The 59,319-nt window shown below is 43.3% G+C and overlaps 1 protein-coding gene across 2 annotated transcripts; it reads left to right on the top strand.

Annotated features, from left to right (window-relative positions):
- The first annotated feature begins 377 nt into the window (after positions 1–377).
- pax5 (paired box 5) lies at positions 378–54,654 on the top strand. Of its 2 annotated transcripts, none has more exons than XM_062387985.1 (11): positions 378–696; positions 14,683–14,848; positions 18,505–18,702; positions 19,618–19,679; positions 22,906–23,031; positions 29,597–29,697; positions 38,394–38,526; positions 42,896–42,997; positions 45,472–45,558; positions 46,213–46,299; positions 48,142–54,654. In XM_062387985.1, exons 1-11 carry the CDS (start codon positions 651–653, stop codon positions 48,222–48,224), a joined length of 1,191 nt encoding a protein of 396 aa, XP_062243969.1. In that variant the 5' UTR covers positions 378–650; the 3' UTR covers positions 48,225–54,654. The 2 variants fall into 2 exon arrangements, with proteins under 2 accessions (XP_062243969.1, XP_062243968.1); XM_062387984.1 differs by having other exon boundaries at positions 29,597–29,781.
- Positions 54,655–59,319: the final 4,665 nt, after the last annotated feature.

Genomic DNA, 59,319 nt, shown 5'->3' with positions numbered 1-59,319 from the left:
GCACAAGCATTATTTAATGTTACCTACCTGCAACCTGCACAGCAATCTACAGGATGTGTCCCATGCAGAAGAAATTAATCTGACATACAAGAGGGGGGGAGAGAAGGGTGTGATGGAGGAGTGGGGTGTGGGAGACAGACACAGAGGGGGAGATTGGGGCGGGAAAGTTTAGTAAAGTGGAACTTGGGAACAGATGCGAGTGAGGGGGGCGCGGCCCTTGAGGGAAAGGTGCAAGGTTGCATGGAGTGTGTATGTTTGCGTGAAGGCGCGCGGGTGCATGTGTGTTAATACGTGCACGCGGGGGGTGTGCGCGCACTGGGCTTGTGTGCGCAGCTCGTGCAGGAAACGGACATGAGCGCACATCGAGAGCGCGGCTCTTTTACTCGGCGTGATCATTTCACGCTTCCCCCCGAAGCCCCTTTTCCACCTAAAGCGTTTAGTTGCAGCTGACTGAGCACTTGCAGGGAGTGCAATAGGGAGCGGAAGGGTCGAATTATTTCAGCCTACAAGTCGCCCCAAAACTACTGTAGGACGAAAGAACAAAAGAGAGAGAGGGAGAGGGGGGGAGGAAGAGAGGGAGACAGTGCGAAAAGTTTTTGTTCTTTTCCTTTTTTCTTTTCCATCGCCTCCCCCTGTTCTAACGGGGTAACATGGACCAGGGGCCCAGGAGTCCTGCACTGCGTCTGGGGAGAGCAGGTAGGGTCACATCGGCTCGACTTGAGATCAACTTCACTTTTGTTAACTTTTATTTTTGTCCCTTGAACAAGTTGTTGTCTGTTGCTTCACTGGTCTGCTTTGTGACAAACTTTTTCTAAAGTTATTTCTTGGAGTGGAAGGTGTTGTAAAGTTGGATTTTCTTACTTTCTTCTGTTGTTTGGATACAAAAAACCTGAATAAGGTGAATTTTAAATTTTTTTCTCTTATTTCTCATTTTCACATAGTCTTCTATCTTTGATCTGTGGAACTTTTGGAGCCAGTGTGATTAGTAACCTGCTCTGCAGTGGAAACTTTGGCTGCATTTTAAGAACTGACGAACCACAGCAAAATATGTGTGATTGAAAAGTCCTGCATTTATAATTTGAATAGTTTTGAAGATGATTTGGTGACATTCTGTGGACTTTGTCGTTATTCAAAAAATACGACCTTTTTTTTTTTTTTTTTACGTGTTTGTGGAGAAACATAATTTGTTGGTTTGGGTGCGTCAGCTCTGCTCCACGTGCTGTTCTCCTCTGTGTGCGTCCACTTTACTATTTGTGTTACGGAGCTCGACTCTTAAATGTCGTGTCTCCATCGCCTCAATCAACAGGTTCCTCTCCTTTGGGCCTATTCATAAAACAGCGGGGTCTGGTACAGAAGCGGATCAGGCCATCGACCTTGTTATGGCACCCAATGGATAACACATCATTTCATATTGCTGCCCGCTGTGTCTGCATTGATAAAATGTCGTTTGTCATTAGGAAACACGCAGTGTGTACAGGTGAACAGCAGCTATCAAATGGCTCCGGGCCTTTTTTTCCTCCAGAAAAACGAAACTCTGCTGCACAGGTAATGGTTGTCTGTATTTTTGGATATGGTAATGGATGCATAGTATATTTTTCTAAACATCAAACATTTCCATTGAGGGCCAGTCTGCATTCTGTGTTCCTTATATTCATTTTCATCATGTTGTAGAAGGGGATTCTGCAGCGATTGTGTTGAACTGTCTCCTGAAAGAAATAAATTAGCTTGTGCCTGGACTTCTATGGACATATGTCATTAAATAATGCCTGTGGTCTATAAGACAAATAATGCCTCCTTTGCGGCCTTTTGTGGAGTGGGCTTTACCCTCTGTTAAACGGTGAAAGCGGTGGGATTTGTAGCAATTGGATAATAACCTTTTAACCGCTGAGGAAATCAGAGTTTAAAGGAGGCCCTCCCCTGTTCTTGTGTAAAGTCTTCAGGGCCCAGGGCCTATACCTACAGACGCTCCATTTCCTCTCACTTTAGAATACGTGCTCGGGGTACAAAGGAGAAACCGTGAGAATGAATGTGGATCTAATGAGACCCCCTCTCTTCCCGCCCTGCAGGTTGGTCGTGCGTAAAAGTGCGTAAAGACGGGTTCTTTACCAATGAGCAGGGCCGCCATATCTGTCACCAGCGCAAGTGCACTGACCTTAGATTATTATTTTATCAATCAGAAAAATTAGAGAGGTCACTTATCTGGTCTTATTGAAATACATGATCATTGAAATATTATATTTAAAAATAAAAATGAGCCATCGTTCCTCGCTGAATTGTAACAATACAAAAAACTCCACATAGTGGAGATACACATAGTGAGATTCCAGCTTTGATATCCGCACATGCTTAGTTCCCTTGACCATATATGCTCCACACAGTGTGTAATATCTGATTATCTATAGTCGTTGGCAGATCGGAAACCAATAAAAGCAACTCGCCACTGAGAGGTGGAGGATGCTGGAGACAGAGGAGGGAGGGGAGGAAGAGGGAGAGAGGGATGACCTCACATGGCATATAGCCTACATTCATTCTGACCTCAGGAGCCCGATCCTATAACGCAGAGCCTGGTCCTCTGCGGGCTGACAGGTGACAGACTGATCTTTACTTGCGTTATCACCGCGCCAAACGATTACAAATATGTCCGTGTGATTACAGGCCTGTGAGTGGGAGAGCCACGCAGCCAGCGTGCGCTCACCTGCTCGCGTGCGTGTCTACGATGGTTCACTCTCAACACGATATTTTTATTTATTAGTTACGACGTTTATATAAGCGAACCAAAAAAAACTTAAGAAGAGATACGGGGGCTTTCTCATTATGTTTACAGTCAGCGGGCGTGTAATAAACGAGCTGGTGGAGTTAACATGCGCTATTAATTTTTCATTGCTTTTTCGTTTCGAGGCTCGGGTGCCCAAAAAAAAAACTAAAAAGGCAAAACAGCCGAAGCTTTCACGGAGGATGGAGGGAAAGAGGAAAAAAGAGATGGGAAAGGAAAGAAAGATGGAGCACCTCAACATCAACAACAACAACACTACCTCCAATTTGCCTCCAAATCATTATCACGACTCCAACGTATCTTTACTAATGTTTTAAAAGAAAGTATAAACACACACACACACACACACACACAGCCTTTCTCCCCCTCTCCACCCTCACGTCCTCCCCCATTTGCAGCACTGCAGAGGTAATGAAATATGGTAATGGTTTTGGACCCCCGGATTAAAGTCGTCCCACCCTGATGGAAGTTTTCCTCAAATTTCAAACCCTAAAGCAACAACAATTTGTATACATGATTGATTGTGTTTGGATTTTTTAATTGCTCGTGTATTTAATTTGCAAATCGTGGAGACAAGGGCGCGCGGCTGCAATTGACTTCTGTGGCAAGGAGGAGCGCTCGCCTCTGTATCTACATAAATAAAACCAGAGTCTGACTGCACAAGGAGAACGAAAACAAAGAAAGCGAAAAGACTAAACAATAAAAACTAAATTCTACAATTGTATATGGTCCCTGTTTAAAGATCTCAAGAGCCAATTTGCATTTCTTTCAAGAAATCATTGAAGAAAACAAGAAAATTAAGATGCTTGAATCTATATCTGGGATCATGCATAAAGAAGGCAGAAAGCATCCATCACATTTCCCATTTAGCTGATTTCCTAACAGCGGTGTCTCTCATATTGTGGATATTCGCCAAATGTGGCCTAAATTCAGGCCCGCCGTCTTTGGCGCATGAACCAACTCTGTATATCCCAGTTTCTGTTTCTTAAGCACCTCTGGGCTTTCTCTTGCATTGTTATTTTTTTGGGGTAATTTAAAAAAATATATAAAAACAGAAAAAATCAATCTAGTTAGCTGTCTGTCAGATTTGTATGAAGCACAATTCATGAATACTCAAGAAACAGATGTGAAATATGAATGAGGATTAGTGCGGATGCTTCGAGGTGTACTTTACTGTCAGTGGATTAAAGAGCAGGGACGTGGAGTCAGTGAAGATTCATGAAGCCATATTTAGTGTTTGAGATGTGGGTTGAGAAATGGAGTGGATCGTTTACCAGCCAACACACCATACATGCACTGATTATGTGTTTCCACATGTCTTCTCCTTGGGCCTCATGAGTCAAAAGGTGTTGCTGGTAAAGTTTATGTACGTGTACATGTTCGTGTGTGCGTGTATCCGTGTGCACATGCGTGTGCGTGAGGGCATGTGGCCCCAAGGTTGAACGCCCCCTTGTGGTTCGTTCAGCAAATATCCACACAGATGTGTGAGACAGAGAGCAGATCTTAAACCTTCCAGTTTTCTGAGATGAATTGAAAAAGAAAATAAAGACTGAAGTAAGTGTGAGATTTTCTTTCGGAGAAGTCACCCCGACAGCCTGAATACACTTGTTGCATTCGGATTAAAGACATTTGAGCCTATCCACGAGTCTGAAGGCAGAAGCGCGCCCTGTGAAAGGAAACCAATAATGCAAAGCGAGAAATCCTGGCTAAAAATCAAAAATTAAATGAGCTCAATAATATCATACATTGACCTTTTCAGGATCAGATGCATTGCCTTGAGGTACGTCAAGCCTGCTGGTCTGTTGAGGATGAAAACAGGGTAGAGTAAAGTGAATATTGTTGTTGTTCATTAGTGTGCTAGTGTACACAGCTTCCTAAATGGAACTATAAGTAGGGGGGGTTTGGGTATAAGAATCAGGTGATTATTTCTGTCCTGTAATGGCTCCAAACGTGTTGGATGCGAGGCGTAAACACCGAGGAACAAAATGATTAAATGTCTACAAAGAGGAAGAAGGGAAATAACACTTTTTTTTTTAATTTGGCTCATGCTTTAGGCTATTTGCGTGGTTAATATTACAGGGGCGAGGCTGAGATATGCCCTCTGAAATCAGGTGGGACGATAGATGTATTGAACCCCCCCTCCCTCGGTCTCTCTCTCTCAGTTTGGAGTGTGAATGCGGAGCTCGCCAATTGCATTTCATTAAAATCACATCCGCTCGGATCCGCAATCAATTAGGTAATGAGCGGGAATGCATGTTTCATGTGTCTCCTCTCGGTTCTTCCTCGGAGCTAAACATTCATATAACTATGTGTCGGATGCAGAGCCAATTGTTGACAGCTCTCACTCCTGCAGGCCCACGAAGACAAGAGAGGAATACACACCTTCCGTTCTCTGAGTGAAAATGCAACTAAAATGTGTTTTACTAAAACACTCCATTCCTTTAAAATCAATCTTTTTCGTTTATATATTAAAAAACTTCTATTTGTTTAAACCTAATCAAGAAAAAAATACAATTTATCTTTGAGGTACTGAGCATCCCCTCCTTTTATAAAACCTTGCTGCAACTAAGCCTCATTTTAGGTAATACTCGATTAATTATCCATTTAATATTGACATGAATAAATTGAGCGCAAACGGGTATAAAGGCATTAGCTTTTTTACTTGGTTAATTGAAATTAAACATATGATCATCCACTCCCCGCTGTCGCACCACCGCGCCTCCCCCATTGGTGGACGGACAATGCGTGCGGGGCGTCATTGGCCCACGGGATTCGCAGCAGCCTATCGCCGTCGCCCCCCGCCCGGCTCTAGCAGGGGCCGGCGGTGACGTGGCGGCGGCGCTCGCCTCCTGATTGGCTGAGCTTGACGTGAGTGACGGGCAGCTGGCCGGCGCGTGGAGCTTAGGGTTCTAGGGGGCTGGGAGCGCGGGCGCTGTCCGCACGAGAGCAGGTCCTGAAACGCGGCGTGTGCGCCACCGAGGACGCGTCAGGGCTCAGGCAGCTGAGTTGAAGAAGCGCGCGTGTGTGTGTGCACAAATCGATCGGTGTTCCCTGGCGTGACCGCGGAGGAAAGTCGCCTCTGAATCTGGACGGGACTGTTTTCCTTTCCGGCGCGAAGAGATTCTGTCTCTAAACTCCCGGACAAGCCGAGGAGAGTCCTGTGGCTGCGCGCGTGCGTCTAGACGAGGAGAGGAGAGAGAGCCGAGGATAACAACTCTCCACTCAGCCTCTGCTCTTATAAAGCACAATCCTATACAAGCCTATTTCCCCCTTGCATTTCTATTCGTTTCTTACTCTGGCATGGTGGATATGGGACTTCAAGATGTGAGCGCTCCCTCGCTTCACTGATGGGAGATTTACCAAGTGTCAGTGTGAGAGCGGCAGCCGAGGACGATGTGCGCGAATAACCTGAAGGAAGCCCAAACAGAGAAACGAGGATCTGTAACGAATATTTCTGTTGCTTAAAAAAATTTGGATTTTTTTTTTCCTGCAATTTTTTTTTTCTAAAACATATTGTTGGACAGACTGAAAGGAGAAACTTCACCCCCCCCCCCCACCCCGTCACCCCACACACACCAACATCACAGTTCAGGGGTTCACAGCCAACGGACCGAGAAGGAGACAGGGAGGAGGGCTATACTTGAAAAAAAAAAATTTCAATTCTTTTTATCTTTGCAGAACTTTTACATTTTTACACGCCTGGACTGGTACAATGAGCCCCATCGCTGTCTCTTCCCTCCGCTGGTTGTGTGGACACCGGGACAGAGCAGCTGTGGTGTCCCGACCCCAGGAGGAGGGAGCCCGGCACTGATGCGTATTTTTGACGCCGTCCACCCACAAACCTCCCGTTTTATTTCGAGATAAAGTCGCCTGTGAGCAGCGTCACCCTGTCCCTCACCTGAAGCTTCATATTTTGGGTAATCAATCCAGAAAAGAAAAGTTGAATATCTTTTGAAGGGGGCCGGTCGCCTGCCTCTTTCTCTGCAACGGAGGTCAGGGTCTGTGGGCCGTCCTGTGGTATTTTAACTGCCCTCCCATCTTACTGGGGCCCTGCAGCCAGTTCAATGATGGAGATTCACTGTAAGCACGACCCGTTTGCGGCAATGCACAGTAAGTTTAACTGTTTATAATTTCCTCAATCTGCATGGTCCCTGAACTCAACCAGCCCCCTGCCCAGCGACTCTGCTAGTGCGCATATTGTAGGAATAACAGTGTGTTGCAGCATTTAAAGCTGCAACACACGCTCAACATAAACAAAAAATAGACTACATTCCTCCTCTCATTCTTAGTCTTTTTAATTTTTTAATTAATTTATTTATCTGCATTTAATCTGCAACAGCGTTGAAATATTGCGCCCATTATTTGTGCGCATTAAATCATGTTGTTAATATTCGATAATTTAAATAAAGAGTCTGTAATTTATTAGAACATATTTGGAAACAGATTAAGTTGAGTGGAAGTACTTTGTCGTGCAAATTAACGATCTCTTCTTGCATTGGCACAAAAAAATATGAATTCATGACTTAATCAGCGATGGATATTTTTTGCAGTGTTTTAAATCGGAATGAATTCTAAAATGAAAGCCTCAATTACGTTGTGAGTTATGATCGTATCATTTTCGATTCTTCGTTCCACTTAATGTTCTTAAACGTCTTCTCTCTCGTCTCTTGCATTATTCAATAAATGTGCACGCGTCGAACAGATGTAAATTTGGCAGAATTACTTGTGGAGCTGAAGGGATTTTATTTTAAATTGTGAAATGCATTGCATTTTGTCTTATCTGTTGTGTGTTGTCGGTCTGCTGTGTTTTCCTGTTTGAAGGAGAGAGAGGGGCGCAGGGGTCAGAGAGAGAGGGAGAGAGGGAGTGGGGGAGCGAGAGAGGTTGGGTTAACAAAGCATGACTAAAAGCTGAACTTGATCCACAAACAGCGGCGGTGTTTGTGCACATAACCAGGTTTAGACAGACATATACACATGCACAGGTGCAGGAGCGGAGCTGCCCGGGTCTTATAATAATAACAAGGTTCGACTCTGTTGATCCCCCGCAGGGAAACTCTCCTTTCACTGCCCAGCAGGACACACATACACACACACACACACACACACACACACACACAAACACACACACACACACACACACAGACACACGCACACACACACACACACACACACACAGGTCCGGCCTCGCAACATGTCACCACCGCTGCAGCGTCTTGCTCAAGGGCACTACTTCAGCATAGCAGGTGCTTGGGGGACATATGTGGCAGCACATATAAATGGATGCGGAGGACACACACTCACTCACTCTCTCTCTCTCTCTCAAACACACACACACACACACACAAACACACACACAAACACACACACACACACACACACACACACACACACACATACACGCACACACACACAAGCGAGCACACACACTTGGTCACTCAGTCGTGACATGGCGGGCCCTGCTTTGTTTTTTCAGTCCACTCTCCGTCCCCAGTTACCATCTCTCTCTCTCTCTCTCTCTCTCTCTTAGTTCAGACAAGTGCAACTATTAAGTTCATATAAATAATGAAAGAATTATTATTTTCTATATATTTCCATGAGCACAAACACGCTAAATGATAAAGGAAAGCCACAAAACAACATTGACCTGTTAATATATCCCCATATTTAATATCTGAAATATCATATTTTCGTTATAATAATCTCCTGTTTGGATGGAATATAGGTCAAAAAAATAATATGGCTAAATTAAGCGATCTCCATTAACTTTCAACAATACACTTACTTTATATGGCTTAAAAATGTGTCACAACTGTTTATAATGCCTCCACTAAAAAGCCGACTAAACCGTCCTGCAGCATTTGAGCAGATTATCCAGTGGCCCACATGTTTTACTGCAGTTTAGTCTCGCCGAAGAATTACAGGTGTTGTGTGACTGACAGAGGTTCCCACGGTGCGTTAACCAGCGGGAGAAGTCAAATAACTGATTCAAAAGCTAGAACGAATCACGTTTCCTCTTCCTCTTCTTCTTCTTCTTCTTCTTCTGTGTCGCTTCACCAAAGCCAATGATCCGCAGTGCTGACGGCCAGAGCGCAGCTAAAGTTATATATGTCAGAGCCAGGAGACGCTTTAAGACGATTACACCCGAAAAATGTCAAGGGAGAGAGGGGGAGGAGGGAGGGGCAGAGAGGGGGGCGACAGAGAGAGAGAGAGAGGGAGATAAAGGGAAAAGAAGAGGAAGAGAGAGAGGGAGAGAGAGAGAGAGAGAGGGGGGGATAGAGCGAGGAAGAGGGAGGGGAGAGAGCGAGAGAAACAGAGAGAAAGAGATTGGGATGAGTTGACTGCGATGGAAATGTTAGGCCATGTGTGTGTTTCTTTCTGTGCGCGTGTGTGGGTGAACTCCCCCTAAACCCTGAACGTTAGGTCCTTTTTTTTCTTTTATAGTTGTTTTGGTCATCATTTAAAAGTTGTTCTAATCCCCCCCAACTCTCTCTCTCTGTATATATATATAGATATATATGTTTATATTTATATATATATATATATTCCTTTTCATACATATATATATATATATATAAATATATATTTATATTATTCATATCCTTGGTGACACACCGTGACTGTTGTGACTGTTGGGTTTTAACTTAGCTGACTCTGGAGCGTGTTTCATGGTTTCATGGCCTATTAGAACGGACAATAATATAAAGGCTGGCAGTGATGTTTTAAAATCTATAGCAAGTAATTGTGATGATAATGAGCTGAATTTCATAATCACGTATTGTAATGGTAATAGTGATGTTGAATAATAAGGAGAGGCTGCTGTGGCCTATACTTAGTGCATGTTCCACTTCTGGGTTCGCCTAAGGAGAAGAAAAAGGAAATAAACTTTGAGAATTAAATACATGCTGTAGTACAGAAAAACAACAAAAAAGATTTCCATACAACTTTGTCTCCTGAAAATATGCAAGTAAAGATATATAAATCGAGGCAGTTCTCATTGATTCGTTTTGTCCTCAAATATTATTTTAATTAAAGCCTTTAATCGTTTTAAACAAACTTTTAAACGAATGAAATTAAGCGTTTATTAACATGATTTTTTTTGTTACACTTCGCCGACAAAATAGCAATTATTCCACATTTCAGGATGAACTGACGCTATAAGTCAGAATTCGGCTGCGGGCACATCTCACAGATCTATTCATTGTTTGCTGAAGGAAATGTGCTTCATCTGTATTCTAGCGGCCGAGTTCCCAAACAGGGTTTCAGCCAAAAGTCATTTCTACTTCCCCCTTTTCTTTGTTATTTATTTTACACAGAAAGAGAGAGAGAGAGAGAGAGAGAGAGAGAGAGAGAGAGAGAGAGAGAGAAAGAGAGCGAGAGAGAGAAGAGAAAGAAGCGGTGGCGTTTTGTCGCGATTTCTCTTTTTAGCTTTATTTTTGAGTCGTCAGGCCGTGACGAGGCAGATGAGAGATGCGAGACGGAGAGAGAGAGAGGGGGAGAGAGAGAGACATAGAGGAATGTAGACGGACAGAGAGCCTAATGGACCTTATTTTCTGGATGGGGGAGCTCCAATATATTCTGCTTTATCTCTGTATTTTTTCCTCCCGGAAACAGTGAATCAATCAAACAGTTAAGGAGGTGCTGGGCTCTTAAGTCAGCTCCCATAAAGGCTAAATAAATAAAATACAACAGGGATGCATAATGGCCCCTGCTCCTGTGGCTGCCTCTGTCCCTCACTGAGTCGCTTTCTCCAGGATGAAATTGAAGCTGCCACCTCTGCCAACACTTTGCCCCTCTCTGGAGACTGTATAGTTGCAGGGCTCATAGAAACACACTTAAAAGCCAAGATGACCCCCCTCTCCCTAATTTGGCAAAAATCTTTGTATCTAATTTGCAACGAAACCTCCCAAGCTGGCTGGTGTTCATCGAATTGTGATGAGCTACTGGAGCTCTGTCACTAAAGCTGTGAGGGAACGTCAGTCCTGCGTTCTTCATGCACGCTGACATATTTCCAAATCATTTATTTTGGGCCTCTGACCATAAAAAAATACAATTTCTCTTAAAATGCAAAGTAATTCTAGGTACATTTAAGCATTTCTCTCTGTCACAATGATAGAGAACAGCAACATCTGTTCCTCTCATGACTAATATTACAGCTGCGCCTTGAAAAATGAGGAGTTAAGGCACCTATTCAGAGAATTACAGAGAACGATAAACAAATGTATACAGAATGTTTGCGTTTGTCCCTATCAGTATGTATGGGCTTGGAAAATAAAATTCAAGCACATAATCCCCAATAGTGGTCTATACCCCAAGAATGGCGAGAGCCCGGACGTCTAATGCCAACAGTAAACACTCAGATAAGTAAATAAATAGTTATCTGGGGGGGTTTTGTGGGTCACAAGTCATTCCTCTCCACCGCTGTACAAAGCAAGGCGTATTTTATGCCCTGGCCCAGATAGGAAGGGTGAAAAGAACCATTTCATTTACTCTTATCTGAGAAAGAGAGAGAGAGGGAGACAGAGGGAGAGAGGGAGAGAGAGAGAGAGAGAGAGAGGGTCGTCTCTGCAGATATACCTGTGGCGAGGAGGACGTAGCACAGTAGGCTTCTCTAAACGACCCTGCAGAAACTGTGCTTTTTATTCAGGGGAGCAGGCGGCAAAGGTTTCAACAAATAATAATAAAGAGAGGAGGGGAGGAATAATGCCTTTTTACAACCATGCACAGCATTCACAGCCAGTGGACGAGTGTGTTAAAGACTTGAATTTGGCCATGTAGGTCAGAACGCTCATTCTTGCTTTGAGGAATATCTGACAATGTGTGTGTGTGTGTGTGTGTGTGTGTGCGTGTGTTTGTGTGTGACAGTTATTGCTTTGCATGTCAGTACCCAGAGGGACATTACGATCATCAGGGTTCCAGCTAAACACAGGAATAAATCACACTAAATCACTGGATTACTCTTTTATTTCTCATTAAACACACACACACAACCACCCACCCGCACACACACACACACACACACACATACATACACACACACAAACACACACACTGGTGGTGCACATGGTGACCCAGGAGTAAGTAAGTTCTGAACCTGAACCTCAGCATCACCAGTCTAGCTGGAGATCCTCATTCTATGTTGTTCCCCATCTCTCTGTGTGTTTATGATCATCTATCTAAACTTTTCATCAAAAGTACAGGATTTGTACGAGCAGAGGTGGAGTGGAATATATCCCAGTATCTGCGATGACTCGAGGGTTGGAGGACAGAGACAGAGACTTTATGCAAAAATTGTGATTTCTGATAACTACAATTGACATGAATTGCCGTAACTCAGTCTTCATGCACCCATTAGTAGATCCTTCTCACAGATTTCTTACTGAGGTATTTCAGACAGCAGGTACGGAACAAAAACTGTTTCCTGCTTTTGTGCCTCAAATTTGACACAAATTTTACACACGAGCAGTACAGAGATCTGCAGTCACATGACTTGTGGTTTTTCAAGTAGACCCATGGCACACAGTAGAGTGCACGTCTCCACCAAGGCCAAACGGTCACCTTCATTCAATCTAACTGCACCCAATTTCACACACTCATGGATACATATCAAAATCCATGAATTATTCCCTAAAAAATCTTGAAAGATTAAATGATGTTAAAGAAAGTGGATCTCTTCACCACAATGTTAGGGGTCCCTCCCTGATCCACACCGCAGTTACCACCAAGTTTTGTGATAAATACCCTCGTAGTTACTGTGTAATGCTCCTAACCCTAACCCTGACTTAATGACAAACAAATGCAGATGAAGATATTACCTTGAGAGAAGTGAATAGAGTCTGTCCAGCTGCTTCACTGTATTGAAAGTAGATTTTTGCATTTCAAATGAATGATTTTGTGCACTAAAGAACAACTGTGCAGCATACATGTTGTTACATGTGCATTACTGTCCAATAGAAGCAGTAAGGGCATAGTCTTATATTAACATTTAGAGTATTACTTTTAAAAAAATCATCCTCATCCACAAATGTTTCGCTGATTGTCAGTGCCACCCTCCCATTAAAGAGACAAAAAAAAAAACAGACAAATAACGGTTTAAGTGAAGTCAGAGATCAGGTTTCAAGAGTCAAATTGGCTGAATCCCCTTTCAAATCTAAAATACTGAAATGGAGGGTAAATACTTTTGACACAGCTAATATAATAATGGTGGCTCTACAGTTTGGTTGTTACCGTTCATGCCATTTAGTCTTTGAATCTGGGTTGAGCCCAGTTCACAGGGACCTGTCTGTTTATTGCTGCCTTTTGAAAAGAGCGGTTGCTTTTCAAATTGTAATGTCTGCACCAGGCACCTGTATAACGAAGCTTATTCTTAAATCCTAGAAGATAACAGGATGGAAGACAGGGACCAGACACACGGGCTCTTTGGAAAAAGCTTTGTTTGATTTCACAGAATAAGACTTTCTGTATTTATTGTCCACGTTTTCTGTGTTCTATGTACTGTGTGTGTGTGTGTTTGTTGCTGTATTTTATGCTGATGGTGAACGGAAGAGGACGGGGGACAGGTTCAGGGGACAGCTTTGTGTTTTAGGGGGTATCCCTGCTGGGGTAATGTGTTTAAAATCTATTACCCCCACAGCTAGGATTAGTGTGTGTGTGTGTGTGTGTGTGTGTGTATGTCTGTGTGTGTGTGTGTGTGTGTGTGTGTGTGTGTGTGTGTGTTTCCCCTAAAGACGTAATCACTATGGTAATACAAAAGCCAGTGGATTATGTGGTGGTGAAATTCTGGTTGATTTATACTCTGCCTTTGGTGAGATACACATATACAGTGTGTACACATTTTTTTTATCCCAAAAAAGTCTTCGTTCTCTCTTTCTCTCTCAGATGTTCTGCATCTTGGTGCTTTTTTCACTGTGGCCTTTATAATGAAAAGTTCCTCATCAACCTCTCCCTGGTGCAGCCCGCCTCTTGTCCAGTTCATGTTTGTATGGCTCCCCAACAGAGTAACAGAAAACATATATCTGCATAAATCGACATGCTTTGTTACAGTTTTATTTATTGTCCCTGCTCATTTGTTAAAATGGGAAGTTTGTTAGTCAATTTAAAAGGAAACAAATTTTCTGACTCTTGTGGCTCAAATAGTACGACTGCAGGATTTAAACAGGGTTTAACATTAAACTATGTGATGATTCAGCTTTTCTGTCGCAGTTCATTCTGGTGCATATACCATATACTAGTCTTACTCTCTTTCATTCATGTCCTTCAATACTTTCATCCCTTCATCCCTCAGGGGGAGTATTAGTGGTATCTTGCAGTAAAGGACCAGAGCAAGGCCGCGACCAATAATTAATTGAAATCCCTTCATTTAGGATCTTAGCGTATATGCTATGCCCTGGGTGAAATGGGCTAATTTTGTACTTAAGTACTGTCCAACTGGTACTGTATAAAATGCCGAGCAAGACAAATCAGTTGCAGCAAAGAAATCACACTTATCTGACATTATTTGACTCTGCAGAGATACTGCTAGCTGAATAAAAGACGTTTCTTGTCTGCTCTTTTAAAAACTAGAATTAAAATGAAATGAATGTTTGAAAAGAAGAGAATAAAAATACTTTCAGCTGTGACTCCAGTGAGCTGAGATACTGATGAGATCAGCTTTGATCATTTTTGAAAACTGGAAACATTTATGACTTTTATCTGTCTGTCTTTCCAATATCTTATTGCCTGAAAGACAAGGTCACTTGAAAGTTGATTAATAAGTTGTATCCTTGACACTTTGCCTGTTACACCGGTAGCTAAAGCCACAGCTGCTCGGTTTATCTACCTCTGCAAACTAATTCCTTTTTCTTTCCCTCTAACTCAGATTTGAACTCATACATGAACTTGATTCATTTAAAACGTTTCTCTCGTTTCTGCAGGGCATGGTGGCGTGAACCAGCTCGGAGGTGTGTTCGTAAACGGCAGGCCCCTCCCAGACGTCGTGCGACAGCGAATAGTGGAGCTAGCCCACCAAGGGGTTCGGCCCTGCGACATCTCACGCCAGCTACGAGTCAGCCACGGATGTGTCAGCAAGATACTGGGCAGGTAACAAGCAACACGAGCTCCTGAATGATGACATGGAGACGAGGTGACCCGACACGTCACAGCTCAGACAGTTGGCTGTGACCCCGTCCTTCATGTAAAATGTCTGAAGTGTGAGGCAGGGCAGCTTTAAAACATCTGCACCGAACATTTGCAACTCTGCACATCTGGCTCGTCTTTGAGTCCTTCAACTCAACATGTGTCAAACTGAGGCTCCTGCAACATGACACTCATTCATTTAGTGTCAATCCCGTCATTGATTCAATCCCCTCAACATGCACAAGCTGCATCCCCCGGAACGGCCTGCCCTCGTTTCCCCTCACCTCTTATTTCTCTCTCTCTGTTCTCTGCTCTACATTTCCCCCCTTTTCACCTTTCTCTCCGCTCCCTCTGTATCCTGTATTTCTCGAGCTCACCCCCCCCCCCCCCTTTTCTCCCTCTCTCTGTCCGTCTCTGCCTTTTCAAAGCTAAATTCAAGAGCAAATCCCTGCTCGTTCCGTCCCCCACAGAAGAAAGGGGCACAAAAGGGAAAAGATTCATCACTTTTTGGAATTAGCATCAAAATGAAAGTGGCACCATATTTCTGCAAACCGACCCCCCTTAAAAAAAAGGACAGGGAGCTGGAGAATGGGAGAAAGACAAGAAAAAGGAACACAATCAAAAAAGGGAAAAGGCGTGTTGAAGAAGAAGAGTGCAGGAAAAAGGGAAAAAAAGAAAAGAATGAGAGACAGAGACCATTTGTGGGGACAGAGGGGAAGGATTAGCTACAGCGACCCTCAGCTATATCAAAAAATGTGTAGCTCATTGTTCTACCTCTCTTCTCTTTCTCTCCCTCTCTTTCTGTCGTTCTCTCTCTACCTCTCTCGCTCTCCCCACCGTCCTGGCCGTTCAACTCACTGAAGCGTTACTGTGAGGGGGGAGGAGAGGGGATCGAGGGATGGAAGGAAGGAGGGAGGGTTGTTTTATCCTCTCCTCTCTGTCTCTCCGGTGCCAGCAGAACAAAAACACCAACTCTACCACCCTGTGTGTGTGTGTGCATGCATGTGTGTGTGTGTGTGCATGTATTGGCTCATCGTCTTGCGGATATCAATAACCATGCTCGTTTATTCACCAATGATTCAGCTGTGAATAATTTAAATAGTTTTCCATTTGAAAATAGATTGTTTTTTCCTTTAGCAGTGTTTATACTCCAGCTGTGAATCGTCAAAATGTGCAACACACCCACATAGTGCAGCGTGCACGCACACCCACACTTAAAAGAAAGACAAGGAAACGCACATTTACAGGAAACACACATCTTCACGGAGGGGATTACTCTACCATACAGCACGGAGAGAGAGAGAGGGGGGGGGGGAAGAGAGAGAGTGCAGCAGGTTTAAGACTGACTGACAGCTTGCATCCACACACAGCATCCCCCCTTTTCTGCAAGCTGAGTAGCGCATTTGCTGTCCTCCCAACCCCTGCCCCCATGCCCCTTCTGCATGCAAATACATTCATGAAATAGCCATGGTGGACGCAAAACGCCTGAATCCATGAGTGCGTGTGTTTGCTTTAGTGTGTGTGTGTGTGTTTGTGTATCTATGCCACCCTCCCCTTACCTCGGTGTCACAAAACGAAATTGCCAAAGAAAGCAACAATCATGAACAGGTCGAATCAGGTGTATTTACCTTTATGTTTATTCATATCAGCGACCGAGTAACTGTATCTGCAGCCGGTTCTCGTGGCTCCAACGTTATAAATAGCAACACCGCTCATATAAGACCTTTAGGTGAGTCCCACTGAGACCAGAGACCCAGTTTATGAGGGAGACCTGGTCAAACAGCAGCATAAAACTGTGTAGATATAGCAAAATCAATCAATCAATCAAATTTACTTGCAGGACTCATATTCACAAATCACAAATCACAATTTACTTCATCGGGTTCAACGAGGCACAACACTCTCTCTACTTAACCTCGACCAGGGTGAGGAAAAACCATTTAACTGGAGGAAATACAATAATCTCAGAGAGTTGCAAGTGAGGGGACTGCGATGGATGTTACATGTCACAGAGCACATAGACAAAATTACAACATTTACAACATTCTTGAGAAAAGGCAGTGTCTAGTATAAATGAACAAAGAAGATTCCATTCTCCATTGACTCAAAGCAGCTTTCCTTTACATCTCTGTCCAAGCATGATTTATTTTAAAGTCTATCTTTATACAACATCCATACACCTGTAAACTGTGTGGTTCCTCCTCCTGGCCATGAAGGGATTCCTTGTAGTGGTTGACAAACCATCCTCGCTCCCACGCAAAAACACAGTGCAGCTCAGTTGAACCAAATATGAGGCTTCAACACACTGAGTTAGAAAAATGTAGTGAGTATCTTCTAAAGTTTTAGTCTTTAGTGTGAAATCCCCTTTTTACTGTGACCCCCAGTCTTTTTCCTCGCTGAGCTCCAGCGGAGAGACGTAGGATTTCATACTAAAAAGACTGTGACTGTAACCTATCCACTGATTTTGTTTGGCTTTGCTGTATTTCAGTTTATTTCTGCACAGAACAAGGGGTGTTTAACATCCCAGTGAGTATTTCATTTTTTTAAAGACGGATGTAAATAAATTTGAATCTTTTAAGAGACAGAGAGCAGGTGAATCATCTTTTACAAAATCAAGTGTGAGTGTGGGGGGGGGGGGGTTGAATTTAAGCCAGAATGAGGCACTGATCGAAGTGGAAAGGTCATCGCTCCACCTGGAGAGCCAGGAGGGAAAACATTTGAGACCGAGTGGAACCATGTCCAAATCACCACCAGCAGGAGGGGAACGACAGAGCCAGTAAAACAATAGAAAGGTGTTTTTTCCTTTAAATGTGCCAACTCTTTGTCCAACGTGACATCAGCAATGAAGAGAAGCTGATTATTTCAGAGCATCGATGCCGTCACTGAAGTCATGATGAGATTACAGCAGGTGTGTTTCTCAGTATAAGAAGATGATCCATTGACAGAAATGTGTCTCGGGTGCTTATTTTTAAAGGGTAAAGCTGAGTGACATAATAGATCATGCTTATTGTCTTAGTAAACTGTTCGTATCAAACAATCAAAACCAACAATTACAATCAGGGACTTTCTTAATACCCAAAGTTTGATGTGGTTTAATCCTCCGAGCTCCATCGATAGAAGCCCATGGGTGACGGCTGAGGGACGACTTCCTTCATCACAGTGAACACGGGCTCTTTAATTCATCCCCTGCACATTGTCCTGCGCTAGAGCTCTAAATGTGGACTGAAACCAATCCCCTTCTCATGTTTAATATATCTTAAAACAACACTGCACAGCTTTGGTTTTTTAAAGGAAATTATTCTTATGACACTTTTTATTTTGATTTACAAGAAGCGGGGTATATTTCTTTCAGGGTGGTGTTGCCAGTTTTTGATTTTTAATTGATGAGGGATCAGCTGATAAAACTGCTGAGGTTCATCAATCATCAATAGTGTTGTTGCATTCAGGGATTATTAATATCACATTTTGCTATTAAGAGAATATTCAGACCAGTTTAAATCAGCCTGTGGGACTGGAAGCCATCCAAAAGGAACATTTCAGAAGCACTTCAAGTATCACTGCAACCTACTGTGTGGCTCCCCGTGACCAACGCTGACCATCTTCCCGGCTTTGATTGGCAGGTACTATGAGACGGGCAGTATCCGCCCCGGGGTGATCGGGGGATCCAAACCAAAGGTTGCTACACCCAAAGTGGTCGACAAGATCGCCGATTACAAACGCCAAAACCCCACCATGTTTGCCTGGGAGATCCGGGACAGGCTCCTGGCCGAGAGAGTGTGCGACAACGACAGTGTCCCCAGCGTCAGCTCCATCAACAGGTATGTGGGTCTGCGTAATCTGTGTGTGTGTGTGTGTGTGTGTGTGTGTGTGTGTGTGTGTGTGTGTGTGTGTGTGTGTGTGTGTGTGTGTGTGTGATTTTGAATTTAGAGCAACAGGTACACAGTGTAAGTAGAGCATGAGGAACTGAATCCTGTCTACTTGTGTGTGTGTGTGTGTGTGTTGGTGTGTGTGTCTGCCAGTGGAAAAGAGAATAGCAAAGAGGCCCCAGTCTCCATATGTATGAAGTGGCTGCAGCTCAGTGGTTCAACACGATGGTACAATGACAACCCTTTCCCCTGAGCACAGAGGCAGAGAGAGAGAGGGAGGGATAGTGAAATAAGAGAGAGAAGGAGTGAGCGAAAGAGGGGCGGACAAAAGGGAGGGAAGGTGTGTATGGGAGCAAGGGGAGAAATAGACACAGAAAGAAAGGGAAGAAAGGGGACGGGAGGAAAGGAAGAGAAGGAGAGGAAAAGGGGGGAGGAAGGGAAAAGAAAGGGGAAGGAAAGAGGAAAAAAGGCTTGCATGAGCAGCCAAGCAGGAAGTGTGAGGCCCCTCTGCCATGTCAGCCTGCCTCAGCCACTTCACACACACACACACACACAAACATACACACACACACGCACACACACACACACACACAGACACACACACACACACACACACACACACACACAGACACACACACACACACACACAGACAGACACACACGCACACACAGAAACAAACACACACACACACACACACACACACAGTTTATGCTCCCACGATGGTCATGTTCTCTCTGTCACTCAGAATCCTCTCTCTCTCTCTCTCTCTCTCTCTCTCTCTCTCTCGCTCTCTCTCTCTCACACACACACACACACACACACACGCTCACTTCCCACACACTAACATCTCCTCTCTCCTCCTGCAGGATCATTCGGACTAAGGTTCAGCAGCCCGGCCAAACGGGCCCAGTGTCGGCTCACAGTTTAGGTAGGTCACTGCAATAAAATCCTGTTTCCAACTGTCATAGCAAATTGTACCGAGCAGACGTGGTGCGAGCGTCTCAGGAGTGGAGTCCGTGTGCTCCACTGTATGTTGGAGAGGCATTGGAATTCTGCACCTTACAGCTCACAGCAGAACGTCTGCGTGGACACTGTGTGAGACGTTGGTGTGCCACAAAGTTCAGTGTTTGAATCCTCAACTCATCCAAATTAAAGCCAGGCAATGAAGGAAGTAGGATTTTGTTCAGACCAGGAAAAGAGGTATTTTCCCCCAACAGTCATGTACTTCAACTGAGCACCCTTCAACCTTAGTGTCGTCTGTACAGGGGAGAGGTGACATGCAACAGAGGCGCCCTGCCCATCTCAGGGGACACGTCACATGGTCACAGCGTTTTAAACCTGTACACAACAGAGGACACTTCAGAAGCTCCAAATTCTACATAATGACAGTGCTCAAATAAAAAAATTTTATTCAGTAATTCTTGTTTCAGAGGGATGTTCTCCTCAAGCTTCAAACTGACACTGTGAGTCCAGATGGTTTTTCTAACTTGTTAAGGAGCAATAATGCCGCAAAAGAAAGAAACGTTATTCTGAGCAACAATAATAAACATGAAGGCTGCTGTTCAAGTAAGAGCACGTCAACATAAACTTTTATATCACCAAAATACAAAACCTTACAGCGTCACGATAATGGATCCACAAACCGCCTTCAAAGATTTAAAACAAAGTAATGCTCAATAAACAAATCTTATAAGAGATCGATGATGTTCAGAACAAAGCTGGATTATGTAGCGTGCAAATTGGGCTGCCGCCAGAGCCTCAGGGCTGATAAGGGTTCTTCTTTCCTGTGCATCAGTCAGCTTTTGGTTTGAACATTCGAATGTAACAACCAAATCCCCTCATCAACTGCAACTGCCTTGATTCTGTGTTCAACCAGGAGCCCACAGGTACTGTAACCCTTAGTTGGTAATTTCAGCCATGTTTTTGTTTTCCCAACAAAAAGTAGATTAAGTTAGTTAAAGTAAATAGACAACAATGGCAGTAAACGTGTGATTCTCCCACGAGAATGATTGAAATCCATAGCCGTGATCATGAAGTGACAATGTACACAATTAGTGTCACAATAATAATAATAATAATAATACATTTTCAAATGCGATTTCAAAAAATCGCATTTGAAAATGAAGAAAAGAAGAAAAGGATCATTATAGTTATTTTTGTTTAGTTCAATTTTTTTTAAATGAACCCCCCAAAAAATTATAGCAATAATATCTGTTTTGTCTAGATGACTAAAAGACTACTTTTTATTCAATGAATACCTCTGAGTAAATAAATAGGAGCCTCTCTCTCTCCCTCGCTCCCTCCCTCACTTTGTCCTGCAGTGGATTGTGTTCCGGTGTCTCTCATATCTTCATAATCGCACATTGTCTATTAATCTAAATTAATTTCACACACACTGCTCCCTGACTCCTGCCTTTGACACACATTTAGCAGACACACACACGTAAACCCTCACACATTCACACCTACACCCGCTGAGAAACACACACGCACACAGACACACGCTTTCACACTCACGCACACTTACAGATTACACAGATAAATGGGTCCCACTCCCAGGCGGAAAATTGAACATTTGGATTTGCAGAATAAAAGCGTTACGTCGTGATAAAAAAAAGACTGAAAAGAAAGAGAAAGGAAAATCAGATAATTGAAGTGCTAAATCAAGTGATGGGAAAAGGAGGGATATGCATTCATTATACTCTCCCTGTCGTTAGCGAAGGAGTAACGGCTGGAAAGAACCTTGATCCTCTGGTTTGTTGTCGTTTTCTCTTTTTTAATTTCCCCTTTTCGGTCTTGTCTTTCTGTGTTTGGGGGGTCTGCTGGGAGAGAGGATTAGGATGTCTGTCTCCACACCTTTCTGTCCCTCCGGGGATACCATACTGTCACTCAGCCCCACGTCCGCTTACAGGGGCACAGATAAGGGACCAAGGAGGAGGGAGTGACTGTATGTTTCAGTGTGTGTGTGTGAGTGTCAAGAGGTTGCAGGCTGTGTGTGTGTGTGTTTGTGTGTGTGTCACTGAAGCGGTGACAAGTATGTCGCTGGGTCGCCCAGCAAGGAACTTGTCTCCTTCAGGGGGACGATAAGAGAGAGAGACAACGTGGAGCAAAACACAGACAGACCTCTCTCCTGTGTGGATTCTTTTTTTTTTCAACCTTCAATTGAGTCTGTAAAGCCCGGCAAAGTTTTAGAGGATTAAAGTGCTATGTTGAGTTTATGGAGAGAATAATCAGGTTATAGGATTTATAGTGTGTCTTTTTTTGTTCTCTACAGTATCTTTGGTCCTGAAGGTGTCAAAAGTAACATGTGAATGTTGCTCTTTAAGTAAAATAATCAGATCGTTGGTGTTAGGGTTAGGGAATGGTTCAAACATTTTCAGAAATAACTTTTGGACATAAGAGTTTATAGATAATTTTTTAGATATATTTTAAACCAGGCTTAAATGTCATGCAACATCTTACATGGAAAAATCTTCTACACATCTTGTGTTGGTGATAAGTAACTTTACCAGAGTTCCAGCTCATATGTCATCATATGTCTGGCAGTTTCCTCTATGAAAACTCTTTATCTGTCAATATTACATCAACTGCGTATTTTAAATAGTACATATCAACAGAATACAATAGTTTTCATATAAAGACCTTCTTCATTATACATGCTTTCAACACAAAGTCGATTTATAGTGCAGAATATCTTAAAATCACACTAAGCCAAATCTGATGCAGTTTAGTCCACAGTGCAATTATTTGCTGAGATTCTCTTGATTCGCTCAGCTTACCCACCACGGCAGGTCATTAAATGACTTTGAAAGGATTCCATGTTTTATTGAGACAAAAGAATCAATAAGTGGAACATGGCAGCAGAGATCATTCAGGCTTCAGCACTAATCCTGTCAGTGGTTGTCAGATCTTCAGGTGGATCTTTAAGTATTTATGATTCTCTCTGACGGATTTGAAAACAAACGAAACGCTTTCAGTAGAAAACACAGGAACTATCTTTTTATTTGTCTGTGAATCTTCCTCGACATCCAGGAGTCGTACAAAGTCATTCGGGCAACTGGACCTGCTTGTGTTTCTGGAACATTTTCGGTGACTTCATTGCAAAATCTCAGTGCCCCATTTAATCTGTGTGTTGTCTTGTGGTCCGTCTTCAGGGTCGTCGGTGGGGGCCACACAGGTCTCAGGAGTGACCAGCGACTCGGCCGGCTCCTCGTACTCCATCAGTGGAATTCTGGGTATCAGTTCAGCCGCTGATGTGGGCAAGAGGAAGAGGGACGAAGGTGAGCACAGGAATGTTTCTGTATATTCTTGCCAATGATTGTATTTTTCAGTGTAAATTATATTTACAAAAACGCATTTATTCCGATGTGCACAAATATAATTAGACAACACACGTAAACACATTATTTCATGATAGACAGCCTCTGAACGCATCCTCTCCATACCAGCATGGAAAGAGTTCCATGACAGATGTGTGTTTGTATGTGTGTGTGTGTGTTATGTTCTAAGTCAAACATCTTCATTCAGGAATCCCTATTTATTAACTAACAGAGCTTCACAGGAGAACTCCCAGAGAAGTTTTATGCATGCACTATTGATCATATACGCTGTCATGCTGGATCAATGTTATATGCATGTTAATAGAGGTTTGAGTTCATGAATGTGTGTGGGTGCACGTGAGGGGGCTTTCACCACCGAGGTGTGAGCATGTTTGTGTGCGTGGGTGTGTATGTGGCCGTGTCAGTGGCATTAAAAAGCCATCACACAGACAGTCTCCTGCGGTAAATGAGACAGGACCAGATGTCGGAGCGAGGGGGGGTGACAGAACGCCACCAGGGGCTATTTCCCGCTCTCTTTCACACCCTCTCACACAAATATATACACACTCACATACACACACACTTACATGAACACATGTATACACACAGATACAGTATGGGGTCCTTTTCCCACTGCTGATGAATTTCCAAAACACGTCAGCAGGTTCCAGGATGAATCCCAGGTGCACCTTGAGCACTCTGATGTGCTCAGATACAGCCCACTTAGCCATCAGCTCTGACACACACATGCACACGCCGAGGACAGTTGAATAATGAGATTTGTTCTGCAGACCTTTGCTTTCTCCACACAAGGGTAGCTGATCAGCTCAGATTGTTCAACAAAAGTTTACCACAGAGGTTTTTAATCACTCAATAATTTACAGTTTTTAGCTCAGTTGAAGGTCACTACAAACAATCAGCAGTGACATAAGACAATCCTCATCAGTTGGATAACTTTCTGTTTGAGATATAAAGAGCTTTTTAAATACACAATTACAAATATACACAAAAAAGGAGAAATGCTGAAAATGTTATTTCTAAAAATTTAAATTTGTAAAAAAATTATTGCTGAGCTGGAAATTTGATACACGAGACAAGTGAGTTAAATGTCCACTGACGTTTCTGCTGCATTTAAGAGACAAAAACATCAGATTTCGAAATTAGATTTGAATTGCGTTCTTTTTAGTGACATCATCTCAATGCACCCTGTTCTTCAGCATTGGTTTAATGGCACCCGACTGGAGAATCAGCCCCGACAACCGTTTATCTTTGAACATCCATCTCCTTATATTCATGTATGGACGCACCTGCTGACCCACTGTTTTCCTTTTCACAGCAGATGTTCAGATTTTGTTACAGGAGGAGAAGAGCAGGTACTCTGACATGGTTCACAAAGAGTGAACTCAGTATTATTTATCTGTGCTTTTCCTTCTATAACAGATCAAAGCCTCTGCTGTGACACATGTGTTTCTAGGGGTCTATATATCACTTACAAGAATAATATGAGCCGCTCACTGTTGTAAGAGGGTCTGTGGCAAAGACATTGTGGTTAAAGTAAAATCTCTGTAATCTAATTAGCAGCATTATTACTTCACTTTGTTCTTCATGTGCATGATGTGCTGCACCATGTGCTACATGTGTGGTCTATTTGTGTCTCACTACAAGTGGACCTTGTGTTTCCTAATTCATATCGAGAACATGGTATCCCTTCACGTTTCACTGGAGCATTCAGAGTCTCATCTGAGCATTGTGTCGCCGAGCGTCGCATTTTCACTCGTGTGTGTTTTATCTGCAGTGTTTCTGTGGCAGAGGTCTGCACGGTTGGCTCTGTGGTCTAATTAACAGCATTGCTAATCACAGCTTCCATTAGAGCAGCCCCCGCTGGATAATGACACACACACACAGCAAGGGGCGACAGGGGGAACAGCATGCACTGACATGGACAGACAAACACATACATAAACACACCATAATGCAAAGCTTCTCAAACACACACACACACTCACACCCATATGCTTGACTGTACGCAGATGTGTAAATACACAGAGGGAAAAAGACACAAACATGTTAGACCAACCATCGCTTGTTGACTTTGTTGTTGTGTCTGTTTCGGTGTGGCTAAACTTGTCACATGAAGTAATGACCCAGTCACAGGCTCTGTCTCCTTCACGTACCTCAGTGCATCAGACCAGGTTCACAACTCGACCTCCCACATGTGAAGCACAGTATTTAAAAGCCAAATAAAAAGATTCTGGAAAAAAAGCAAAAGAATCCCAGTTAGTTCTGTCTGCTCCATCACCTTGGTACAGACCATGATGGTAAACTGGTATAACTTGGATGGAAGTGAGCTCCCCCGAGAGTTATTAATACCAACTTCTTATATCATTACTAAAAATGTATAATAATTATACATCAACATTATTTTGTAATAATTTAGTTTTTTATCTTATCGAAGTGTATCGTTTTATGTCATATTGTGTTGTGTCGTATTGTATCATATCAAGTGATAATGTAGTGTATTGTATTATAGCGTATCAATTCATAGGGCATCGTATCCTTTTGTAGTTTTTTGTATCGTGTTGTATCATATTCTGGCGTATCGTGTTGTATTGTGACATATCATATCCTATCGTGTTGTGTAGTATCGTAGCGTATTGTGTATCGTGTCATCATGACGTGTTGCAGGAAACCTTGCATTTCTGCCGTAATTCATATAGGATAGAAGGGCCAGCTGTGCGAGTGATGGGAACACAGGAAGGGATCTGTGTGTGTACTGGCAGCAGGAGTGTGTGGGGGTAAAGCCCTGTGGTGACCTGTGGCCCCAGCCAAAGAGAGGGGAAGTGGGGGTCTGACCGGGGACAGAATGTAGATGAATGGGAGTGAATGGAAGAACTTGACTCGTGGGGCCAAAAGGGGACTATTGTATCTTAACCTATTATCTTACACACAGAGGCCATGGGTGTGTAAGCGGGTGTGTGTGTGTGTGTCTGTGTGTGTGTGTAGCATAGATGTGGAGGGCAGAACAGGTGGTGGCAGTTTTTGAAGGAAATGCTTCTTCTTCTTCTTACATTGAAGGGAAATCATAAACCGCATACTGTATACAGTGGCTGTTTGAACCCGACTCTGGCATAAAGGAAGAAACGGTGTCAGTGGCATTTACCCAGAATGCCATGTTGACCTCTCACCCTCTTGTGCATCCACTGTGACATGCAGCAGCTTAGCAGATAAAAGGTGCTGGGAGCAAGCAAGAGACGGAGGACCAGGGCGAGGAGGGAGGGGAGCTCCGCCCTTCACCCTGAGCTCCTCCGAGTGCCTCCCTCCACGGAAAACTTTGATCTTTCAGTTGAGAAGGGGAACACACACACACATACATACACACACACATACACACACACACACACACACACAAACATGCACACTCCCACGGCGCGAAACATGTACTTAAACTCACAAACATATGACAAACCATCTAACGTTCAAGTGTTCTTGGATATTTGGATCAGCTGTTCTTGGGTTGGTTGGGAAATGGCAACGGCAGGTTGAGTCAGAGGGAGTCAGAGAGAGCGAGAGAGAGAGAGAGAAAGAGAGGACCAGGAGGAAGGGAGAGAGTGAGCGAGCAAAATAGAGAGACAGAGAAGGCGGAAGAGAGAGGAAAAAGGCAGAAAGGAGAGAACAATGAGGGCTCATTGTTTGTTTTGTTCTGCTCTGAAAAAGAGAGAAGAGAAGCGCTTCCCTTCTGAGACTGACTCACAGAGATAGAGGCAGCTGTGAGTGTGTGTGTGGAAGTGTTCAAGTGTGTGTGCGTGCGTGCGCGTGAGCGTGCGTGTGTATCCGACAGTGAATAGGATTTAACCCGTCACGGCAATGAGTTTCTTTACCCGTCCATGGATACAATGAGACCACCGGATATCAAGCTACCCACCCACCCATACCCACATCCACACCAAGACACACACATAGAGACACACACATAGAGACACACACACACACACACATTAGTACAGATGCACGGACAATATTTATTATCAATAATATAAGTAAAAGCTCTGCTATTGGTGGTCGATTGATACAGGTTCTGTCTTCTTCTCTGCTCTCCATCTTTCTTTGGTTCTTTGTGGTCCTTCAGCTTGGGTCAGTCTTTCAGTGTGTGTGCTTGTGTGTGTGTGTGTGTGTGGGTGTGTGTGTGAGTAAGCGACAGACAGACAGCAGAAAGCAATAAGCTGGCTGAAATGGTGCCATCAGAGCTACATGATTGATCAATTGAATTCCATCATGGGGACTGGCCGGTGGGATTAAATGGGTCGCCGTGGGTTACCAGGCTAAAGCATCATACTGGCTTTATCTCCCACCTGATTGGTCTGTCACCAGAGACCTGGACCATGCACTCACACTGCTCCCAGCATCTGTATATGAGTAGGTGTGTGTGTGTGTGTGTCGCTATAGAAGTGAGTTGAGATTATGATCAAGCACTGTGTTTGTAAGAGAGTGGGTGAAAGAGGTTTTGTGTACATAGAAGGTATGGGGAGGTCTGTGAGGTACGCAGCTCAGTGTGAGTGTGAAGAGCTGGAGTGTCTTACGATTTGAGGTTTACCTTTACAGTTAACATTTTATAAAGCATCGTCTATGTTTCACCATGACAAATCACCAGTTTAAAGATAACAGGACGTTTCAGTTAGGTTGCCTTCTACTCGTGTCAGCGTTACCACGTGACTTGGTCCGTCTCTGCTTTAACTTCCATAGCAAACATATGAAGAGGGGAAAATAGCCAGTCTGCAGTTTTTTCATTCCACTGTTTGTTTTGGTCTCTCGTAATGGATCATAATTAGTCATCGCTGTTTGCTATGTAACGTGAATAAAGCTTTAATACACGACCTCATCGGTGAACCTGTCTCGCATCAGGATATTTTTTTTATCGGTAATATTGGTCCACTCCCTTGATCCCATGCTGCTTCAGGACATTATCAAACTGGGTGTTTTGTCTTCAGTTGACCGACTCCTTCGTGGCCAAAGTTCCTTTTTTTACCTTTGAAGGATAAGTCCCTGCTATGAAAAGTAAAGTTGTTGCTTCAGTTTGCATCAATTGTGTCTGAAGACTTTAAGTTTGAAAATGAACTAAATTGGAAGCCGTGGAGTTAGAAAGAAGTGAGGTCATCAGACATTTGTGGCCCACTCCTCATGTCGGCTCCAGGCTCTAGGGTGTAGGCCACATCTGCTGCTACAAGCACAACATGTTAGAATCTTTGACCAAATCTCCGGGTGTTAGGTTGCATTGTGGGTAATGTAGGTGCCAAGGAAGGATTGGGACTATCCATGATCAAAAGCCAGAGGTGAATGAATTCAGTGAAGGGAAGCCAACACTGTTCTCGTGCACAACCAGCTCCTGAAATAAAACGGCGGCGGTGATCATTAGCGGTGAATGTAAACTGTGAGATGAACAATTTCCTAATAAAACACAACATCATTTGTTAAGATACAGACGCCACTACTCAGCATTAAGACCATGTTTCAAGATCTCAGCAATTATTTTAAATTGGAGCGTACAATCTTGTCAGAGCTAAAAGAATGTCAGCCAAAGCTACGAAAGTAAGATCTGAATTACTGTGGCGACAAAACACAAGATTAATAACGTTTCCACAAACGTTCTGAAGCCCAAGTTTTTTCTTTGTCTCCTTCTTTCTTCCTTTCGACATCACTTTCAGGACCAGTCTGGCACAAATGGATCTTTATTTTCAGCCCAAATGGAAAAAATTAATAAATATATATTTGAAACCCCCTCCCCCTCCCCACCTGTCTGTCATATCACTCCCCCTGCCACCGGACACAGTCTCACACACACACACACTCACACACGTACACACACCAGACACACAGTGACCCCCAACACTAAAATAGGCTCTCAGGAGCGGTTTGGAGGAATGAATTGGCTCTATAGCAGGGATTTTCACCCTCATCCCCTTTTTCTCTTTATCTTTTTCTCTCGTTCACTCTTTTCTAATCATTTGTGGGCCGCGACTCTTCAGAGTTCTTATAATTGTCTCGTTCAGTCCCTCGGCCTTGCAATAACTGCAGGATACGAGAGCTCACAGTCTAATACTGATACCACAGCAATATATATTTGTGTGTCTGTGTGTGTATGGGCGATACGACAGGAGAGACGGAGGAGTGTGTATATATGCGAGGCGAGGGTGTACTTTTGAGAGATCAAGAGGGAGAGACACCGCACGCTCGGTAATAGGGTGAATTTGTATAGCATTTTCTCAGACTCTCCATCTATGAAGTCACTTGGTGCTAAATCAGCTCACAGGAGTTCATCTCAGTCTATACTCTGCTCTGACTTCTTTCTCCACATCTGCCTCACTCGTTTATTTGATCAACCCACGCCTTCTCTCCTCCCTTCATCCCTCCATCTCCTGGTTTCTCCCCCTGCCGTAGAGCTCTTCTCATTCCCCGTTCATGCTCCCATTCCTCCTTTAGATATCACTCATTCACAGCCCCTTTAACCTCTCCCTCTGTCTTCTCCGTGCAGGTCTGCAGGAGTCGCCGCTGGCCAACGGGCATGGCCACAGTGGGCGGGACTTCCTCAGGAAGCAGATGAGAGGGGAGCTGTTCTCACCGCAGCAGATCGAGGTACTGGACCGCCTGTTTGACAGACAGCCACCCTGTCCAATCCAATCCAGCTATGACCACTATGTGAGCCCTGACTTTGGCAAGGTAAGGGCGGGGCATCATGCAGGCTCTTGGCTGAGGCTGAGTTTGGGAACAGGTTAAGGGTTTAAAGACGGTAGGGAGCTCCAGAGAAAAGTAGGGCTGAAGAAATACATGGCTGAAAAACTCACAGGGGCCAAACCCATGCAGCTGTGGAGTGGGGGGATGTCCTGTGGGGGCCAACATACACTAAAGCCTAGCATTGGTCACCAGATACAGCCTCCAGTTCCACAGTACTATAGGCGATGCTTGCACTTTTTCTACCCCTGCCACATTGCCTTACACTCCAGTTCAGCTTACAGCCAACTTTACTAAAACGTTTCGCAGTATTGTTATGATTCCTCATAGTTAATTTTTTTGTTCATTTGATAATTTTTTCTTCTTCATAACAAAAATAATAATTAAACTGATAGATCTAACAGTATAAGTGAGCTGCAGCTTCGTATCGCACTAATTTGATAAAATGAAAGTTTATTGCCTATTTCTTTTTTTTTCACTTTCAATATTTTCAATATTCCCAAAAGGTTGATGCCACACTAATAGCTACAGTTAAGATAAGGCACAATGAAAATCCACTCAACAAGAACTCATTTGAGCTACAGTGGTGTTTATATATTTTGGCTCTAGTGTAATAGAGGATAGAAGCTTCCTAACATCAGTGTTTCAAGTTTGCTCTATTTATATGAAATGCTCGTCGGCTTCAGCTAAAAGCCTGTCCTGCCTGCTATGCCTTGCCATGCCATGTCAGTCTTGATAAATAAATACTCACAGTGCATATTATAATTATGAAATTCCTTTGATTGTTCATACTTCTCTCATGTCATCAGCATCACGTTGTGTTTTGTCTGTTCGCATGACACACACACACACACACACACACACACACACACAGTACCGGCTGCAGCGGACACCCACTCAGGCCTGGCCTATTGACGTTCCAATGATCTAGACCCACTGCAGGGGTTAATGAGCATATTGACCGGGCTCTTATCATGACCTCACTTCCTGCAGCTCAGGGACATGCGACGCAGCCGTCTGCACGCTGACGGGTCTTGGGAATGTGCTGCATATGTGTGTGTTGTTAGAATGAGCGAGAAAAAAGAATGAGCAAACAAGAGGGAGAGTGGGTGTGTCTGCGTGTCTTCATGTTGCATCTAAATCGACCTCCCGCCCTCTCTCCCAGCAGTAAGTTAATATATTTCTGAGCGGAATAGAAAGGTGTAAGTCGTCCTCTGCATAACAAAATGACAACAAGCTGGCATTTGTATTCTCTCCACCTCCCCTCAAATTTCTTCTAATCTGCGGCCCTCCGGTCAATATTAAGGAAATATTTTACCAGCATCTCAAAATGACACTTTTTGTTTCCGCAATCTTTTAAATATCCCCACTTTTGGTTTGTTTATTCAGTCAATGTCAAGGGCAAGAGGACGCACACTTACTGGTGGCGCGGTAGTAAATGGAACCACAGACAGGCTGCAGCCTTAGACCTGCAGGGCACAGTTTGGCTTTTTAACCCATTCACTTCCCTCTGACCGACATGTGGAGTAGAGGGGCACAGGGCGAGAGGTCGACAGGGATTGGCTGTAGTAGCTCTATAGACTACGACTTGAGACTATAATACCCACGATTCATAGGTCAGTGTCCTCTCTGAGCCACTGGGGTCAGGGTCGGGGAGAGGGGGCTTTAGACCTCGGGTCGCACTGGGGTCAAACTGGCTTTAGGAACTGCATTACAAAGAGATGCAAGTGCGCGCACACACACCCATACACACACACACACACACACACACACCCAACTATCTGTCCCCCTACCTCCGCTCCTTTTTCTCATCCTGTCTAATCATGCCCCCCCCCCCCCAGTCTGCATTTCCCAGAGGGAATGATTGACAGTCATACCCTTAACACTGACACCCTGACCGCTCAGCCTCTTTGGTATGTGGGCAGAGTGTGTATGTGTGTGTGTGTGTGTGTGTGTGGGTGTGTGTGTGTGTGTTTGTGTGTGTGTGTGTGTGTGTGTGTGTGTAGGTGTGTGTGTGTGTGTGAGGTGGTGTTGGTGGCGTTATGGTCAAGGAGGGTCACGCTGTGTTGTGACTGACATTCCAAAAAGACGCCTGATAGACTTGGCCATGCTGCTGCTTCTGCTGTTGTTGCAGTGTGTGGACGGGTCTTTTGTCAAAGTGTGAGATAGTGTGTGTGTTTGTGTGTGTGTGATCAGAAAGGAAGTGCAGCTTCAGGTGCCAACAGTATATTCTCATGATGCAATAATATGCTGTGAATTCTTATCTTTCTTGCTCTAAAACAAAAGCCTCATTATTTATTTTTCCCTCACTACGCGTGAAGAGATAAAAAATGAAATTGTTCATCTTCCTAACGAGCAAATCTTAAACAATGGTTTCTTCTCTATCCTTCTCATCCCGAACAATCCATCCGTTTATCTCATCTCCTTCTCCTGCTCTTGTTCCCTCTCTCTCCCTGTAGTCTATTAAGCCCCACTATTAATTTGTGTGTGCGTGCTCATATGTGTGTGTCTGCATGTGTGCCTGTCAGAGACAGTTCATTTGAATTTCCCTTCAATCACTTCCTATTACCCAGGTGATAAATCAGCAGTGCTGACAGAGCGCCCACCCGTCCATGCTGCCCCGGGTCCAAACGCCCACCCCCAGTACAAACGAGTCTTCACAGCGATATATAGAAGGAGAGAGGGGATGTTATTGTTATTATTATTATTATTGATAAAGCTTAGAAAGACGCAGAGAGGTCAAAGATGAGGAGGAGAATGCATAGACAATACTAGTAGAACCAATTTATTTTGAGTTTTGCTTTTGTCATGAGATTTATTCATAATAAGAAAAACATTAACTATCAATACCCCCCTCTTGTCAATCCTGTCATCTGTATCAAATCATTTATAAATTACGAAATTTCTGTTTTTAGCAGTGAGACCGTTTTCATCCTCTCCCGGGCTGAGGTCTGGATCCTTTTGGAAATGACTTTCCTCCCCACCTCAGCCACGCTCAGTTTGAGCGCAGATGAATTCTTTCCCCACAATCCTTGTCTCAGTTTGTGAGCCTCCGAGGGGATTGTATTTGTTTATAGTCAAGCCTTTTCCCATCAGGAGTACAGAAGACAATGTGAAGCGATTGAGAAAGAGAGGGAGCTATTTGGGGAATGGAGAAAAAGGGAAATACTATTATGCAAATGTGCAAACCAACGGGGCCATCCTGTGTCTGTGTGTGTATGCGTGTGTGTGTGTGTGTGTCAGAGGGCCGATTAGGGCTCATCTGTTAGTGCTGTGCGATTTGGACCAAACCATTACCTTCCTATTTCTGAGACAGTAGACTGAGTGTGTGTGTGAGAGAGGGAAAAAAAATAGTAAAACTGCTGTAAATACCTCGGAGGTCTACTGTCCTTTTCTATTATTAGCATCCACGGTTATCAGACTCTGGGGGGGAGCAGACCATAATAGGAATAAGAATCATATATTTATGGTAAATATAGTAATATATGTTAATATGTTTTTTCTCTATCTATTCAACACCATTACTTTTTGCATATCCCCTTCACTTTGCAAATAGATTTCTGACAACAATATAAATTCTAATTTCTAATCAACCAAACCAAACCAGTAGAGTTTATACCTCAACCGACAGTTGAGGTAACTTCAATCAAGCTGCACCAAATTGTTCTCGCTCCCCCCAAATTCTCAGCTCCCCCAATATTTTAGATTTTTAATCAAGATTCATTCCAAAATGTCAAAATAAACCTCACAGTGTTAAGGAAAGTGATCAAGAATTCTGGATCCCCCCCCAGATCTGCACATAGAATGACCCATACCACATCCTTCCACCAAGTTTCACAGTAATCTGTCCAATAGTTTTTGTTTACTCTTGCTTAAAAACAAACAATCAACAAACTAATAAATGAACAGCGTATTATAAAAGCAGAACATTACAGCGACTACCACTGTGCACTGTGACGTTGAGTGACAGAAGTGAGAGCATGAAGTCCAAGTAGAGTAACAGGTCAGCAATCAGCCAACAAAGTGTTTTAGTGGGTGACATGTGTTGTGTCACAGTGTCTGCAGGACATTTTATTTTGTCAGAACCTCAGTCAGTTACTCAGTTTCACAAAGGAAGCATCTTTTCAACATCTCCCACCTTTCCTCATGTCTTCCTCCACCATTTCTCTCAATCGAGTCAATCCCGCTCGTGTCTTCTACAAATGTTATTTGTATCAGCTGCTCCTTCCTGTCCTGCCCCAAGTCCAACTTCACCCTGACACCTCCTCTCACCCCGGAACAACTCCCCCCGACTCCACTCCCACTCCCACCACCTCCACACCCCGAAAACCCCAACCCCTCCATGGCCCGGCAGCTGCGTCCCTCCTCTTTGATGAGGGCTGATGGCGCCGTATGAGCGGTGGAATTGACAACATTTAGGGGGGCGAATGAGAATGATCCATCTTCCTTAACGGGCCTGTCACCCCACTGGCCAAACTTCATCATGGCCAATTACCACGGCAGACCCCGTCTTCTCTGCTGCCGCCGCCGCTGCCTCGCCCCCATCTACATGGATACATGGACACATTAGACACCATTATAATAAGACAGAGCGCAGCCAAGAGAGGGAGGGGCGGGATAGCTTGTATCATTGGACAGGAAAAAAAAACTACAAGTGTGATGTGGGAAGGGGGCCTGGGGGGTGAGGGGGGTATTAGGAGAGAAAAGAGCTTAGAATGTGTCTGAAGACTGAGAGAGAGAGAGAGAGAGCGAGAGAGAGAGAGAGAGAGAGAGAGAGAGAGAGGTGTAGTGTACAGGGTAAGCTCTTATTTGGCAGGTCACAGTCCAGTGGTTGTGTTGTGTGTTGACGAGCACAGGGGTGTTTAAGAGGTCAGTGAGCACAAACACACGCCTGCACTTACACTTACGCCTACACACACACACACACACACACACACACACACAGATGCAGAGGTATTAAAAGGGTCAGTGCAAAACTCTCACCTCCTCACCTAAAGGAAATTCTGATTGCTGTCATTAGTGTTCTCACTCTCTCTCTCTCTCTCACACACACACATACACACACACACACACACACAAACACACACACACACACACACTTCATGTAACTTAGTAGGAATTATAGATAATTAAGTACGCCATATTCATTAAGTGAGGACATTGTATTAATTTACATGTTTGCTCAAAGTGATTTTAATCACGATGGCTTGTTGGCGTAGTGGGGGTTAGCAGCTCAGGAGGGAGCTGAATTCAAACGTGTGTGTTGTTGTTGTTGTTTGCCTCTATGTGTCTGCCCTGTGATGTCCATTGGCACAGTGTTGGACGGGACTGCCTCTGTCCTCACGGTGACCCTCAAAAGGATCAGCAGTATAGATAACGGATGAAGGAACAGTATGGATGTTATGGATGATGAGTTAACTGTAACTTACAAGACAAGGCCACATCAACTTTTCATGCAACCCTGCTGTTCATCATATAATAGGGAGTTGTAGTTCAAGCTCTTTGAAAGCTTCTTCATATTAGCATCTGTGCTAAAATCAAGAAGGGAAACATTTTCTATTTTATTGATCTATAACCCATTGTTCTCTGAAAACACACTTGCACACACATAGTCAGTAGACAGGTCATTTAACTCTCATCAGCACAGTGGCCCTGGGAATATATGGTTGGCTATCAGGGTCAATACTTTACTTAACATTATCTCGCACACACACACACCCACAAAGACCTGGCAGCGAGATGAGGACGAATGGGTCATGGCTATGTGCTGGGGTCAGACACAGGTGAGGGGCCGGTTTCCATCCATCTGTCTGCGTTTATCGAGTGTGAGAGAACAAGCTTTAACCAGGAGGATATTGAGATGATAAGATATTGACTTCATTATTGGGGTTCATCCACAACACTCATAATCTGTGTTGTGGATGACAGATTTTTTCATTTTGCAAAATCAATCTGTAGCATTTTCATGTTTTTCTTTTGGCCCGTGAAGAGAATAACTTTTGGTTTAAGTTAGTCGCCTTGAAATAAATGTATATAAGGAGAGGAAAATGTGACATTTTTAAAACATCTTTGTATTAAATGAATTTCAATAAAACAGGCATCACCCTGAATTTCCACTTTCACCATTGCATAATAATTTTTCCATTAATTACTTTTTCTTAATGAATTATTAATTATCATGTTGATATTCACTGTTCATCTGATTGTCATACGAAAAAAAAAAAAATCCACTCCAGGAAGTGACGTTTTTTGTTTTGACATTTTGAACTTAGGCTTCAAGTTCACTATCGAATTATTTTTGTCTAAAAAAACAGTTTAATAAAGCAGTTCAAATAGACAACAACTATGGAGGACCATACATGACATAAGTAAAAATAAATAAATAAATAAATGTATAAATAAATACAGAAATAAATAAATAAATGAATAAATAAAAATGGAAATAAATAAATAAATACATAAATAAATAAATAAATATGTTAATACCAAAAGAAATGTCAAAAGAAATGTCTTAAATATATTTTAACATTTATTTTTTCCCTGATACATTTCCTTTGCATTTGCAGTGTCCTTATGCTAATGAGAAAGGCGGGCCTAGCCGCAGTCTCATGCAGGATTGGTCACAGGAGTGTAATGATCCAGCCCTACTACTTCTGCCTTTCAATGCTGGTGTCCAGTAGCTGTTTGGGACGTTGAGCCAGTTCACACTTAAAATGAACTAGTTCAAGTTCAGAGGGTTAGTTAAGGTTATTTTTTATTGGGATGATTTAGCTGTCAGTAGTCCTGACTGTGAGCGTCACGTCTCGTGTTGTACTGAGCACAAGGAGCGAGCCGAGAGGAGGAGGAAACAGAAACTCCAGCTCGGTACAAACCACCTGCAGCCTCTGCTCTGAACATGAAGCCGCTGATCTCTGAGCAGATGTGACCAGAGAAGCTCTGTGTTTTCACTGTTTCCACTGTTCCAGAGTCACTAACTGCCTGCTTCACGGTGAAGAGCTCAATCTCAGTCACTGCCCGTGTCTCTGAGCGAGTGTGTGGCGGAGCGCAGGGGCTGTGTGTGTGTAGCTCAGTTGACCAATCCTGCTCGAGACTGAGGTTAGGCCCGCCTTTCTCATTAGCATAAGGACACTGAAATGTGGAAATAAATAAATGTGGAAATAAATAAAAGTTGCAATAAAAGTGGAAATAAATAAATAAATGTGGAAATAAGTTTAAGACATTGATTTATTTAATTCTGCATTTATTTCCATATTTATTTATTTATTTCCACATTTATTCCAACTTTTATTTTTCGATTTCAGTGTCCTTATGCTAATGAGAAAGGCGGGCCTAACCTCAGTCTCCAGCAGGATTGGTCAACTGAGCTACACACACACAGCCCCTGCGCTCCGTCACACACTCGCTCAGAGACACGGGCAGTGACTGAGATTGAGCTCTTCACCGTGAAGCAGGCAGTTAGTGACTCTGTGGAACAGTGGAAACAGTGAAAACACAGAGTTTCTCTGGTCACATCTGCTCAGAGATCAGCGGCTTCATGTTCAGAGCAGAGGCGGTAGGTGGTTTGTACCGAGCTGGAGTTTCTGTTTCCTCCTCCTCTCGGCTCGCTCCTTGTGCTCAGTACAACACGAGACGTGACGCTCACAGTCAGGACTACTGACAGCTAAATCATCCCAATAAAAAATAACCTTAACTAACCCTCTGAACTTGAACTAGTTCATTTTAAGTGTGAACTGGCTCAACGTCCCAAACAGCTACTGGACACCAGCATTGAAAGGCAGAAGTAGTAGGGCTGGATCATTACACTCCTGTGACCAATCCTGCATGAGACTGCGGCTAGGCCCGCCTTTCTCATTAGCATAAGGACACTGCAAATGCAAAGGAAATGTATCAGGGAAAAAATAAATGTTAAAATATATTTAAGACATTTCTTTTGACATTTCTTTTGGTATTAACATATTTATTTATTTATTTCTGTATTTATTTATTTATTTCCATTTTTATTTATTCATTTATTTATTTATTTCTGTATTTATTTCTGTATTTATTTATACATTTATTTATTTATTTTTACTTATGTCATGTATGGTCCTCCATAAACAACTAGATATTGGTTTGTCACTTCATTTCTCTCTTCTCTATATGGTGTTAAACTTCTGTAGAGCGTGTTTTTGTGTGTGTGTGTGTGTTTTTGTGTGTGTGTGTGTGTGTGTGTGTTAAGGGCAATGAGACTCAGTGTGTACGTGTGCTGAGATGATCACAGTTCTTATTGTTGTTGGTATCTGGGGAGAGAAGAGGCTTTGTGTTATCCATGGTCTGTGGATGCCTCTGCATTGTGTGTGTATGTGTTGTATATAAGTGGTGTGTGTGTGCGTGTGTGTGTTGGTGTGTATGTGTGTGTGTGAAATGAAGAGGCTCTTCCTCTTTACTTTGCTCTCTGCTATGAACAAGCTTGCAGACGTGTGGCAGGATTAATCAGATGTGTCAAACATCTGCAATATCCAGCACTAATTTATATATTCACGTTATATCAGAAAATGTCATGATTTGCTTTGATGCTCTGACTCATTGAAGATCTTTCTCCACTTCCTGTCTCTGCCCAGACGTCAGATTATTCGGCCATGGCCTCACTAGCGGGCGGACTGGACGAGATGAAGAACAGTTTGGCCAATCCTGGTGCAGGTGCAGAGCTAGGAGCCAGTGTCTCCGGTCCACAGTCCTATTCTCTTGTTCCAGGTAAGAAAGACGACCAACAAATAAAAGCTTTCCTACAGAATAAGACACATCACAGTTATACCAACATACCTAACAGCTATATGCAAACTTAATAGACCTTCCCTAAAAAAGATTTAGTGTGTCCAACTCATGCTTGGTTGTACATTTCTGTGTCTGAATGAATCATGCTTATGTGGTTTGAGTTTTAGGACATGTTAGATTGTCCATCTGTTTCATTCTTGTGAACACAAGATCTCAAGAATGCCTGAAGGAAATTAAAATTTAGTGCAAACATTTACTTGGACTCAAGAATGGCCTGATTATAATTTAGTGGTCAAGGGGGCCAACGGTAAAGGTGACTGTGACTTTGTGGACGCGTTAACTTAAGAACACCTCAACTGAATAATTTCAAATTTGACACAAATGTTAATTTTGACTTACAGATTAACTGATTAGACTTGGGTGGTCAAAGGTCAAGGTCACGCTTGCTTAACAAGACATGCTTTTGGCCTCTTGAACATGATATCTCAAGTGTGCCTTAAACAAATTTCTTCAAATCTTGACCAGTTTGGCTCAAGAGCTCAGGGGTCAAAGGTCACAGTGACCTCATATGAGTCATGAAGAGATAAACAATCTGATGTTGGGTGATATTAAAAATGTGCTATTCTTATGACCAGTCATGCAAAAGATGGATGGTAAATGGACATTTTGAGTTGTAAACTATCATTTACGTTGATTTTATTAAATTAATTAGGTAAAATCATTGTGGTGTGATTGTGAATTAGGGAATGACACAGCCAGAGCTCCCAAACATATAATCAAGCCCAAGTCATGGTTCTGAAAACTATAAATCCATTTTCCATTTGCTGTGATCCAGAGGCTTCCTCATGTCTACATCAGCAGTGACAGGCTACATGGATTCTAAGTGATTTAACCTGTTTAAAGAGCTCACAGCTCCGAATCTCAGGAGAGGTGGAAGCCTGGAGGAGACGTGGGAGCCTCTTCTCTTCCTCTGTCTCCATTCAGGGGCACTGGGAGAGGCGGTCGTTAATTAAGAATAGACCAGGGAGCACTTGGACAAGGCTTCGCCGTTCCTATCTGTAATGAGGGGAATCATAGAGCTGGGAATTTGGGGGTATCTGGGAATGGGCTCTTTTTTTTGTGTGTTTAGCCCCTGAAACCACTGAAGACTATTACCTGCTCACGCCCAGACACAGCCAGAGCGGGAGAGGGAGAGAAAAAAAGTCAGAGAGATAAAAATTTCCATTTCTGCTTATGCATGCAAACACACACACATTCGTATTTCCACGTTCTTTATAAATATTATGCATGCATTTTCTTGCCTGTCTTTTCCCTCAGAATAGGGCTCCCTCTAGGGGATCAGAAGTCGGTGTTTTTGATGCTATGTTATTGCATCTTTGACATGTTGATACTCTGGACACTCACTGAAGATCCACATTTAATCCACATTCTCCGTCTTCCTTTTCGGGGTCTTTTCCTCATCTGTAGGGATATTTCATTTCCCCCCTAGAAGTTCATCCAGTCAAAGCAGGCGTGAACACACAGAGACACGTTGTGCACCCCCGATCCCCCCCAGGTTTGACATGTGTTGCTCTGATAGCTGTTTGATCGGGAAGAGTAGGATAGGGAGACGGTGAGGAAGGCAGAAAGAAAGTGTTCATCTGTAGCTGCAAGTGAGCACAGAGGAGACTTGTACTTGTTCGTTGACCTCTACGACAAAGCTGGGGAGAACAGCAACACAACTGGCATAAATATGCACAGGCACAGAAAAACACACACACACACACACACACACACACACACACACACACACACACGCACGCACACACCTCAGAGGATCTGGCCCTGTCTGCCCCCTCTAAGTTGGGCTGTAGAGAGTCCATCTCTCCTCTCTTCCAACCTCTCCTCCCTCTCCTCCTTGCCCTGTGCACTGACCCTGAGCGGATGAGTAGCCCGTCTGCACTAATGCCTCGCTGTCGCGTCAAACACAGAGAAAAACTTAACTACACCGAGACAGGAGAGAGGAGGCGAGGAGGGACAGAGGAGGCTGGAGCCAGCGAGGGAATCTGTGAGCGGGAAACACAAGTAGGGAGGGATGGAAGCAAATAGTAAGTGAAGAGGACAGAAACATGAGAGGATGAGATGCATCGGTTGATTTGTAACCACACATCTTCGGTTTTTCTGTTCCACTTCTTTCCCCATTTCTTTTTCTCTTTTTAATTTTCCAGTAAAGCTCAGTTTATGTAGATTGTTCAGGCTGACCAATACTGATATCATATATATGAGGATATAATGAAAAATAAAGATAAGTTATTTGAAAAGGATTTTTTTAAAACGTATTTTTAAACTATTATGGCTCTATGACAATGTCAGCTCATGTATTTTGGTGGCTGCAGTTTTTCAGTTTTCATGATCCCCAGATGTTTTTTGTCTGGAGCCACAATGAACTTTTTGGTGAATATTCCACGTCATGGAAGTTTTGATTATCCCTTAACTTTCGCTTAGTTTCCTACCATCACCATTTATTGTCCCATGGTGGCGAATAACTCAATCCATTTACTCCACCAATATAATAACAACAATTTGGTGCGATGCAACAGAATAGGAACTATTTAAAATGAGTTCCAACACCATCAATTACAACATTATAATGCTGCTCAAATATTTAATTATCAGTTATAAAAGTTAGTATGAGGGATGCTGTTCCACTTAATGACTATTCTGTCCTCGTCAAATTTAGTTGATAATACTTCTGTATCTTTACTTAAATACAACTTTGACCTAAAGAAACATCTTCCACTTCCGCTCCACTCTATTTAAACGTCAAGTCTTTCCTTTTCCCTCTATTCCAAACACTTTCTCTTCACTGGTCTTTTATGTTTTCTTCTCGACATCACTCTCTCCTCTCTTCGTCCTCCTCCTCCACTCAGTTAGTTAGTTGTGGTTAAGTGGAGGGGAAGTGAATGGGATTGATGGTGTTAGCATCTGAGCTGTTTATGATGATGATAAATGTGTGTGTGCAAGGGGGTGGGGGCTGGGTGCATGTGTGTGTGTGATGATGATGAATGGAGGGCTCCCTCTCACCGCACTCCCACTGTCTACTGCGTGCAAACACAGAGAAATGATTTGGGCCGACACACTGTCATGTAATCTAATGCAGTTATATATCCTATCCACCAAGTGACAGACAGAAGGGGAGGCGGGGGGGGTGATAACAAGAGGAAGGGGGAGTCGGTTAATTAATAGATGCCAGCGGATGGAAAACAAGGAGGAGAGAAACAAAAGAAAGAGGGTCGTCCGGAATGTGTTCTGCCAGAAATGTTTCAATAAAGATCTTCTGTGACACAAAGTATTTTCAAGGTGATAATTGTAACCTTTGAAAATAAATCACTACCGCGTTTATTCAGTCACTGGTATGAATAGTGTCAGGAGCGGAAAGTAAATGTCACAGGTCATTTTCAAACACAGGTTTAAATAAACACAGGTTTAAATAATGCTGTATGAACTTACCCGACTGTTGCAGTAACACCTGCTGAAAGATTTGATTTGAGTTTCTTATCCTTAAAATCATCAGTCTCTAGGAACTCGGGAATGATTACAAACAAGGTTTTATACACGTGAGAAGATACATACGTTTCTTATATGGTTGCTGGAGTCACTTTAAATTTCTATTACTTTCCGATAAATATTTGAAATATTCCTCACCAGCAAACTCCTAAAACCAGAGAGTCAACAACATATAAAAAGCCAAAATATTTTCCGAAAAGAACGGATCTGTTTTAAAACAATAGTTTATTGTTTTAAGCCAACATATATAAATTGTGCAATTGTGCATTTTAGAACTATTTGGCTACATTATGTATACAGGAGCAGAATGGTGCACAGGAATTAACCCAAATTAACCACAGTCACCATCATCATACAAAAGGAACATGCGACCCAGTGTGGCTCATTAACCTGCTTTTAATAGCTTTGGACCAGTGGAGGCTACACCAGGCTTTGGACAGTGCTCGTCAGTTGGATCAATTCATTGTTGGTTTATGGCTTTTGATGGGATTTGTTGGCAAAATGAAAAATGCATACTATCGCCAGCTTCATCCTTTAAATGGGTTCCAGTCTTCATGTTCACAATGATCTTTAACTTGATGACTATTGTTCCAAAGTAGAGCAATCTATTGTCTATTATTGATCACAATCTACTATCTTTGCTATACCACTGGTTCTGGTCAGGCGCTACAACTATATTATTTAACATGTGTGACAATAACCCTTTACAAGACAATGTGCAAAAAGCATGTACACACTATAGAGCTGCTTAATGTAAATATGATGATGGTAAATCAGAGTGTGTGTGTGTTTGTGTTCACAGGTCGAGACATAGCCAGCACCACTCTGCCAGGCTACCCTCCACACGTTCCTCCCACTGGACAGGGCAGCTACTCCACCCCTTCCCTCTCTGGGATGGTACCTGGTGAGTGAGTGCACACACACGCACACATACGATAACAAAAAAAAGTTTTAAAGGAAATAATTAAAGTAGTTCACCTCTCGTCATCTTCTCACCAGATGTGTAACTGTGCTGTAACTGTTTGAATCCCCGGTGGATAAATGTGTGCAGTGTTTCCGTGTGTGTCTTCAGGGGGTGAACTTCGCTTTGGCACTTCCTCTTTCTTGTCTTGTCAACACTCTGGCTGACAGTGCTCCCAGGGGGTGGCGTGTGTGAGCTTTTGTGTACCTATATATGTGTATTTGCCTGTGTTGTGTGTGTGTGTGTTTGTGTGCGCGTGTGTATCATTAGAAACCAGCCACAGTAGCACAGCTGTCCCTCCTCAACGTTGGTAATTTGTTTTTAATGAGAATCACCAGTGACCCACGACTAATTCATTCATTCCCTTCCACTCCGCCTTCTACGCCGCTTTTGTGTTTCAATCCTGGACCGCCATTCTCTCTCTCCGGCTCTCCCTCTCTCAGTCTTGCAGTGGTCATCCTGGTCAGTGTGAAGTATACTACAGGGGAAATAAATGGAGAAACGCAAAAGCAACAGCAGCAGTGAAACAAAATCAAAACAGTGTTGTTTACAAGTTCTTGTCTCTGTGTATTCCCAGTCATTCAGTTAGTGACACACACACACACACACACACACAGACACACACACACAGACACACGCACACACACACTCTCTCTCAGTGGACATGTAGGAACAGCACGTCTAAAGATGGCTAACCCTGTCGCCCTGTCCCCCTGCGCTCACCCCGTCCTGTCCTCAGGTTTGACAGCATATTTGTGTGTGTGGTTGTGTGTTAGAGTTGGTATATGTTTATGTGTGCGTTGGCGTGCGATTGTTTGTGCGCGGGTGTGTTTGTTATTGACAGTGTGTATGCGTGTGTGCGACCTTGACACTGAGCTACACAAGGGAGACCCCTTAGCCTCCTCCTTCCTCCCTCCACCCACGTCCCTCCCTCGCTCCCTCCGTCTCCTACACAACCTGACACGTTGCCGTCACTGCGGTGATGACAAGGGGAGGATGTTCGCACCCAGGGATGCCATGGAGACCACATCCCGACCCCACCTGACAGCTAAACATACACACACGTCGCCACACACACAATTGCACAAGGAAGAAAACTTGGGTCGTACACACACACACACACACACACAAACACACACACACAACATCTAAATTCCTCTCAGTGAATATTGGAAGCTGCCTGGAGCCACGAGCTGACTAAACCGAGTGGAGGAGATAATCTCTCAACTTTGCTTCTCCGGCTCCACCGTGTTTTTTATCTCAGCACTTCTCGGGCAAATTATTCTCCCTTTTTGTCCGCTCTGTCTAATATCATACCTTCATTAAGCAAGCAACTCTCTTCTGCTGTTCTTCTTTTCTCCCTCTCTGTCTCCGTCTCTCTCTCTCTTTCTCTCTCTCCCTCTCTCTGCAGCAGGGGGGCTGACACTCAGGGGGGGTGTAGGAGAGCAGTGAGGCAGAACCGACAGAACGAGAGGGAAAGAGGAGGAGCGGGTGGGGGGAGGCCTGGGATGGAGGGAGGAGGGGGGGGCATCAGGGTCTGTGACTGTCAGCTATGGGAGAGGGATCCCCCCGGGAGGAGTGAAGGTTCAGGAGAGGAGAAAGAAAGAGTGGGGAAAAAATAAAAAGAGGTGAAGAGATGGGGAAGAATGTTGTTTTGATGTGAAGGGTGACGAGCGGGTTAGAGTCAAGCGGGGCCAGAGGACGAGAGGCAGAGAAAGTGAAGAGGAAGGGGTGAAGGGAGGAGTGGGAGGGGGGAGACATGAGGAAGAGTACACCCCAGACAGTAAGTAGTAAATGAGGGAGAAAAGCTATGCCATCATCCACTGGACGGCAGGACCAGCACAGTCTCCTCGAGCTCTCCAGTTGAATCACTCTCCACACGCTGCTCTTCAGGAAAACACAGAGCAGCCGTCATGGTTCAAGTTTGGTTGAGTTTGGGCTCAGAGATGAAAATTATTGGCTGGTTGAGTTTAGGGAAAAGACAAAAAACAGGTAATCACAAGCGTCAGGGAATTTGGGACTTGTCTTTTGACAGATTTAATATTATGCCTGAACAAAATGAGTTGGTGACAGATGGTGAACTTGGGAGGTCTGAAGGTTTTATGTTGGTGCCAGAAGTCAACATCTTTTCCCTGGCATTTGGATAAAATGTACCTTGAGACAATCTCTATTCTCAAGAGAATAATATCAATCTTGACTTCTAGTGACCCACACTTGTTATCTGCTCTCTGCCATTTGACTGAAATGTTTCTATTGTACTTCAAGCTTTTTGGTTTGGACTGTCCGCACGACATTACACCAAGAGTCTTCCCTGTTGACTCGTCCATGTCGTAATGAAACCGAACCCTCGATGCCCTTGGCAGGATAATCGTTTCTAAACACATCCATTCCTGTTTGTTTTATTCTTTGTCCTGCAGGTGGAGATTTTTCTGGAAGTCCCTATTCCCACCCTCAGTATTCCACATACAATGAATCATGGAGATTTCCTAACCCCAGTTTATTAGGTAGGTGAATCCAGTATCTCTGCAGCCAGCTCTGCTTAACAGACCGGGATCAATACGCGTTTCATTTCATTCCATTCTACATCAAACACAGTTCCAGCCTCTCTTATACTCTCCGGTAATATGTTCATGCTCCACTGTTCATTTTTTCATTACACTGCTTTTCATTCTGTATTGTACTGTACAGTACAATACCTCATGGATATACTAATGGTTCTGTGCAATGGTTTTTTAAAGACTGGCAAATTGGGGGGAATGGATTTGAAGAAAAGGAAGTCGAGAGTTATAGAGAAAGAGAACAAGGAAGGAACAGATTAGGAGGCTCATAGATCTGCATATGTATGGGCTCTATGTGTGTGTATAACATGCAGGGTACATCTATATAAACTGTATCTATGTCTTCTCAGAGGTGAAAAGACAATCAAATTACTAAGATCAGAAACATTTAAAAAAAATACATCTTTGTTTTGGATAGTTAAAGTTTTTTCCGTTGTGTTGAGGCTTAAAATCTTTATTCCAGCTCGACCCTGTTTGTTTTATGTCAAAGGTCAGTAGGTGAGAGGTGTCAGTTCTGCGCGTACCTGTAGTGTGCCCCCGCAGTGTTTCCTCGCCTTACTTCTCCTTTTCCCTCCTTCCCTCCATCCCTCTGTCCCCCAGTGTTTCAGCAGGATTATGGGTCTCTCCTGGGGACGGAAATCGGCTGCTCCTCCAGTCTCTTCACCAGCCAGGCAGGACAGATGCAAGGTAGGTGGAGAGAGACAGAGTGAGAGTGAGAGTGAGAGAGAGTGAGAGTGAGAGAGAGAGTAAGAGTGAGAGTGAGAGTGAGAGTGAGAGTGAGAGAGAGTGAGAGTGAGAGAGAGAGTTAGAGTGAGAGAGTATCAACAAACTAAAAGTGTGTGTGATGATTCAGCGGTCGTGTAGAAGAAGGTGCAAAGAGAGGAGACAATGGATGAGCAGACACATAATGTGAGGACAGGATGCACATTATTAGACACAGGAAAACAGAAGCTGTGCAAGGGGGAGAGGTGAGAGGTGGAAGAGAAGGGAGTTAAAAAGGGGGAGAGTGGGCGTCTGAAGTCTTGAGTGAGACTAAATAGTTTGTCAGGCCGGCTTAATGCCTCACTTCCCCAAAGAGCCTCCTGAGATTACCTGGACTGTGGACAGACATAACCTGTCAACACACAGCAAGGCTGATTGATGGAAGTGACAGAGACAGGTGTGTGTGTGTGTGTGTGTGTGTGTGTGTGTGTGTGTGTGTGTGTGTAGGCAAGTGTGTATTAAGGTGTGCGAGTGTGGGCTGCAGTGTGTCTGCAGGGTTACAGTATTGAATTGACCTCTTCCCTGAGGAGAGAATAGACTCAAGGGATCAGTGGAAGTAGAGCTGTACTCAGTGTGTCATCTTAGACTGTCACTTAGATCTTGTGTGAGTCTCTCAGTGTGTTTGTGTGTTGGATAGAGGGAGAGAGAGAGAGAGAGAGAGAGAGAGAGAGAGAGAGAGAGAGAGAGAGAGAGAGAGAGAGAGAGGAGGTCGACATTGAAAGAGACGAGCGTAAGGAAGTCGACCGAGTCCTTTTTATTGGTTTTAACATGAAAGGGAGACTAATTTCTTCTTTCATTAGCTTCATCGGTTCGTGTCATCTCCCCCCCTGCCTTACACTATTCATGTTCACAGTCAAATATAATCTTGCTCATTCCACATTTACCCTGGATTTCAGTAACCCTCATATTTAAAGGATCATTCTGATTCATTACAACTCGTCAATTCAAGATTCGTCGTTTTAAACATCATTCCTCTCTGTGATAAAGAGGAAATTGTGCTGGGGTCCACGGTTGCAATGTCATTGCTTCCGAAGAGTAATATGGACAGAGACGCAAGCATAGCCACACGACAGTCGAGTCCACAGAGACAGAGGATGACAGTAGAGCGCATACCTTCACCAACGCCCCAACAAGTCCCCCTGGAATTCAAACAAGCCTTAAGGCCAAATTACAATATCTCAGCTCCCCCTATAGACTCAAATTTAAATCTGCTAGATTCAGATTTTTAGTATGTCTGATGTTTTTGCTCAAGATCTATGAATTATTCTTTGGAGAACTGGTGAAAATGTAAAAAACTAATAAACTGTCTTGCAATGTTCCTGATTCCACCACCTTGTCCAGATTCACACCAACATTATATTTGCCCAACCTTCTACCAATTTTCATGGTAATCTGTCTATAAGTATATTCCTGCTGACAAACAAATAAACAAAAACATCCTCCTTGGCCTTAAGTCTGTCTTTCAGCTCATTGTTTGGGTTTTAGAAACAACTTCACTCTTTTGTTTCTCTTTGTGCTTGTTTTAACATTCGATAACTGCAGGTTCAAATAATCTGGTTAGACAGTGGTCTTTTTTTAATGAATGTCACAACGTTCATTTGTTGAGCACGATATTACCTTAACCAATAGAAAGTAAGCCAACTATAATAACAGTACCCAGGTTGAACCGAATTGGACTCATCCTTAAACACTCTTATTCTGCAATATGTGTCTTTTGTTGAACCCTTAAGCAAATGAAATAAAACGTGGGTCTGTGTTTCTTCCTAGGATCACCGTACTACTACAGTGCAACATCACGGGGGACAGGCCCTGCAGCCACGGCAACAGCCTCCGCCTACGACCGCCACTGACCCGCCCTATTGAGAGGAGGATGAGGAGAGGGAGGGAGGGAGGGACGAATAGCACCATCACTGCTCAGTACACGCCTGCCTACACACACATGTTTGACGTCAGTGAAATTTGAATCTTCTTTGACTGACAGTTGCACCAACAAAAGCATTGTTGGGCTGCAGCAGAGACATACGGTACATGACTGTGATCATCACAGGCATAGCACTGATCTGACTGATATTTGACGGATCAAAAGATTTTGCAAATGCATACATTTGGAATCTCCCATAACGTATGAAGACTTTGTATCATTAATCCTAATTTCAACCTATATCTAGAAATTGACTAGTTCAATGAACTGTGAGTGCAGTGGTAACTGAAACTGTAAAAATCTGTGTTGTGATCTTCTGGGTAAAATGTTTTCAGTTTGGGTACATTTCGATTTTGAATTATTTGAGCTTTTTAGAGCAAGATCACTTTTTCAAACAGTCTTTTAATGACCCGACATTAATAAAATACATTTTCTATGCCATGCTACGGTGAAGTAAAGACAATCCAACTCTCATAACTTTGAATGACCAAAATCAACCACATCAGTATCACTCTGCCGTGGATTCGAAAACATTTCCCTCGGGATCACAATGCTTAATAATCAGGATATGACGAGATTCACAAATGTTTGCTAAGTCCCACCCCCTTTTGCTACTGTTGTAATTCATGAAAACACTGAGGCTAACTTTTCATGTGACAATGGTGGCACCGGCTGGTAAAATTGAGTTTAGCGCATGCGGCCAATCAAATGCCGCTGGCTAACTCTTCTGGTTGTGGATTCTATTCCCTGTGCACTTCTCTTTAGCAGCACACTGACAGCTAACATGGTACATTAACCCAATAGCCGGCTATGTTGTGTTCCCAAGAATAAAACTGTGAATGTTTGTCGTTATGATGACCGCTCCAGCACCAAGCTTTGGGCACACACACACACCATTAAGTGTTAACCACACATGCTAGCATTTGCAGAATACATACGAGTAAATAAACACATCCAATTTAATACGAGGGTTTTGGAAGAGACTAGAAAACTGCTCTAACCGCAGCCCCCCCCCCACCCCCCACCCCCGCACGCTGCTTCGGCATGTGGAGGAATCTGGAGTTCGACAGGTTCTGCTGTGCGTAGTTACGGTTGCTAAGCTATAAGGGTTGCTAAGTTGGAGGTGGGGTTTAGCGATCAGTCCATGTCAGTCGTGTTTTGCAGTTTCATAATACGGAAAACTATCCTCAACATCCCCGCTTGCATTCAAAGTGGTTCTGAACCCACTGACCAACGGACAGGCCTTTTACTCAAGCACAGCATCAAATCTGAGCCCTCGACTGTAAAAAGGTTAACATGTTCACATCAGACCAAAATCAAATCCACCAGGGAGTCCTACTGTACAGGAAGGTGCTATCCGACCCCCCCCCCCCCCAGCCAAGATTGAGTCCTGATCAAGAGCTATTTATAATGGAGGAGACACAGAGTAATATATTAAGAAGCTTTTCCGCGCTGCACTCCATGAGAGTGAATGCCTGTAATGATTTATAATATGTGTCACGCTGTTGTGCTAGAATAGTGATGATGATGATGATGATGATGATGATGATGACGACGATGCAGTGAAATACGAAATCTTAAGAACTTTCAATATGAAAAGAAGTCTTTGTTTATAAATGTGATCTGACTGCGATTTTCTTGTTTATAGTTTGTTGCCTGATATCAGTTGACGCCGGTGACACTTAATAAGACACCATTTTTAACTGCTTCCTGAATATTCAAAAGAAGAGCCAGGAAACAGTGTCACCCTCGCTTTCTCTCTTTCTCTCGCTCTCTTTCTCTCTTTAAACTCCCCAAAGATGGGCCCCCCCTAGTGGATCGGCTGACTAACTACAAAAGCACAAAGACTCAATCATCTTTTAATGGCGCCATTTTATGACTTCCTTTTAGAACCATGAAGTATTTCCTCTCCTCCCCTTCTTGAGTGCTTGTCCTTGTGCTGTTTGTCATCCTGAAATTGTTTCTATAAAAACTTTGCTTTCGTGAAAAAACAAGTGAAACTGTTTTCTTTTTTTTTTTTTGGTTTCTCTCCTACAACAGTTCTGCGCTGTGACAATGCATGACACCAGGGTTGAGGCCTTACCCGCTCAATGTACAGACAGAGCAGGAGAGATTTGCCCTGTTGCACTGATTTGAAATCAGTGCCGTGATCCCTTTCCAAATGTTTAAGAGCCCACCATGTTGATCTTGTGTGAGGGCCATATCCTCCTAAACCTGTACGTAGCTTCCCGTCTCACTTCTGCCCATACAAGATTTGTACAGTACTTAGCGAAAGAGAAGAGACGTCACAATGTCGATAGCAATTTTAATTATTCACACTTGACTTTAGATTTTTGTGATGGGACTTTGTTTTTAAGAAAAAAGATTAAGAGGTTTGTGGTGTTGTTTTAGCCATCGTCTGCAAGTGTTTACATATCTTTTGCTTGTTTGTTTGTTTTGGGTACGTGTGGCTGCAAGTAGCACTTCATTGCTACTGTGTAATTTTATAAGTTAACAGATTGGAAGCACCAAATCTGCAGCGGGAGACATGAAAATATAGCTATATAAACGTATACCTATGAACACGGAACAAAACTGTTAGTTTCTCAAACTTTGTTGTTTCTGGATTTTGAAATAGTGGTAGGGTGGATCCTTTTACATTTGTAGACCTTAAAAGTTGTGCAAGCACAACTCTAAAGAAGATTCTTCTAACGGCTCGTCCACTGTGCTGCCAGCACGCACCGCAGCAGGAGCCGCTCCTTATTTCTGTCTTTCTCTCTTGATCTTTCTGAGGCATTATTGAACCTGAACCACACCAGCTGAAAACAAGGACAGTGCCTTTAGTTTTATATGTCAACAACCCCCCCTGACTGACCAAGAGTCACTAAACGATGATTTAGCATCCCTCCCTGCGATTCCTTAAAAAATCTTTATCTGCCACGAGGTTGTAGATTAAGATCTTCCATATGTAGCAGAGAGTTATTTCAATACCAACATCAGACAATAAATGTCATCGTATAAATAACATCTGAGCTGTTATACCCCAACCTTTCCCTGACCCAGCACTGTGCATCGTGCATCACAGTCCTGCACATCTCCCACCACCTGGACATTCGGCATCTCAAAGTCTCTAATAGGGATAATGTTGACAATACAAAATTGGCAGATAAAAAGTATTTTTAGTCGTCGACCACCTTTGAAAACAACAGCTGTAAAACAACTAAATTTTTGAATTTATTAATTTCCTTAAAGGTAATAACAGGCCTTGGCCACAGTGGTGCAAAAACATTAACAGTCAATGAATTATTCTCAAAGATGGTTTCTGACAATTTAGGTCATTCTTATCAAATTAATGTATGATCATGTGCCCATGTTCACAGTAAGTCAGTTCGAATTACTCACTGTAAACACTGACTCGTGATTGGTTGAGTGCGTGTATTGACGTGTACAGATGTTCGCTTCAGGGTAGATGTTGTCACTTTGACGATCCCCTGATTTTTCATCTAATTTGTCGAAAACAAACTGAGAACACGGTAAACACAACAGCTGTTAATTGCGTCTTAGTATTGTCACTGTGGGCATAGCATGCTAATGTGTTTAGCATTTAGCTCAAAGCACTGCTGCCTCACAGAGCTGCACAGCTGAAGACAGTCTTACACATACCCAGCAATCATTATCTCCAGTTTTAATGGTGCAGAGGATATTTCCCACTAATACCTGAGTTTGTAATTTGAATATTCTTCCTTTATCAATAAAGTATAAGTCTGTGATTGCAATGTCCAAATTTGGGAAGATCCGTGCAGGACTGTGATTTGTGGTTTGCAGCTATGGAACAGGACTACACAGAACCCACTGGCACAGAAAAAGGCACAAAATAAACAAACACGGCCAAGTAAGCAACAGACATATTCCAAGTCTGTTTATTAATATTCTTTTTTTAGTAACCAGAGCAAAATGAATTACACCCCTCACAAACACACGCACACACACACACACACACACACACACACACACACACACACACACACACACACACACACACACACACACACACACACACACACACACACATACACGCACACAACTGTAAATGTGAAGAGATATCGATTGAAACCGTCCGTTCTCCTTGAGGAGGTGAATCCGGTCATGCCTCCACCAAACGAGGCTAAACCCGGCGCCCGTTCTCCGGAGCAGCCAAGACACCAGAGATACATTAACGGGATTAATTGTTAACTATGCATCGCTATAGTGACACAGCTTGCCTTGCCATTGCTTTGACCTGACTGGTACACGTGGGGGGAGACTGGGTTCCTGTCGGCCCGCAGTCTTTTTCGATTGGCAGCTGTGACATTGACTGCAGCGATGGGGGGGGGGGACACTGTCATTGTGGGTGGTACAGTAAGAAGCATGGCAGGCAGAGGCCACACACACACACACCGACACACACTAGCACACAAATAAGTACAGACATACTCTCCCTCCCTTTGTCCTTTGCAGAGTGGTGATCGCCCCTCCTCTCATGCCCCTGTGTTCCCCAGGGGAGGCCAAACCTGCTGTGCCATCAGAAGCTCATCCCAGCTTCGTTCTCCCCCTCCCTCAGCCCTAATCTCATCATATCTGCAATCGTCTTCCCCCTCTCTCCTCCTCTCCCGTCCTGTAGCACTGCCACACCACCAGGATTAGGAATATTAAAACTATTCTGTTGATTCCAGGCCTGTGACCTTCTCTTAAAAGTCCTCCCTCTTTCTTCACACAGCCGTATTAATCCCTTTTCCCCCCTCTCTGACTTTTCACTCCGTCTATTCAGACGTGATGCTCACTGTCCTGTCAGGAATTCTGCATAGGAATGAAACAGGGTGTTTTGTGCCAAAGCGAGGTCATTTCAATGGCAATATTGCTGCCTGGATCTTTATTTGGCTGAGATTATTCCATGAGATCACATCTCACCTTCTGTTTTCTCCTCATGTAGCTGCAGAGAGTTTAAAACACCAGGAAACACTAGTTTCAGGTCAGATGTGTTCTTTCCAGCACTGCCACAGTGTACTGTCCATGAAAATAGAGTTGCGTCCTGAATTTCTTTTATCCCAGTTCCAAGTCAAACAGGAAACTGAAATAAATGCAAATTAGTTTTTTTTTCTTTATTATGATTTCTCACCGAGTGTGCACCGCCTGACTGTATCTCAATATGAATCCATGAAGATGGCTACTGCCTTTGTAAAACCTGAGGGGATTTCAGCATCACATCTTGACAGCAATTAGTGGCACAATCTGTTTCATGCTTGCTGATATAACTAGGCTCTGGACAGATCTCATACTGAAGTGTTACAATGTTCTGTACATCTTAATATTATTCAACTGTGGAAGAGGAGAAACACACACGACTCAGCCTACAAAAATCGACTTTGCTTTTTAAGCAGATGTTTCAATCAAAAAGAAAAAGACAAAAAAAAAGAATAAACATGATTTTTCACCTTACTGTGGCCTTTCGTGTAACAATCTGGAGTTTTTTGTGTCCATGGCTTCCTATCTAGGGTGTTCAAGGGATATTTATATCTGTGACTTTTTGGGGTAAAAAAACATATACAGACAAACAAATGACAGAAAGAAAAACATCAGCGTACAAAATCAGACGTGAAATTGGGTTTTAAACACTTCATCTGTCTCTAGTCTACAAAATCAAACGCGACAAAAAGAAAACATATCTGTAACATTCACCAAAGCCTGTGATGCCTGTTTTAAATGATAGATTCTTGTACAAAAAACATATAAAATATCAGAAAAGACTTAGAGATACAAACACAAAATGAAGATAAGAAATGCCTTCAAATATTCTGGAGGGGAGGATTTAAAAAAAAAAAAAAAAGTAAAAGAAATGCTTCTTTAAGAAAACGTGTATGTTTTTTATTCGATTTTCTAGTAGTTGCAAACAAAAAACTTGGTGTTTTTTCTCTTTGTGTGTTATGTGTTGTCTTAATATTTGAATGTAATTTACTGCAGTGCAAATTTGCCAAAGATATCATATCAATTGATTTTTCTTCTTCAGTTACATTTTTTTGATTTTGTTTTTGTTCCTGAATTGTGACCAATTTTGTTCAGAAACTGGAAATAAATGGTGAATTTGATATTATGCTTATTTTTTTATATTTCTATTGTTAATAATATTGTTATTTGATTTCCTGGTTTTTAGTTTACTGTGAAATATTAAATTGCAGTTTGCTTGACGCATCTCTTCATACTCTGGTCTGTGTACCTGTCCATCCGTCCACCTGAGTGACTGTTGTTGGTGAATTATATAATTTATGTACCTGTAATGTGAAGCTAAGAAGTAATTATTTGTAAATATTTGCCATAATTTTATTGGTCCTTCAGAATAAAAATAATTTTTTGAAAGTTAAAGGTTCTGTGTCGATATATCTGGCTGAATGTTACCGTGACGGCAAAAACATACAAATACAAAATGATTGCCGGTGTAAACGTCACATTCCTCAACATCTGACCTCAGACTGGTCAGTCGGTGACTCCCAGAGCTGGAGGTACAAATCTCATTTTACGGTGTCCGTCTGGAAGAGAGGGGATGGACATAGCTAACCACCCCCCCCTCACTTCACCCGATCTGAGTGAATGGAGTGTCCCAGTGCTGCAGTCTTGGCAGCTGGCCGAGTCCAGGAGGGGACATAGGTGTGTGTGTGTGTGTGTGTCTCTGTGTGTGTGTGTGTGAGGGAAGGAGGCGGAGGTGTGGGGAGAGGGGTGATAATAGGACACAAGCCATGACATGGCGACAACACGCCACACACACAGAAAACAGCACATAGCCAGCTTGAGAAGCAGGCCGTGCTGTCCGGGCTTGGTCGCCTGCCACCTTTTCTGTGTGCGGGTCCAGGCTCATTTTGGTTCCTTGCCAACTAAAGGCAAGTGTGTCAGGCTGTGTAAGAAGACATCATATGGTAAAGGATAAACAGGTGAATACAATTAAATCAATGCAAATTCAATTTTAGAGGATTTTGGGGAATTTAAAATTGTTTGACTAAAAGGGACTAAAATACAGGATTGTTATGCCTCTTCTCCTTAATTTTAATCTGTCTCTTTAATTATCAATAAAAATATTGAAGGTACTAAACCTCATTTTCACACAGGGATAAAGCTAAAGAAGACTTGATCATAAAATGCAAAAAGACTTGAGTGTGGATGGTTGAAAAGTCTGTTGTGGAAATGATGTAAATGACCACTATGACCAAGTTGTTACATCCTGCTTGAAAACCAGGGAATCATCATCATGTATTAGTTGGATTTAATTTATTTTCTTCTTACCTACTGAATTTGAATACAGCTGCACTGCCAATACAACTGTTCCAGTGGCTGAATGTGGCTCATTAAGATATCAGGCAGCAGACACTTCCAAGCTGAGTCAGTTTAAAGAGGCACAGAGAGGTCCGCCTGCAGAGAGAAGCCCAACCACGCTCTCCTGAGGTAATACTGGTGACTTTCTTCTATAGAAATGAGTTGATTGTTCTTCTGCGCTTTTGTAATTAGCAAAAAAGTTGCTTGAGGGTCTGAGAAGTCAGTTAATGAAGTAGCAAAGGTGCTCAGTTAAACAACCCGTGCCGGTTTGAGCCAAAAGAAAGGATCAGGGGCCTCATTTATAAAACAGTGTGTAGGATTCATGCTAAAAGTGCACAGATGCACAAAAGCCGAATTGAGCCTCAGATTTCTAAAACCGTGCGCACACCTGAATGCGGTGTTCTCTTTACAAATCACAGTCCAGCTGGAAACGTGCGTCCGTGGATCTGCCTCATATTCTGCCCTCCACACATTCAACCATAAATGGTCAATGCAAAGCAACTAATGAATATTGAATGATGGGCTTCTATGCAGAATAATAGCATCAAGCAATGAAGAGAATAAGAACTTTTCAGACGCCGAAATTGAGGCGTTTGTGAGTGAGGAGGAGGAGGAGGAGGAGGTGAAGGAGGACAGACCATCGCAGTGATGTATGTCATCAATAAAATGAAATACATTGAGTAGTAACATGTTGTTGCTGCTTCATTAATGCAAAGAATGACAGCGAGGACAGTGTCTGAAATAAAACAGTGGTCAGATTTAAAGCTGGAGGCAAAAAGAGAATTGTTTCCCACCATCAGAATGTGAGGGGACTTGTTATAATCTCATCCTCAGCTAAAAGGGGGCTTGAGGGGAAAGTTTAATACTATACATTTTATATCACACACATACCTGTCGGCCAATTCACCAAGAGTGCTGGGTACTTGTGTTTGTATTGGAATGGCTCAGTTCCATCAGGTTGGTCGGTTATATGCATGACTCAGTTCAGCCCAAAGATCACAGCTATATAGAATCTAAACCAGCTGATGGGCCAGGATAGTCGCTCAACACTGGATTCCTCCCAATTCTCTTAATTCAGTGCCAGTGCATCCATCACACAATATTTGTATTTACAGCAATCGGCCCAATTACTTCCCTCGGACATCTTTTGGAAATGGAAGTTTAAAGGTGAGCACAGTTTATGTTATATTATATTTGTGTAAGTGGTCTCTAGTGCGTTCTGTGTGCCCTCACAGCACAGTCCTGTTCACTGCAATGATTTTACACTCACCATAAAAGACACTGTTAAATTCACTGTCTCACAAGAAATGACCATATTTCTGTGTGATGTGGGATACCACTGAGAGTTTGTCTTACCACTTGAGTCCCGCTGCAGGGAAACTGGACATATGGGAAGATTGTCTTTGCTCCAGTATGGCGTATATACTTTACCAGCAGACTACAGAAATTTGGCCAATCTTTTGCTGCATTGTGGGAATGGCAGAATCTAGTGTTTTTTAGAACTTAACATATACTAGGGACTAAAAGTCAGGATTGGCCAATCATTGCGTGTCATTGACGATGTCTGTCTGACCGACGCAGCTCTCTCATGTGAGCCGTCAGACCGAAGAAGAGAAGGTTCGACAGTTAGAAAGCCGTGTGACCCCCTCTGTCCTCCTAACTCTCCTCCTGCTGCAGATTACATAACATGACTAGGTACTGACACGTTCTACCTCCTCATCCCCCCCTCTCCCTCCTCCTCCTCCGGCTTCCCACACAGGAGCAGGAGACAGACAACAGTGGTACTTAAAGGGGCCAAGAAGTCATGCAAATTAATGTCAGTCAGCATTGGTATATTTTGGCCCTCCAGAGCCCCTGCAGAGGGATGTGCGGGGCCAAATGAGTATAATTGGGCCTCAGCTGATTAGTGAAGAGGGGCTCATACAGGAGTGAGGAGGGGGGGTGAGAGCAAGAGACGCTGGAGAGACGTGAGGAGTGAAAGAGCAGGGCCTTTGAATCAAACAGGAGGAGAAGGAAGAGAGAAACTGACAAAACATGCAGGAGAAGAAGAAGAAGAAGAAGAAGAAGAAGAGGGAGAGTGTTAATACATGTGCTGCACTTTCATGTCTGCTGTTTCTCTAGTTTGAGGTGAGGAAAATTTAGGACAGTGCATCTGAAGTTGAAGTTCGTATTAAACGATTTGAATTCCTCTTTTTCCCTTTTCAGACCGTTTTGCTCATTTACAATAACTGCTCATCTAAACAACAGTATGATCAACAGACGATCTGCAAAAAACTGACACGATTGTGGTTATGGTTTTAAGAAGTTGAGCAGCGATTGACTTTTATTTACAAACTCCAGCTTTTTATTTTTCGAAAATCTTTCAGAGTGCTTGTTGTTGACAGCCTCACATAAAGTATAGAAGAAGAAGAACGTCCTCCTCCATCCTGTCTGATATAAAGGTTACTTGTTGTTTTATTTAATCTACTTGTCTTTAACCATTGCTCACAGTAATTCTTTGTCTTGATAAAGATTTGATGAAGCAGAATTCAAGATACGATCAAGCCCCAGGCGACCGAACTCCACAATGAATAATCCAACGTCCTGAAGCAGCCGTGCAACCAATCAGTGAAACTCCCTTTTGTCAACAGAGAGGAGAACTTCGTCATCATCGCGCCAGGTTCATTCCATCTGTCTTTTCCAGAGGCGCAATTATATACGTTATAATTTATTTGCTGAATCGTGCCACACTTAATCTGAATTGTCCTTCGCCGCTTTATTCGCATCGCCGGTGATATGCAAAAACCTTTAAACCCGTTTTAGCCATCTCTTAGTTAGAAAGAGAGAGACGGTCCTCTGCTGGTCTGACTGTCGGCCAATCAAATGAAGACAAAATCTCAACACCAGAAAGAAGTGGTTTGACCTTATCACAGGAGACATTTGGACTCCACAGAATGAGCTTTTACATGCTTCCCATTGCCCTTTGCAGCAACGTCCATGTTCACACACACACACACACACACACACACACACACACACACACACACACACACACACACACACACACACACACACACACACACACACACACACACACACACACACACACACACACACACACACACACACACACACACACACACACACACACACACACACACACACACTCACACACACACACACTACAAGTGACAGCTTTAAGCTTCTGTGCTTGTGTTTAACTCATAAAAACCAACAACTGACGAGGTGCGTTAGTGTCACTTAGAGAACCCCCCCCCCCAGCCCCCCACCCCCTCGGCCCGTCACTTACAATCGCTCTCCCAACACAGATACTACATGTAACAAATGTCAGACGTATGTGTGCGTGTGGGGCTCGGACCACTGACAGGCGTGGAAGCAGCTTGTTGAACTAATAGCCTAACTAATGTGTCTACATTCTCCTCCCCCTCCTCCTTACCTCCCTCACCCAACCCTTCCCTCTGCAAAACTGACATCTATAAACTGAGCGGAGAAGCGAGGGAGGGAGGAAGGCGAGAAAGGAGGGGAAAAAAGAGAAGGAGAAGAGTGGGTTGACAAGCGGCAGACCCTCTCACCCTCCCGTCTGACTGTCTATCTCGCCCTCGCTCCCTGAGGGTTTGTCTATGAGGATGGTGCTATGATGAATAGACCTGTCTGAGCTAACCTAGTGGAGACCAATTAGAGAGAGAGGGAGAGAGAGAGAGAGAGGG

This window comes from Platichthys flesus, chromosome 5 (assembly GCF_949316205.1).
Source record: "Platichthys flesus chromosome 5, fPlaFle2.1, whole genome shotgun sequence".
NCBI lineage: Eukaryota > Metazoa > Chordata > Actinopteri > Pleuronectiformes > Pleuronectidae > Platichthys > Platichthys flesus.
Note: the sequence above shows the minus strand (reverse complement) of the source record. Positions and strands in the feature narration are given on the sequence as shown.

Coding starts and splice junctions, on each gene's coding strand:
- pax5 (XM_062387984.1), top strand. CDS start 651: ATGGACCAGGGGCCCAGGAGTCCTGCACTGCGTCTGGGGAGAGCAG. Junction 23,032..29,596: donor CAAGAGGAAGAGGGACGAAG/GTGAGCACAGGA, acceptor TTCTCCGTGCAG/GTCTGCAGGAGTCGCCGCTG. Junction 42,998..45,471: donor CCTCTCTGGGATGGTACCTG/GTGAGTGAGTGC, acceptor TTTGTCCTGCAG/GTGGAGATTTTTCTGGAAGT.